Source organism: Ornithorhynchus anatinus, chromosome 7, assembly GCF_004115215.2.
Source record: "Ornithorhynchus anatinus isolate Pmale09 chromosome 7, mOrnAna1.pri.v4, whole genome shotgun sequence".
Lineage (NCBI taxonomy): Eukaryota > Metazoa > Chordata > Mammalia > Monotremata > Ornithorhynchidae > Ornithorhynchus > Ornithorhynchus anatinus.
The window spans coordinates 19,093,647-19,165,735 of record NC_041734.1 but is presented as its reverse complement, the minus strand read 5'-3'; positions in this window follow the sequence as shown (position 1 = coordinate 19,165,735).

Genomic DNA, 72,089 nt, shown 5'->3' with positions numbered 1-72,089 from the left:
TGTTCAGTGGATCATCCAAGCCTCAAACCAGTGGAAAAATGCTTGGAGCCTCAATAATCCAAATGCTGTGAGGCAAAGTGACAAAAGAGGGTGAGAGCAATCGAGCATGAGGAAGAATGGTGGGGGGGAATCCCTAGGAGATATGCTGAACTGATGGTGATGGTTGCTTCCCCAACCCATGATTTATTTTAGTGTGTCTTTCCTGTAAGACTCTAATTTCCTTGGGACAGGAATCAGTCTACTGACTTTACTGTACTCTCCCAAGTGCAGGGCTCTCCACAGTGTAAGTGCTTAATAAGTACCTTTGATGGGTTGATTGATTGACGGGTGGAATCCGGTGGGTTCCATGTTTTCTGAAAGACAACACGTCATCTGAGGAAAACCAAACTCAGAACAGGAAGAAGGTTTTCATGAATGAGCCACTTGGAATAAACAGGTCCCAACCCCCTATCCCATCTGGAAATGGATGCTGTAAGGGTAAAGGATCCCAAGTGTTTTCAAGGTGTGTGTAATACACAGAAATGGTAGGTTGCTCCATTTGTTGTGCAACTTTATCCTAAAGGCTGGCCTACCCACAAATTAGCACTCCTGAGGAAATTGCCCTAGGTTTTTGGAGGTGGTTTTACACCGAGAAAACACCTGGAGGCAATCAGCTGCAGATTCCTGCTTTTGGGCTCTGGGTGGAGGGTTGGGTGGATGATGGATGGATGGATAGCTGGATGGTTGGATGACTAACGGGTTGGATGGATGAGTGTCTGGATGAATGAATAGATGAGTGTGTGAGTGTGTGGATGGATAGATAGATGGGTGGGTGGGTGGATGGGTGGGTGGATGGATGGATGGATGGATGGATAGATTGGTGTATGGATGGATAGATGGATGGATGGATGGATGGATGGATGGATGGATGGATGGATGGATGGATGGATGGATGGATGGATGGATGGATGGATGGATGGATGGATGGATGGATGGGTGAATGGATGGATGGATGGATGGATGGATGGATGGATGGATGGATGGATGGATGGATGGATGGATGGATGGATGGATAGATGGGTGGGTGAATGGATGGATGGATGGATGGATGGATAGATGGGTGGGTGAATGGATGGATGGATGGATGGATGGATGGATGGATGGATGGATGGATGGATGGATGGATGGATCATAAGAGCTGGGAAAAGGAGTGGTGGCTGTTGTTGCTTTCTTTCCTCATGACAGGAAAGAAGGAAGACTGGCCCAGTCCATCCAAGATGGATCGAAGAGCTGATCAGTATCCCTTTCTACCAAAGCATTCCTTCCTTGATCCTGGGCAAACCAAATTCATCCTTTAGTTCTTTTAAATCTACTTCAAGCCTAATGTTTCAACCTTCTCTAGCCAGGGCTAAAGTACTGATTAGTAATAACAATGATAATAATAGCCATTGCCAAGTGTTTACTAGATGCCAAGAATTGGACTAGGTACAATATAATCCCTTCTTGCCCACGACCTACCTCTGACCTGGAACGCTGTCCCTCATCATATCTGATAGATGGTTATTCTCCCCATCTTCAAAGGCACATCTCTTCCAAGAGGCCTTCTCTGACTAAATCCTCATTTCCTTTCCTCCCACTCTCTTCTGCATTGCCCTTGCACTTGAATTTGCTCTCTTAATTCACCCCTCCCTCAGTCTTAGGTACATAGCCGTAATGTATTTACTTATATTAATGTCTATCTCCCTGCTTTAAACTGTAAGCTTCTTGTGGTCAGGAAACTTGTCCACCAACTCTACTGTATTTTACTCTCCCAAGCGCTTAGTACAATGCTTAGTACATAGTAAGCACTCAATAAATACAACTGATTTATTAACTGATTGATAATCAGGCTGGAAAATGTTCTGGGCCCAATGGGGCTCCCAGCCTAAGCAGTAGCAAGCAGACTAGGACACGCTCATTCAATCATATTTATTGAGCACTTAACTGTGTGCAGAACACTGTACTAACTGTTTGGGAGAGGACAACTTAGCAATAAATATAATTCTGACAATTACATAAAGAAAGAGAAATGTTTATCATCTTGGAGTCCCCATCGCTAACCAGATGACACCAATGCCTACTTGCCTGCTGTGTGATCTTAGACAAATCACTTCTCAGGGCCTCACCTTCCTAACCTATAAAATGGGGATAAAAACAGGTTCTCTCTCCCTCTCAGGCTATGTGGGTCAGAAACTGTGCTTGAGCCAATTATATCATATCATATTTTACCCCAACACATAACTAATATCACACTTATTATTTCTCAAAAACACCCCAGGAGATCAATAGAGTGTTTTGCTTTTTGTTCCCCATTTTTCTACCAGTTTTCAGCTGTAATTTAGAAGGCTTTTTCTTTCGAGGGTGTGTCCCCATTAGGTCTTATAGGACAGATTTTAGCCCATCAAGGAGATGATAAATGAAAATGGTCTGTGTGTGGCTTACCTAATCGCTTTTCACCTCCTTCCCCTCCTCTGTTCCACTTTCCCACTCCAGTGTACGCACACTGAACAGTTCGTGAAATGAAAGATTATGGTTTTAGCCCATGCTCCACTTACTCCGTAGACTTACTCATCAAAGGCTGTCCACATCATACTAGGAACACGAACAAATATCTTGGGGATGACACAGAAGATCAGAACACTTCAGCCATTCTGTCAAAGTTGTGGGGGGAAAAAATTCCTGACCCAGCTCCACTTGAAAACCAACTTGCTGAAACATCACCTCAAACAGGAGGCTCCAATTCATCGGAACTCAACTTATTACATGCTTGAGCAGCTCCTGGAACAAGAAAAAGCTGTGCAAGATTTTGCAGGCCAGTGTGTAAGGTAGGGGAAAAAAAACAGAGATATTCCTCTAACTTTTACTCTGTGGAGTTTAACAGCTGTTTGGGTAACCATCGTCCTTGAGAAGGCAGTGCTGACAAGGCAGGCCAGAAAGGTGTTTCTCCACTGATCAAGTGTCTGCAGCTTTTGTTCAAATAAATGTCAACTTAATCTGAAGAACGAGAAACACGGCTATGGGATTTTTTTTCCCGGAGATTTGAAAGCTCAGAGGTTTTTCACAGGCAAGTGAAATGTTTGAGCAAGGTTAGTGATCTTGAGTAACATTCTCACACTGCTTCCTGACTGCCCTCAATTAATAATTATAATAATAATACTTAGGGTATTTGTTAAGCACTTATTATGTGCCAGGCACTGTACTAAGTGCTGGGAGCACTGTATTAAGTGCTGGGATCAAACAATTGTATTTATCAAACTCTTTCTGTTGGTCAATAGGTGTTATTTTATTGAGTGCTTACTGTGTGCAGAGTACTGTACTAAGAAATGTTTGGGGAGTGCTTTATAACAGAGTGGGTAGACCTGTTTCCTGCTCACAAGAAGTTTACAGGGAATTAGCCTTGAGGGCCATTTTGCCTAATCTGACACTCTTTCATCTCTCAGATTTCTTCCTCCACCTTTTTTCTGGTATTTGTTAAGTGCATACTATGTGCCAGGCACAGTTGTAAACACTGGGGTAGATACAAGATAATTAGGTTGGACACAGCCCCTGTCCCCACATAGAGCTCACAATCTTAATCCCCATTTTACAGATGAGGTAACTGAGGCACAGAAAAGTTAGGTGACTTGCCCAAGGCCACACAGCAGACAAATGGCAGAGTAGGGATTAGAACCTATTTCCTCCTGCCTCCCAGATCTGTGCTCTAGTCATTAGGCCATGCTGCTTCTCATCCTTTTTGTGCTTTGGAGAAAGAGCATGGCCTAGGAGAGAGAGAGAGAGAGAGAGAGAGAGAGAGAGAGAGAGAGAGGCCTAGCAGAAAGGGCAAATCACTGGGAGCCAGAACACTTGGGCTGTAATGCCAGTTTAGCCATTTCCCTACTATGGGACCTTAAAATATATAAATATTTTAATATAATATTTAATATGAATATTTTACATAAATAAAATATATAAAATGGGGATTAAATCCCTGTTCTCCTTTCTTCTCAGAATGTGAGCCCTGTGTGGAACCAAAGCATACTGCATCTACCCCAGAGCCTAGAAAAGTGATTGGCACATGGTAAGCACTAAGCAAGTACAACTGTTCTTAGTCTTAAGAAAGAGTGGGAAATTCTTCCCCACATTTGGTAAGAAAACGCTTATAAATTTCATTTCATCTGGATTCTTCCAAATCTTCCTGTCTAACCCAGATCCCTATTTTTTTTAAATGGTATTTCTTAAGCACTTACAGTGTGTCAGTTGCTGTTCTAAGTGCTGGGTAGATACAAGTTAATCAGATTGGACACAGTCCCTATCCCATAAGGGGCTCACAGTCCCAATCCCCATTTTACAGATGAGGTAACTGAGGCACAGAAAAGTTAGGTTCAGAAAGTAAAGGGTCTTGCCTGTGGTCACCCGGGGCCATGCGGCAGAGCCAGGATCAGAACCCAGGTCCTTTTGACTCCCAGAACTTTACTCTTTCCATCTGGCCACTCTCCTCCAATGTCCCACACCTATAAAAAGCCAAAAGTTACCATATTTAGTGAATTAAATAACTATAAAGATTGATGGCTACAAATCCACACTGGGAATAAATGGTGGAGGTGGTGAGATATGGGGTGGGGAAAGCTAGTCAGTATGATCTAGGTTGGCAAGGGGGTTTAGACGGAGTAACTGATACAAAGAGACTCTTCCGCATTTTGCAATATCTCTCTGAGAATGGGAAGACAAAAAGGAAGCGATCGCCAAGAGGTGGCACTTGGAAGAGGGCTCGCTTTGCCCCTCTCCTTAGGGGATGTCAGTGGGGATCTTCTATTCGATCCTGGCAGCTCCTGGCACCATCCTCCAAGCATATTGGAGTGGCTTCGCGATGTCTACAAGTAAAAAGGGAAAATTTGGCAAAGTTAAGTCCACCCAAGATGGATGTTAATTGCAATGTTGTAATACTAATTGGTGCATTCTTACTCAACCATAGGAAACTCATTATGGCCTCATTTAGCATTCTGAAAATATTTTTAGATCATTTATGGGTTTAAATGGAAATAAATACAGCTACCCACACAGAATTGCCATTTTATTCCAATTAACTTTACCAATTAGAGGAAGAAGGCATCTCAATAGTGGCCATAATTGATGCTTACTGAAGATTAGAAGTTCAGGTTCTGAAGCAGAGACACAGTCCTTAGAATGAGGAAATCTTTCTGCCACCCTCACATATGTGGACCACATTTCACCACCACGTGGAGGACAGATAAATATGTATGGTCACATAAGTCTCTGTATCTCTGTTTTTTCCCCAGTGATATCTGTGAAGCGTGTACAGTGTGATAAGCACTGTTCTAAGTGCTGAGGAAGATACAACTTGGCCAGGCCGGACACAGTCCCTGTCCAACATGGGGCTCACAGTCAAGAAAGAGAGAGAATAGGCTTTGAATCCACCTTTTTCATTTGAGGAAACTGAGGCACAGAGATGATAAGTTACTTGCCTAATGTCACACAGCAGACAAGTGGCAGAGCTTGGATTAGAACCCAGGCCCTCTGTCTCCTAGACCCATGCTATATAAACTAGGCTAAGATGCTTGAAATATATCAAAGTGCTTAGCTGTGTGCCCTGCACACAGTAAGAGCTCAATAGATACTACTGATTGAAGTAATGGCACCATTAGACTAGGTTGCTGGCAATTGCGAACACCAAAATTTCTGGGAAAAAAATCTGGTTTTGTTTTAAATTTGAAATTGGGGCAAAAAGCCCAAGCTGATTAAGACTCCAGTTGGTGAATGGAAGTGATGGATAGGAATCAGCTTGGTCGACAGGAAAGGTCACGGTCCTAGGAATCTGAGTACCTGGGTTCTAATCCAAGCTCTGCCACTTGTCTGCTGTGTGACCTTGGGCAAGTCACTTCATATTTCAGGGCCTCAATTTCTTCACCTGCAAAATAGGGATTCAATACCTCTTCTCTCTCCCATTTAGACTGCGGGTCCCATGCAGGATAGGGACTGTGTCCTACCTGATTGATTTGTAACTAGCCCAGTGCTTAGAACAGTGCTTGACACATAGTAAGCCCTGAATTAATCAAGCAAGCAATCAGTGGTATTTACAGAGCACTTACTCTGTGCAGATCACTGTACTAAGAGCTTGGAAGAGTACAATACAACAGAGTTAACAGATTTGTTCTAAAGAAACACCATTAAAAAAAATCGAATGGACATTTTACCAATACACACCCATTTATTTCTAAGAAAAAAAATCCCTGGAATTTTGCTAGTCACGACAATTGAAATCCTTCCACCTCCCTGCCATAGAAATGGCTCAAAGCTTTCTCCTTCTGGCCAAGAACATGCACCTTTATGACACCTTGAAAGTTTAAATAAGAGGAACTAAATCAAAGCAGAATGTTGATTCTGGTCAACTTGGATGGGTTGAGAGTATCATTAATAATAGATTCATAAACTGTGTCCATTTAAATACCAAAGTTGAGACACTTAAGCAGAATAAATAAATGTACTCAGTGGAATCAAAGACTTTTTAGGATGACTCATTTACTTTCATCCCTGACAGACAGCAAATGATGACACATTGCTAGGCATTTATATTACATCACCTTCATATTACATTAGGAGGCGTCTTTATGACCCAAGGCCAACATTTTTTGAATTGTTGCTGGACTCTTGGTGTGTTCCTATCTATTCTGACCCAATTCTTGAGCATCTGAATTCAAAAGGCGTAATGGTCTGGGCAGTGTTTCAACATCGACCCTTGAGTTTTGAAGAAGTACAGACTGCCAAGACAGCTCACCAATGAAGGAAAGGTAACACTGAACATTGACAGAGATCGTCTCTCCAGTTGGAGAGAAGCAGCATGGCCTAGTGGAAAGAGCAAGGCCCTGGGAGTCGGGTGACCTGGGTTCTAATAGCAGCTCTGCCACTTGTCTGCTATGTGAGCTTGGTTATGTGGTTTCCCATTTCTGTGCCTCAGTTACCTCATCTGTAAAATGAGGGATAAAGCCCTGCTCCCTTTAAGACTGTGAACCTGTTGTGGGACTTGGACTGTGTCCAACCTAATTAAATTGTCTCTACCCCAGCGCTTAGTACAGTAAGCACTTAACAAGTACCATAATGTTGATGGAGGTGATGATGATCTTGATGATGGTGGTGGTGGGGATGGTGAAGATGATGAATAATGCTGATGATGATGCATCTCCAGGGTGGCAGGGACTGTTCCCCACCCTTTGGGATGAAGAACCAAACACAGACCGATCAGGTCACCAGCCCAAAACCTGCAAACTCGGTGGCCCACGTTTTATTTATTTTTGTTTTATGGTACGTGTGAAGTGCTTACTATGTTAGGACAATCGACCACTGTTCTAAGCTCCAGGACAGGTACAAGTTAATATAGGTTGGATACAGTCCCTGTTCTGCATGGAGCTCACAGTCTTAAGTAGGAGGGAGAACAGGTATTGAATCCCCATTTTAGAGGTGAGGAAACTGAGGCACAGAAAAGTGAAATGACTTGTCCAGTGTCACACAGCCAGCAGAGCTAGGTTTAGAACCTAGGTCCTCTGACTCCCAAGCCTGAATTCTTTCAGTCAGTCAATGGCATTTATTGAGTGCTTACATCGTGCAGAGCACTCTACTAAGCACTTGGGAGAGTTCTCAAAAACAATATACCTGACCCTTTCCCTGCCCACAGTGAGCTTACAGTCTTTCCACTAGGTCATGTGGGCAGGATCCCTCTGCAGGATGGACAGACTGTATTCGAGGCTATGACAGCCTCTGTTTTGACGAAAAGTTCCCAGGGCATCTGTGATAGACTGACCAGAGAACCTGAGGACGTAGCTGGAAGTCACACAGCAAGCCAGGAACAAAATTGAAAATGATCCAGAGCCTCATGCCATGAGCCATTCTTCTACATTTATGTCAGTCTGAGCCGATCAGGTTGATTTTCAACTTCTCCAGTTTCTTCCGAAGCTACCGATGCGTACCTTTTGGTGATTTATCACCCCGCCCTCTGGATGCCAGATGTACTGCCTAAAAACAGCTATCAGAATGTAAATGGTGTAACAGTCAACAAAGCTAGTAGGAACTATAAAAAGGCTGGCTATATTTCATCTGAATTTATTAGGTGTCCGGGAAAATAAATGACTACCTGCATTAGATTGGCCGAGTCCGGAAGCATGTGAAAAAACACCTTTTTCCTTCCTCCTCCCCACCCAGCTAAGAAAACTCAATAACCATCAGTGAGTTTTGGGGGTTTTTTATGGTATTTGTTAAGTGCTTACTATGTGCCAGGCAGTGAAGTTAGCTCTTGGTAGATACAAGATAATGGGGTTGGACACAGTCTCTATCCCACAAGGGGCTCATAGTCTTAATCCCCATTTTACAGATGGGATAACTGAGGCCTTGATAAGCTAACTGACTTGCCCAAGGTCATGGAGCAGACAAGTGACGGAGCACGTTAAAACTCAGGTCTCCTGATTCCCAGTCTCACGCTCTTTCCACTAGCCACACTGTCAAATATCTGGTTTATGAGTTAAGGGTCCCTGCCTCTCGTAATTATAAACTGATTGTCAGCCTATGAAGAAACCGCTTAGTACAGTGCTTGGCACCTAATGAGCACTTAAGAAATACCGCTATTACAAAGCAAGGCTCATCACATCATATCTTCACTGAGCAGGACATGAAAGGAGAACGGGCCACAGCAGGAAACTTAAACAGCTGGTCTGTGGTGCTCTGAAATGGGGTAACCATTTCAACCCAAACTGGTTGGACAGAAATATTACTTTAGTGGCACAATTTATTCAGGAACTATCAGGAATGGGATCCAGTGCCAGGTAACAGAGGTACTGGGAAGATTGTGACACCAAGAGGGAGAAATTCAAACTTTGTCAGAAGCTGCAGGGTAACAGATGCAACCATGCAGCTAGATGCTATTTCTACATGCACATGATGCGGTAGGAACTGGTCTTATCAGTCACTCCTGCACTTACTGATAAAATCTCACTTTTTACTCATTGGGGCACTGCTCTCTCTCTCTAAGCCAAAATAATAATAATAATAAATAATCATAATTGTGGTATTTGTTAAGGGCTTACTATGTGCCAGACACTTAACTAACTTTACTAAGTGCTGGAGTAGACACAAGCAAATTAGTTTGGACAGAGTCCCTATCCACCCCCCTTCATGTAATAATAACAATAATAGTAATAATTATTATTAACAATAATAATAACTGTGGTATTTGTTTAGGCTTACTATATGCCAGGCACTTTACTAAGCTCTGTAGTACATATAAGCAAATTGGGTTGGACACAGTCGCTGTCCCTCTCCCTCTCTCTCTCTCATATGTAAGAATAATAATAAAGATAACTGGTATTTATAAAGTGCTCACTATGTGCCAGGCACTTTCTAAGCACTGGAGTGGGTATGAGCAAATCAGGTTGAGTCCCTGTCCTACATGGGGCTTACAGTCTTAATGTCATGTTACAGTTGAGGTAACTGAGGCACAGAGAAGTTAAGTGACTTGACCAGGGTCACCCAGCAGACAAGTGATGGAAAATGAATTAGAATCCAGATTCTTCTGACTCCCAGGCCCATGCTCTATCCACTAGACCACACTGCTTCTGTGTGTATGCCTATATGTATAATCTATCTTTCCCTACCTCTCTCTCTTTCTCTATCTGATCGGTCTTGTTTTTCAAATAACACTGCTGATACATGGCAATTCAGAGGACAGTGTCCAAGGAGAAAATCCTCCTAGAGGAAGGGAGGGAAGGAAAGGAAAGGGAAGGAAAGGGAAAGAAAGGAAAGGGAAGGGAAGGGAAGGGAAGGGAAGGGAAGGGAAGGGAAGGGAAGGGAAGGGAAGGGAAGGGAAGGGAAGGGAAGGGAAGGGAAGGGAAGGGAAGGGAAGGGAAGGGAAGGGAAGGAAAGGAAAGGAAAGGAAAGGAAAGGAAAGGAAAGGAAAGGAAAGGAAAGGAAAGGAAAGGAAGGAAAGGAAAGGAAAGGAAAGGAAAGGAAAGGAAAGGAAAGGAAAGGAAAGGAAAGGAAAGGAAAGGAAGTAGTAGGACAGTGGTGTCAAAAACCACATCTGAGCTAAGACTCGGCATTGCAGGCAGAGGTGAAAATCTATAGAAGCTCTCTGGAGGGGGATGTGTCTTAATATTAGCATTACAAAAATGGCTCAGGCTCCCTAATCTTAAATACATAATTTGTGAATAATATTATGGGTTTGCAGCTGGCAGTGAAGTGTGATATATCGTTAGTGCTTTTTGCAAATGTTAGAGGGGATATCTATCAAGAAGCTTAGCCTATGTTGGCATTCAGATAGCGTAGTCCAAAAACACTTCAATCTCTTCTCAAAGTAGATATTTTACTGTTCCTTTTGTCATTTGAATTTTTATGACCACTAAATAATAAGAGCCATTATTAGGGTCAATTTAAAATCTACAGCATTTGCAGTTTGGGTGGTTTCTCCCTGGAGTTGGCCTTATTTTACAGACACGAAGTTTTTCATTTCGAAAGAATGAAGTTTCTCTAACGTTCTAGCTCAGAAGAGAGTCTTGACAGTATTTGAATACCCCTGCCTCAAGAGCTAAGCAGATTGGGTTCCCATTAGCATCTGGGATCCAAATTAATCTAAAATGGTCTCTGTTTGAACCAGACCTGAGGGTTCTATTCACAAGACGGTTATAAAATGTTCACCTATCACACAGTGTTAGGGGGCTATTTCTTAGCAATTTCTGATGTTGTCAGTGCAGCAATAGTGTATTTAGTGCTTGTCACAGACAGGAGCGTTTGGAAATTGTGGGGGAGGAGCTATGATTTATAATGTGTTCCAAATTGCTCTCAGCACCAGAATACAAATTCCGATGTGATAGCTTACACCAGTCTGCAATGTATTTTGGAAAAATCCCCAAAGCTTCTGGAAGTCCCTTGGTCGTTGGGGGATTCATTTTGTCTACCAAATAGTCACTCTGACTGCAGCGAGAATTTAGACGAGATTTTTAGAAGACAGGAGGGATTTCAGTTGAAATTAGATTTAGAAGGAGAAAAAAGGCAGAATATGGAAATAGAGGCATCTATGCTTTGAACACCAAAACTCTGCAGGACTCTCCAGAAAGAGACTGATTTTGAGTTCTCTGTGAAAGAACCCATAGACACAGTCTTTGTCCACAGAAAGCCAAGGGTCTAAAAGAAAACGCCAACTAAAAATGGATTTCTTTGTGTTCCACTGCTGGTTTTACATTGTTTCCTTTTCTGACATGATTATATTTAAGGGGAAGGGTGCTGGAGGGTTCAAGAAAAGGGAGTGAGATGGGCAAAAGCTGAAGAAGCCAGGAGAGAGAGCAGAAAGGGAGAAGAGGAGAGAGAGAGAGAAAGAGAGAGGAAGGGAGAAGAACTAGAAAGATGGAAAGAGAGGGAGAGGAGAAAGGGAGAAGGGGAGAGAGAAATAAAAAGAGGGAGAGAGGAAGAGCGAGAGAGAAATAGAAAGAGGGAGAGAGAAGAGAGTCAGGGGGAGAGAGAAATAGAAAGAGGAAGAGGAAAAGGAGAGAGAAATAGACAGCTGGAGAGAGAGAAAGAGGGAGAGAGAAATGGAGAGAGGCATCAGACAAAGACGGAGCTAATGAGGAGTGAATGCAAGTGACAGGGAAAAAAGAGTGGTGGACAGAGAGCCGGAAGGAGAGAGAACTGATGAATAGAGGTGAAAGAAAGACGAGAACTAAGCAGCGGTCATCAGTAGGGAAGAAAGGGAGACAAAATATTAGGATTTCCCCACTATCATCCAGTGGATAATACAGTGTCTCCTGGGGTGGCTACCTGAGGATTAAAGGAATCAGAAATTGTTCCTCTGGACTAGCCTCACTGGATCTGTTCCCACAGTTGCCAGCAGGCTGGCTCCTGCCAAGGTAACAGAAGAGGGAAGTCGATTTTGAGGAATCTAGTTTGGAGGATTCCATTTTTTCTAGTGGATTCCAAGACTTGGGTTGCATTAAAGGCCTTCTGTCTCTGCTTCAAATAGTTTTCTTGGTCCTCTCTCCAGCCCCTCATTATTTCCCCTTCCTTTCAGCAAACACCTTCCTGAGAAATGTGAATGCCTGCAGAGCACTGGGCTAAGTGCTTGGGAGAGTGATTTTCCTCTTTCAAAGTCCAGGAACAGAAATAGGTTTTTACTTTAATGAGAAAGATGAGAAGCAGTGTGGCCTAGTAGAAAGACCACAGCCCTGGAAGTCAGAGGACCTGGATTCTAATCCCAGTTCTGCCACCTGCCTGCTGTGAGAATTTAAGCAAGCCACTTAACTTTTCTGTGCCTCAGTTCTCTCATTGGCAAAATAGGCATTAAATACCTTTTTTCTCTCCCCCAAAAGGGGCCCCATGGAGGACAGGGACTATGTCCAGCCTGATTTTCTTGTATTTACCCCAGTGCTTAGTTCAGTACTTGGCACAAAGTAAGCACTTAATACTCCAATTTTTATTTTTCCCTCCATTATTTTTCTCCCATCACTGAGATCATTCCAGAACAGGATGAACCTTGGGAATGGTGGGAATTTCACCAGGAGTCCTTCATTTGTTTACATTTTCTGGAGCCATTGTTCCACTGGAAGAATGAGTTTGAAAGGATTCCTTAGGGCAAAAGTGGGTCTATTCAGTGAACAGCTTTTATCCAAGCATAAAAACAGTATTGCCATCCATACCATTTTCCCCCTCCATAATTGATAGGATGACATATACGGTTTGAAAACTGGTGTGAATCTAATTCCTCATTCAATTAGTCTGTCAATCAATCAGTGGTATTTATTGGACACTTACTCTGTACAGACCATCATACTGAGCTTTTGGGGAATCAGTCAATCAGTGGTATTTATTAAGCACTTATACTTTCAAGAAGCAACATAGCCTAGTGGAAAAAACATGGGCCTGGGAGTCAGAGGACCTGGATTCTAATCCCAGCTCCGCCTTTTGTCTGCTCTGTAACTTTGGGTGGGTCACTTCATTTCTCTGTGTCTCAATTACCTCAACTGTAAAATGATGACCTAATACCTGTTCTCCCTTCTACTTAGACTGGGAGGCACATGTGAGACTTAATTGTCTTGTAGTTACCCCAGTGTTTAGTACAGTGCTTGGCACATAGCAAGTGCTTAACAAATCCCACAACTATTATTATTATTATTGTGACGAGCACTGTACTAAGCATTAGGGAGAGTGCAATACAACAAAAACAGTTCCCACTTTCTTGTGCATCTGGCTTTCAGCATTTTTCAATCATTTACTGTTCGACCTCAGGTGAATTGAAGCGCATCTCCTATCCAAAATCCTTATTAGTGAATTTGAACTGGGAACAATTTTTTTTTTACTTTTTCAAATATCCCTAATTCCAGATTTCGAGGAATTAAATGACCTTGTTGAGAGAAATTCTTCAAGGGACTCTGGGAATCTGTGGGGATTTTCCTCACAGCCAGTTGAGCACAAATGCTGCCATTTCTTCCTGAATAGCATGTCAATGCAGTGCCCCATTCCACTTCTCCCCTAAAATTGGAATTCTGGCATCAATCCTTATCACCTCCAGCTGCTCTGTGAACCGTCTTTCTCCCTGGCCTCCCCACCTCCATCACTTCCCTCTTCACTCCATTTCACAAACCGCTGCACAAATCACTTTCCTAATGTTGATCGGAGTATATCATTTTTCTTCTGCAAAGCTTCCATGACACCCTACTCTTGTTTACAGAAAATAAATCTCCTGGCCCACAGCTTCCAGACTCTCCTTCAGCTAGTTCCTCTCACGCATCTGCCCTTTTCTCCCCTTCTAGCCTAGCTTGTGCTCTTTACTCTTCCCCAAACAGATCTCCTGATTGAACCTCAATGGATCAATCGATGATATTTACTAAGTGCTTGGTGTGTGCAGAGCACTGTACTAAGCACTTGGAAGAGGACTAAGGAGGAAGAAGACATAATCCCTGCCCTCAAGGAATTTACAATCTAGTGGGGGAGACAGACATTTAAATTATAGGTGGGGGGAGCGACAATGAGTCAAACAATCAGTGGTATTTACTGAGTGCTTATTGTGTAGATTTGTAGACATGTACATGTGTGTTCTGGGGCTGAGGCGAGAGATAATACCAAATGTCCTTAAAAGAATATAAAGATATGAACCTAAGAGCTGTTGGGAGGGGAGGGAGAGTATCCCTAAGAACTAAAGAGAAACAAACTCAAAAACATGGGCAATGCAGTATCATCATCATCATTATTATTAATGGTATTTATTGAACGCTTACTACGTGCAGAGCACTGTACTTAGCACTTGGGAGAGTACCATAAAGTAAGTAGACATATTCCCTGCTTACAATCAGCTTATAGTCTAGAGGGGGATACCAACATTAATATGAAGAAATAATTTATAGGTAGGGAAAATACGATGGGGAGATGAGAGTCAGGGAAGGCTTCCTGGAGGAGATATAATTTTAGCTGGGCTTTGAAAATGAGGAGAGGAGCTTTCTGCCAGATGTGAAAGGGAGGAATTTGTGATTCATTAACTGGAAAAGTAATTGCAAATCTATCTTCTGGCTTATCTCCCCCATTAAATTATAAACTCCTCATCCCTTGGCTTCTTCTCTAAACTACCCAAGTACCTAGCCCGGAGAGCTGCTCAATCAATACTACTGCTGATGATGATATGTGTTCTTTGCCATTTTACTTCAGTGACTTGAAATCATTGTCAGATTTAGAGATAGAGATATTCTTCAGCAAATCATCTAGCTTATTATGCTCCTTTCCTGTATTGCTAACGGTACTGGGAGAGAGTGTTTGCATGAAATTGATCATTAAATCAACCCATTATTTGTCTCTTATAATGCCAAAGACAGGGAGAGTGGGGCTAAAGATTCAGGGGCCTACTGGAGCATGGCATGCCACTACTTCTTTACAGAGCTACAAGAGAAAGCGATCATATAATAGCACAATTTAGAATGCAGAAAAACATAATGTTAATCAAGCAGCATTGCTTTGCCTCTTGTAGCATTTAAAGATAAAATCCTTCATCCATGAGACAACGTCTTCCATAAGTTTTGCTATATTTCAAAGGAGGTGAATCCGGTTGAGACTCTTCATCTTGTCGAGAGGCAAAAGTTTATTATTACTGTGGTATTTGCTAAGCTCTTCCTATGTGTCGAACACCGCTCTAAGCACGGGGGAAGATACAAGTTAATGAAGCCGGACACATAGTCCCTGTTTCAGTCTAAGTAGGCGAGCGAACAGGTGTTGAATCCCTATTTTACAATGAGGAAACTCAGCCACAGAGAAGTGAAGTGACTTGCCCAAAGTCACATAGGAGGCAAGCGATGGAGCCGGGATTAGGACAAAGGTCCTCCAACTCCCAGGCCTGTGCTCTTTCCACTAGGCATGCTGCTCCCCAAGTTAAAAATGTATGTTTATTCTTGCATTATCAAAGGCACCCGGGAGAACCTGAAAGGAAAACTCATCAGCCAGCTCAGTTTGGGTCCTTAATTTCCACAGCTTGGACATAAATCCAAATCCATCTGAATGGGGCAGATTCATCATTCATCTATGGGTGCTCTAGTTACCAAGCTGACGATTTATGCAAGCTGTTCCAAAATCGCCACTCATCACTGGTCATGTAAAGAATAGGATCCTCTCAATTTTTATAATAATAAGAATAACAATTATAATGATGATTATAATAGTAATGATATTATACCTTAAGCACTTACTCTGTCAAGAACTGTTCTAATTGCTGTAGTAGATAAAAGTTAATCAGGTTGGACACAGTCCCTATCCCACAGGGGGCTCTCAGTCTTAATCCCCATTTTACTGATGACTTAATTGAGGCACAGAGAAGTTAAGTGACTCTCTAGACTCAGCTCCCTCTAGACTGCATGCTCATTGACAGCCGGGAATGTGTCCACCAACTCTGTTCTACTGTACTTTCCCGAGCACTAAGTACAGTGCTCTGCATAGAGTAAGCGCTCATTATAAATACCACTGATTGATGATTGATTTTGTGGGAAAGGTTGGAATGAGTTCTACCTTCATGAACTTTCTGAGTCTGAGGCTTCTTCTCCCACAGGCGGGGTTAAATCCATGAGGGGACCCAAATAGAGCATATTCTCCCTCCAAACAAGCTTTTTTCAGAGCAAATAACCCCTCAAAGTCCCAGCTCAAAGCCTGTTTGGTTGGTTTGTTTTATGGTATTTGTTAAGTGCTTTCTATGTGCCCAACAATGTTCTAAGTTCTGGGATAGATACCAGTCAATTAGGTTGGACACAGTCCCTGTCCTGCATGGGACTCGCAGTCTTAGGAGGGAAAACAGGAGAACTGAGGCTCAGAGAAGTGAAGTGACTTGCCTAATGTCACACAGCAAACAAGTGACAGAGTCAAGATTAGAACCCAGGTCCTCTGACTCCCAGGTCCTTGCTCTTTCCACATGGCCACACTGTTTCAAACCTGTGCCTCTAATTTAGAGGGGCCTGCCTTCTAGTTGGCACATAGTAACAAATAATTAGTAATTAACAAATACTATAGTTATTATTCGTAGGAGTAGTTAAGAGAGGTGTTGAAAGATGTGAAAAACTGGGACTGCCTAGACTATGGGTGTGATCACTTCTGAGTGGGGATTGTGCTTGAAGTTGACCCAGGAGCAGTGGAACCTAGAGGATAGAGCATGGACCTGGGAGTCAGAAGGACCTGGGTTCTAATCCTATCTCTGCCAATTGCTTACTGGGTGACCTTGGGTAAGTCACTTCACTTCTCTGTGCTTCAGTTACCTCATCTGAAAAATGAGGATTAAAGCTATGAGCTCCATGAGGGGTATGGACTGTGTCCACCTTGCTTCTGTTGTATCTACAGTAGCACCTAGTACAGTGCCTGGCACATAGTGAGTGCTTAATAACTACCACTGAAAAAATAAATAATGCTCTTGGAAAATCTCAGAGGGGTGGAGAATTCCCATCTGCACTAAATCCCCTGGGAATGAATGGACCCATGGTTCTGGATCCGGGATTGTAAACTCATCCTAGGGAGCAGGAATTTTTCAATTTGGAATAGACACATGGAAATGGTTTTCCAGAGCAATTCAGTGGAATCTCTGTGAGTTTAGATCAGTGCTGAGCCATTGCCACTTGGAATTTTTAGACTTTATATCAATCTGTGGACCTAAACTTGAAAAGAGTAACTAAGCTGAAGTGTGACACTTGGGTGCCTGGGGGAATCATTGACTTGATTTTAATATTTATGCAGTGGAGTTTAGTCACCGAGATACGTAGGGAATTGGAAAACTGCATAGGCTGAGAGGTGTGGGGGGTTTTTTTCCGTTCTTTTGGGAAAAAGAAGCATAGTGGCATTTAATCTGCCTTTGATTGACTGAGGTGATTTGATTTCTGCTAATAATTCACAAGTGCTGTTAGGGAAATTGGATGGTATTTATAATTCTAATTTGTTTTACTGTGTGACTCTAGGAAACATCATTGTGGTAAATATATTGAAATGTCAGGGTTATCACTTTCCACACAAAGTTTATTTTATTTTTCCTTCTGGTGAGCAAATGCCAGTGGCTTATCCTGTTGAACTCAGGCTTATGGGAGCTAGAGATCCAGTCAGCCTTTGGCTGAAGAAGCTTTGCCATTTGGCCTTCCCCGGCTTGCACTGAATACCCTTCTCTGGGAAGGCCTCCAACTGCGGTTTAGTCAGAGACTTCCAGACCCTCTGATTAGCTGGTCCAAACCCACCAGCAGCAGCCGGCTGGACCCTGAAAACTGGACCTCCCCCCAACGCCTACTCCCAGCCCTTCCACAAGGGGAAACTCCAGTCCGGGATTCGTCAGCCATTTTAAGTTTGAAATCCCTACCCTCTGTCCAGAAAACTTTGGTGAATGCTTAAGGGAATGACTCATTTTTAAACTGTGGTATTTGTAAAGTACTTACTATGTACCAAGCTCTGTACTAAGTGCTGGGATAAATCCAGTGTGCTTCCCACATGGAGCTCATAGTCTAAGGCAGGGGGAGAACAGGTATTAAATACTGTTACTAATTAATTACTCATTTTAAGGATGAGGAAACCAAGGCCCAGGTGAGTTCATGATTTGCACCAGGTTATACAGCAGACAGAGCAAGAATTAGAACTCAGGTCTCCAGACTCTCATGACTGTACTCCTTCCATTAGACCACACTGTTTCTCCAATGTTTGATGGAGTCATTTTGCATCCTGGCTTGGAGGACAGATTACCAGCCCTGTTATAATTGTTATAATGTACTCTCCTAAGTGCTTAGTACAATTTTCTGCACACAGTAAGCACTCAGTAAATACCATTGATTGATAGCCTGGCTCTAAGGGCAGCACATTCTTTCAGAATGGCACTAAAACACTCTAAAAGTTGATCAGTGAATGCGGCTTAATTCCTATCAGACCAACACAATACTCCTCTGATTTTCATACTCAATTTGTTATGGCATTTGTGAAGCACTTACTATATGCCAGACTCTGTACTGAGTACTGGGATTCAGGATAATCGGGTTGGACACAGTCCATGTCCCACGTGGGGCTACCAGTCTTAATCTCAGTTATACAGAAAAGGGCACTGAGGCACAGAGAAGTGAAGTGACTTGTCCATGTGCTCACAGCATACAAGTGGTGGAGTTGGAATTAGAACCCAGGTCCTCTTTCTCCCAGGCCTGCACTCTTTCCACTAAGCCACACAGCTTCCAATTCATTGCATGGCTTTGACCAGCTCCCTAAACATGGAGTTTCTAAAGTGCCTCACAGTCATTTTCCACTGATGTTCCAGATAATATGTTCTGCACTCTCTTAATAATAAATGTTTCCCCACTCCTCAAGAACCTCCAGTGGTTGCCCATCCATCTCCGCATCAAACAGAAACTCCTCACCACTGGCTTTAAAGCACTCAATCACCTTGCCCCCTCCTACCTCACCTCTCTGCTCTCTTACTACCACCAGCTCTCACACTTTGCTTTTCTAATCCTACTCAGCGTACTTTGATCTCATCTGTCTCGCCACTGACCTCTCACTGTCAACCTGCCTCTGGCCTGTAACACCCTCCCTCTTCATATCCAACAGAAGATCACTCTCCCCACCTTCAAAGCCTTATTGAAAGCACATCTCCTCCTAGAGGCCTTCCTTTACTCAGTCCTCATTTCCCCTTGTCCCTCTCTCTCTTGTGTCACCCTCGCACTTGGATTTGCACCCCTTATTCACCCCTCCCTCAGCCCTACAGCTATGTACATATCCATAATTTATTAATTTACATAAATGTTTATCTCCCCCTCTGGGATGTAAGCCCGCTGTAGGCTTACAGTACAGTGCTCCGCACAAAGTAAGCACTCAATAAATTTGATTGATTGATTCTCTATGCCTCAGTTACCTCATCTATAAAGTGGAGATGAAGACTGTGAGTCCCATGTGGGACAGGGACTTTGTCCAACCTGATTAGCTTGTATCAACCCTGTCCTTAGTATAGTGCCTGGCACTTAGTAAGTGCTTAACAAATACCACTAAAAAAAAAGGTTGAAGAAGACAGGTTCAAACAGTAAAAGAAAAAAAAGAGGCAGTAGCTAGTATAGATATGAAATTAATCGAAACAGGAAATTATGGAGGCAGAAAACATCAGTAAGTTCAAGAAAAGATTGGGTGAAACCATAGTCGATTGATTTTTGCATTATTAGTGGGAAAAGTATAGGGTGTTTCAAAAGGTTTAAGAAGAGTTTAAATAGATTTATGCAAGATAAGTTCACGACGGAATCGTGTGTGAAAAGTCAGGGATGTTTAAAAAAAAAAAAGTTGGTATTTGTTAAGCGCTTACTATGTGCTGAGCACTGTTCTAAGCGCTGGGGTAGACATAGGGGAATCAGGTTGTCCCACGTGGGGCTCACAGTCTTAATCCCCATTTTACAGATGAGGGAACTGAGGCACAGAGAAGTTAAGTGACTTGCCCACAGTCACACAGCCGACAAGTGGCAGAGCTGGGATTTGAACTCATGAGCCAGGGCCAACTCCAAAGCCCGTGCTCTTTCCACTGAGCCACGATTAACCTCCACTGAGAATGGGCAGCTATTATACTCCTTCCCTATGTATCCCTTATTGTCATGATTTGAGACAGATTACTGGATTGGATCAATCAGTCAATCAATCAGTGGTATTTACTGAGTGTGTACTGTGTGCGGAGCATTGTATTAAGAGCTTGGGAAAGAGGCAGCCTGGCCTAGGAGATAGGGCACAGGCCTGGGAGTCAGAAGGACCTGATTTCTAGTTCCAGCTCCACCACTTGTCTGCTGTGTGACCTAAGGCAAGTCACTTAACTTCTCTGTCCCTCAATTACCTCATCTGTAAAATGAGGATTAATACTGTGAGCCCCATGTGGGATGTGGACTATGTCCAACCTGATTAGCTTGATTCCAACCCAGCGCTTAGTACAGTGCCTGGAACGTTATAAATGCTTCACAGGTACCATAAAAAAGAGCTTACAGTCTAGAGGGAGCTATGGTGAACAAAGTGAATGAACCTTAAGTAAATTACTGAAGGGAATGGGTCAAGGTGCAGAAATCCAGAAAAGAATTAATGGTTCAGAGATATAGTGGGCAAATGCTCAAAAAGGAATGAAGGCTTTCACTACCCCAAGAGTCTCTGTTACAATTTGTTCATGTCCTGCAGTCAGTTTCTTCAAAATGCAAAAATCAACTTTCTTCACTGAGACAAATAGAACTGAATCATTGTGAAAATGCCAAGAAAATGTAGTTTCTGTGCGTGCCTAGTAGCTGACTTATCAAACCTTGACTTCTGTTCCCTTTAAATTCAGCCTCAGGACATGAAGCGGGTCTGTGAACAGATTAAAAATTTAGAACTCGTCATGTGCTGATTGTTAAATAAAGCCCATCTTCTGTTCAGAGAAACCCAGTGGTCAACAACCACTCACTTGTCCTCTTCAAAGCCCAAAAGATATATTTCCCCCACTCTCCCCTCAAAAATGGGCCCATTCCTGTCCAATTTAATAAAACCTGGAATCTATCCTGCTATTTTTATGAATCTTAAGATTAATAAAGACTTCATTGGTACTTTCATAAGACCCCTCCAAGGCACTAGAAGAGATTGTTTTTTAGACTGTGAGTTCTCCCTGAGGTACAGAGACCATGTCTATTTTCCACCTGTGTATTCTTTCCTAGTGTTTAGTACAGTGCTTAGCACATATTAAGTGCTTAATAAATTACTATTACAACCAGCAGCAAACATGTTATGACTTCATGGGTGAATTGAGGTGAAGAATTGAAATTACACTTTCCCCTTTCAAAGCCCTACTGAAGGCTCATCTCCTCCAGAAGGTCTTCCCAGATTAAACCCCTCTTTTCCTCTGCTCCCCCTCCTCTCCCCATTGCCCCAGCTCATTCCCTTTGCTCTACTCCTTCCCTCCACAGCACTTAGGTATATATGTACATATTTATAACTCAATTTATGTATATTAATGATTTGTATATATCTATAATTCTATTTATTTATATTGATGCTACTGATACCTATTTACTTGTTTTGATGCTTACCTTCCCCCTTCTAGACTGTGAGCCCATTGCGCGCAGGGATTGTCTCTATTTGTGGCTGAATTGTATTTTCCAAGCATTTAGTACAGTGTTCTACACACAGTAAGTGCTCAATAAATATGATTGACCAAATGAATGGAATGAATGTGTTTAATGAAGACAGCTGCTTGGCATCAATCATTCTCAGTGGAGGTAGCTAATCTGAAGAGTTGATTTTTTTTAATGGTATTTGTTAAGCACTTTCTATGTGACAAGCACTATTCTATGGCTTAAATACAAGTTTATCAGGTTGGACACAGTCCCTGTCCCACCTGGGGCTCATGTTTTAAATTAGAGGGAGAAGGATTTAATCCCTATTTTACAGATGAGGTAACTGAGGCATTGAGAAGTTAAGTGACTTGTCCAGGGTCATACTTCATTCATTCATTCAATTGTATATATTGAGCGCTTACTGTGTGCAGAGCACTTGGGAGAGTACAATAAGCAGGCACATTCCCTGCTCATAACAAGCTTACAGTCTAGAGGGGGAGAAAGACATTATTAATAAATAATTACAGATATGTACATAAATGTTGTAGGGCTGGGAGGGGGTAAACAAAGGTAGCAAGTCACTGCAATGCAGAAGGGAGTGGGAGAAGAAGAAAGGGGGTTTAGTCAGGGAAGGCCTCTTGGAGGAGATGGCCTTTCAATAAGGCTTTGAAGGGCGGGGAGAGTAATTGTCGGATTTGAGGAGAAAGGGCATTCCAGGCCAGAGGGAGGATGTGGGCGAGGGGTCAGCAGCGAGTTAGATGAGGTTGAGGTACAGTGAGAAGTTTAGCATCAGAGGGAGTGTGTGGGCTAGGTTGTAGTAGGAAAGTAGCAAGGTGAGGAAGGAGGGGCCAAGATGATTGACTGCTTTGCCAAAGGTGAAGAGTTTTTGTTTGTTGCGGTGGTGGATGGGCAACCACCAGATGTTTTTGAGGAGTGGGGAAACTTGTCCTGAAAAATGATCCGGGCAGCAAAGTATGGACTGGAGTGGGGAAGTCAGCAAGAAGGCGGATACAGTAATCAAGGTGGGTAGGATAAATGACTGCATTAATGTGGTAGCGGCAGGATTTGAACCCAGGTTCTCTGACTCCAAGGCCTGTGCTCTTTCCACTAGGCCCCACATTCTAATGGAAATAACCAGACATCCCACTAAAACTCCTCTTTTCCATTTATGTAACAGTTGAACAATCTATCTAGCTATTGTCTTTAACTCTCCCCGTCGCTTGGCCCACATGAACACAGCCGATGTGAGGAAATGACAATCACAATCACCCGTTAAGCAACACTTCATCCAATTGAGATATTAGAGCATATTTTTATCAAAACCTGAAAATGCTGGCCATGTCTCGCCCTATAGTTTTGGGAAATGGGCCACAGAACTTTACACTTTCACCTGCATATTCACAGAGATGTCAGTTTCTTACCTTAACCATAAGACTGCACTTTTAATTCCTTCAGTCCTTGCCACACAGCATGGCAGTATTATACCAAGGTCTGAGCCCAAGACCTTGAGAGGCAGTGGATCCAATGACTTTCTGGCTTCAATCAAGCAATCAAAGAATCATATTTATTGAGCTACTTACTCTGTGCAAGGGATCATCATCAGTGGTATTTAATAAGCACTTGCTATTTGCAGAGCACTGTACTAAGCACTTGGGAGAGTCCCATATAACCGAGTTGGTAGACGTAATCCCTGCCAACAACGAACTTGTAGCCTAGAGACGTTAATATGAATGATTAAAATCAAATTGAGGACCCTGCCTCTCAGTTCATCGAACTTCATATTTTCACCTATTTGCCAGAGATGTCAGTTTCTCACCTCATCAGTATGACTGCATTTTTAATTAATTCAGTCCTCGCCCCACTGCACTGAAGTGACAGACCAAGGTTTGAACCCAAAATCTTGAGTGGCATCAGATCCAAAGACTCTGCAAAGTCAAAAAGCGAGACCATTATTCATTGCAGTGGGGCCACTCAGATCAACCTGAGAGGGTGTTCCCAAATATCAGGCCACCGCTGTGGGTATTTAAGTGCTATCTAAAAAATTCACTATGTCTAAGTGCTGTTATTAGACAAGGGTGTGTTCTGTCCAACTGGGTCTCTGATTGAAAGAATCATTAAACATTTACTAAAATGCTACTGGAAGACCCATTCGCAATGAAAGGCATATGTTGGAATAGGCGATCGCTATTGTCAAGGATGTCCTATCCTTAAAATATCAGCAGCAGCAACCATGAGGACTATATTGAGAAGAAGGTCACAAGCTCCTCATGGGCAGGGGTGTGTCTACTGTGAGAGGCTACTGTGCCCTCTCAAGAGCTTAGTACAGTGCTCGGCACAATGTAGGAGCGCAATAAACACTACTGACCGATTAAATGATTGAAGGTCATGCCGCTTTGGGAAATTTTAGCATGTCTAAGGCCCGCATATCTTCAATACAAGTTCTCCCTCCCACTTTGTCTGTGAGCCCCAGGTGGCAGCAGGACTGTGTCCAGCCTGATTATCTTTAATCTACTTCAGTGCTCAGTACAGTGCCTGACGCGTATTAAGCACTTAACAAATACCATTAAAAAAAACACCTGCCAACATAGCTGAGGTGAAATATCAGTATTTCCACTTCTTTCCTTCCATGAAATGTATCTACAGATCTACCTGCCATGACTATTTGACCTAACAATGCCTTTGAAGGAAATCACTGTGTCTGAATTATTGAATTGTTCTGTCAAAAGGATTTGATTATCTTCCCTGAAATTACAAAAGACACATTAAGGGGGCAAGAGGACTAAAGAAAAAAAAAATCTGGTTACACTCTAACAGTCAAGATTCCAGCTTCTTGATTCCTTTCCTGACATAATTGGTTGTTACGGTGATGACGTCCATCAATATTATCATTCCCACCTGCCAGTGCAGATCTGTAAGCGTTCTTCCTCAAATGAACTCCACCACGGGCTGTTATTTCTTGCAGTGCATAATGGGAAAATCTGCTGAAACTCTAGCAAGAGACCTTGCGTTGTTGTGATTCTTTCTGGAGCTGCCAGGCACAAGTTAGCTCTAAGTCTCTAAGGTGGGAAAGGTCATGGCTGGGGTTTGGGGGAAAACAGTACAGTTTTTTCATTTTCCTCGAATTTTGTAAAATGAATACATTTCTAAATGCAAATCTCAGAAAACAAATTACATTATGAGCAGCGATTCTCCCCCAGAGACCCTCCCACCCCCTACAGGAAAAAAAAACCAAAAACCCTCAACCACAGCTCTGAAAATCTAGAGGAAAATATGACTAACTGCCTCGAGCAATTAAGAGTTCTGTTTAGAAACAAGTGGATAGCGGGAGTGGGACTCCCAGGGAAAGTGACCTATTGAGCAGAAAGGGCAAGAAGGCTTGGAAGCCTAAACCCATGGAAAGCAAACAATTCTTCAGCCAGAAGAAGGGGTGACGAGTCAATATGGTGTCTCTCCTCGGACCTTCCAGCCGAAAATGAAGAGGAATCTCGTGGAATGAGAGAAAATGATATTTTAGCCCAGCTCCCTATTGTTTTTGTCCATTCCCAAGGGAAATGCCTATAAGGAAATGCAAAATGATGATAATAATTGTAGGTAGATATAGTGTTATCCTTTGTATTCAAAGGCAGCAACACTGACCATTTAGTTCATCTGTGAGTGTGTGTGGCAGGCTGAAAAAGCTACTATAGGGTCCACAGCCCCACACAAATGGGGCCAATGAAAAGGTTACCCCATGTTGCATTACGTGTGATGTTTTCTCGTTGCCTCCTCATCTCTCATTCTTGATGAAGCTTTTGCTCAAAAAAGGCTGCTCCTTTCTTGATCTCCTTCCACTGTAATAATTGTGATATTAATTAAATGCTTATCATATATATGTCATGCTCTATACTAAGTTCCAGAGAGAAGATAATCAGGTCCAAAATGGGACTCTCAGGCTAAGTAGGAGGGAGAACAGGGATCAAATGCCCATTTTACGGATGAGGGAACTGAGGCACGAAGAAGGTAATTTCAGGTCACATAGCTGACGAGTGGTGGAGCCGGGAATAGAACCCAGGTCCTCTGACTCCTAGGCCCGTGTTCTTTCCACCGTCCCCAGGAGCAACTGACACCCAGTTTCAGCTGAAATGGAACACTGTTTGCGGCTTCATTTTACCTTGTCCTTAAAATACTTCCTCTATCCTGAACATGTCTCCTAATCCTGTCATATTGTGCTCCCCCAAGCGCTTAGTACAGTGCCGTGTACATAGTAAGCATTTAATGTGTGACTCTGGGCAAGTCACTTAACTTCTCTATGCCTCAGTTCCCTCATCTGTCAAATGGGAATTAAGACTGTGAGCCTCACGTGGGACAACCTGATTACCCTGTGTCTATCCCAGCGCTTAGAACAGTGCTCTGCACATAGTAAGCATTTAACAAATACCAACATTATTATTATTTAAAAAATACCATCGATCAATTGATCACTTTCAGTGTCATAATTTCAGCTCTCCATTTTGTAACTGTTTGCAAATCTTGCTGTGGTTCATTTTCTCTCCGCGTTCCAACCAGCAGAGCTGTATGAGGTGAGAGTTGCTTTGATGCCATGAGGTTGCTTACATGACCAAACTTTGTTGCTTATGATCATTACAATGAGAGTCATGGTAGACTTCTAGGAGAAAATTTCCCAAAGGGCATGTAGCCCGGAGAAGGAAATGCTCAGTGGATTGAAGATTTAAAGGTTGCTCCACAGGACCCTGGAATTTGATTCCAACTCACGTGCAGATTTATATTAATATCTCCCGAGACTATAAGCTCACTGTGGGCAGGGAATGTAACTGTTTATTGTTATATAACCAATATATACAACTATATATATATATAAACTCCCCCAAGCGCTTAATACAGTACTCTGCACAGAGTACATGCTCAATAAATATGATTGACTGACTGGTTCAAACCTGTGGCTCTGGCCCCCAAACCATCTTTCTGACATGAGCAGGGAGCGTGTCTACCAAGTCTGTTGTATCATACTCTCCCAAGTATTTAATATAGTGCTCTACACACAGTAAGTGCTCAATAAATACCATCAATTGATGGATTGATCAGCAATTAGGTGTACCCTTCCTCTACTTGTAATTTATTTTAATATTCATCTCCCCCTCTAGAATGCATGTTCCTTGAAGGCAGGGACCATGTCTATTTTCTCTGTTTTATTGTATTCTTCAAAGCATTTAGTACAGCGCTCTGCACACAGTGAACACTCAGTAAATACCATTGATTAATTGGTCAGGCAGTACATTGACCTAAAACTCACAGGTTTCTAGATTCTTGGGCCCAAAGATAACTTGGCAGACCTGCAAAATGTCCCACTTTCCATTTAAATTCATATCTGTTGCATGGTACTCTACCAAGCACTTAGCATGGTGCTCTACGTGGCCTAGTGGGCCTGGAAATCAGAAGGACCTGGGTTCTAATCCCACCTCCGCCACTTGTCTGCTGGGTGACCTTGGGCAAATCACTTAGTTTCTCTGTGCCTCAGTTACCTCGTCTGTAAAACGGGGGTTAAGACTGTGAGCCCCATGTAGGACATGGACTGTGTCCAACCTGATTAACCTAGTACAGTATAGTACTTGGTACATAGTAAGCACTTAACAAATACCAGTAAGAAAAAAAGTAAGCACTTAACAAATACTATTGAAGATGATGATGATGATGATGATGGTGACATTGGGGGCTTGGGTCTGTAAACTGGAATGCATGCAGGATTAACTTGACAAAGCAGTGACAGTGCAAACATTGGGATAGATGTAACGACTACTTGAGTACTGCCTAATTACTGCATCTGCCTTCTCGCTGGCCTCCCTGCCACCTGTCTTTCCCCACGCAAGCCCATACTTGACTTTGCTGCCTGAATCATTTTTCTCAAAACTTTTCGGTCTATGTCTTCCCACTCTTCCAGAACCTCCGTTGGTTGCCCATCCACCTCCACAACAAACAGAAACTACTTTCCACCGACTTTATTGATTAACTAACTTTCCTCCGGTGCTTCAGTTCTCCCATCTCAGTTACCTCGCTCTAGGTCATGCCCAGAGAATGGCTATACCTTATTCTGGAAGTCTGCCCTGATATCCATCAGAGCGTTCAGAACAATTGACACTCATTCCATGTGGTCCCTGCCAGGATTGGACAACCCTGCCAGGATTGGACAACCCTGCCACGGAGCCCAGAACTGCTCAAGCAGCACAAGACAGGAAACACTCTTGCGGAAAACCACCATAAGCCCTTCCATTACAGATGAACTTACGGCTGGAAGTTTGGAGTGGCTCAAAGTACAATCCCTTAAAGCTTGCTTTGCTGGGTCAAGATCCGAGAACAAGGAAAAGGTCCCCAAACCAGTGATAAAGTACTGAAAAGTTAGTATTCCCCTCTGGCAGGAAAGGGAAGAGGACTTTCCTTTCTCTGTCTCCTATGAAACTCAGTCCATGATGAGGTAACCTTCTTCTTGCCCTTCCTGTGAATGTGTTCCAGAATCCAGCATCATTATCAATAGCATTTATTGAACACTTATTATGTGCAGTGGCACTGTACTAAACACTTTGGGGAGTACAATACAACAGAGCTGGCAGAACCATTCCCGGCTCTGCCCCTTGTCAGCTGTGTGACTGTAGGCAAGTCACTTTACTTCTCTGTGCCTCTGTGCTTCAGTTACCTCAGTTACCTCATCTGTAAAATGGGGATTAACTGTGAGCCTCACGTGGGACAACTTGATTACCCTGTATCTCCCCCAGCACTTAGAACAGTGCTCTGCACATAGTAAGCGCTTAACAAATACCAACATTATTATTCCATGCCCACAGTGACCTTACAGTCTACAGTCTACAATCCATCCACTGTCAAAAAGGAACAGATATCCAGAGGACAAAAAAAACATGCACATGTGTTTTCTGTCAGAAAATGTAATTCTGAAATTCAGATCCTAATCTAACAGGGCTCTCCCTGAATGTGGAAAAACACTTTGAGGCTTTGATACTCCGAAAGACTGAATTGCCTCCATAGAAGGTGGAATCGATAGCACGGGGGGGAAAAAAAAACCAAAACGAAAAGAGAAACTGAACAGAAAGTGGAAATGAATGAACCAGTCCTGTAGGCGATCTGACTGTTCAAAAGGATTTCACGATAATAGATTTGGTTTTGATGTGGCATAATTAGCCAAATGTAAATTATATATGTATTTTTCCAGAGTGAGTGTGCATATTAGAGGTTTTATTTTCCTTATTTCATTGTGAAGTGTATCATTTGATGTGGCTCTGCTTAAAGCCCTAATACACATCAAAAAGCAATCAACAAACTCTTTGAGTACATCAAGTAGGCTCATTTAGATGGTTTTTAATCATGATTATGAAAATATAATTAGGTGGTTTCATGTTGGTTGGTGAGTGTGTGGGGGGAGAGTGATTCTTCGAACAGAAAAATCCAGATCCCATTACCTAACGCGATGAGAAAATAGTCCATTCCAGCTCTGCCCCAATCACTCACACCGACAGGCCAACCACTGGCCTGATTCTTCAACCGATCAGCAGGTAACGTGTTTAAACAGAATGTCATTTCTTTCAAGATGCCAAAAGAATTCTTATTTAACAAACTGATTACACAGAAGTGTGCCTTGGAGCAATGCCCCTTTTTAATGCGAAAGAAACTTTGGCTGCCGCATGCAATTTAAAACAAACACACACACAAGCGCGCGCCCGCACGAAAAATGTTCATCAGGGCTCAACCATCTTGGGCGTCATTAGGGGCAAGTGGGAATTAGGACAGCCATAGATCAGTGGAGCGAAGCGACGGAGTTGCTCACGGCATTTTCGAATCCATTTGAAATAAACCTAATATTTATCTCTCTCAAATCACTCAGGTTGGATAGAGGAAAGATCTGTTAGAGTCTAGGAGGCAGAATCAATTATTGGCAACAAAAATCTCTGCTGAACACTGTGTTATCTGAGCTCCATGCTGGTCCATGTGAGATAATCAGGCAACTGGTTCAGCTCACCTCCTCCCCAGAGAATCTCTCCCCCCTGGAGTGAGCGGCAGAATTATTATTAATAATAATAATAGGGGTATTTGTCCAGCTGAGTTCTCCAGGAGCAGTCATGGTCTCTTTCACCTGACACTCTGCATTAGCAAACCCGTCCTTTCTGCTCCATTTCTGACCCCAGGATCAAGAACATCAGGTTCTGCTTTGGAAATAATTTGCTCGATGGTGAGCCGGCTCCTTTGGCGGTGAAATTCAAGAGGGCTAGCTCCTTGGAGCAGTGTGGCCTCAAGGACAGGGAGTCAGCGGATAGGTTCTAAAGCCAGGTCCCTGTCTCACCTGCTGTGTGACTTTGGGCAAGTCATTTAACTTTTGAGAGGCAGCATGGCCTAATAATCATAATTCGTAATTATGGTATTTGTTAAGCACTTACTATGTGGCAAGCACCATTCTAGCGCTGGGGTAGATATTCTAGCGCTGGGGTAGATACAAGGTAATCAGGTTGGACACTGTCTCTTTCCCACATGGGGCTCACAATCTTAATCCCCATTTTACAGATGAGGTAACTAAAGCACAGAGAAGTTAAGTGACCTGGTCGTACAGCAGACAAGGGGCAGAAGCGGGGTTAGAATCCACATCCTCTGCCTCCCCAGCCTGTGCTCTTTCCACTAGATGGGCCGGGGAATCAGAAGGTCCTGGGTTCTCATCCCAGTTCCACCACAAATCTGCTGTGTGACCTGAGGCAAGTCTCTTCACTTCTCTGTGCCTCAGTTACTTCATCTGTAAAATAATGATGAAGACTCTGAGTCCCTTGTGGGACCGGGACTGTATCAAGTGTGTTTTGCTTGTATCTACCCCAACGCTTAAAGTAACTGGCACATAGTAAGTGCTTAATAAATACAACAATAATAATTATTATTATTCTATGGGCCTCAGTTTCCCCAATTGTACTTCCCAAGCGCTTAGTACAGTGCTCTGCATACAGTAAGCGCTCAATAAATGCGATTGAATGAACGATTGAATGAATGGGGATTATATACCTGTTCTTCATTGCCCCAAGGAGGCCCTGAGTTGGGGGTGAAGGGGAAGAGATCCGTGTCCAACCCGGTTGGCTTGTATCTAATCCAGTGCTAGACATATAGTAAATGGTTAAGAAATACCCCAATTCTTCTTATTCTTATTATTAATACTGTTGCTGTAAATGCCCAGTCTAAGCAGTTTTGGGGTGATTGTCCCACCCCCAATCTGCTTCACGGTAAAAATACAGAGTTGCTTTCATCGCTCACAGTTTTAGTATTTCTGTTTTTTTTCGCTCTGTTTCCCGTACAAGGAACTCCCAGCTGTTATAATTTGTCTCATCCTCCGCTCTCTTGTACAACCCGCCTTTGTTCCCTTTTTGTCAGTGCCAGGGACTCGCTGGGCTTCACCTGATGTGATTTGTCCAGGCATTAATAATGCATCTTCAAGATGCAAGATGCATGAATTCCTTTAGCAACAGATCTGTTGGTGGAGGGCTATGTCGTACCGTGCTGCTTTTCCGTGAGAGAAAGGCGAAGGGACAAAGGAAAGTGGCTACGTCGGTGACTTCGGAAGGTTACAGTGACCACCTAACCATGAGGACAAGCTGAAGAGAACAGATGTTAGAGCCCCGATTCCTCAAAAAAAGAAAAAAAAGTTATTCTGCCAAGCTCTCTGGGTTCTCTGGTCGACGTCATCGGAATGTGTTTTCCTGTCTATTGGCCCAAATTCTCCCTTCAGACCAGCTAACTCTTCAGGGGCCTTGGCCAGATTGTTTCTATTGTTTCCTCAAGAAATTTTTCATTGTTAGCCTTTATTTAGCCCACCCACTTTACAGTAGCTTTCTAATCATGAATAAGTTCCCCTCACATTTTGAGAAGTGGCGTAGCCTAGTGGAAAGACCCCGGACCTGGGAGTCAGAGGACTTGGGTTCTAATCCTAGCTCCTCTGCTTACCTGCTGTGAAACTTGGAGCAAGTCACATAACTTCTCTGTGCCTCAGTTCCCTCATCTGCCAAATGGGGATTTAACCCCTGTTCTCCCTCGTCCTTAGACTGTGAGCCCCATGTGGGACCTGATTATCTTGTATCTACCCCAGTGTTTAGAAGTAGTAAGCGCTTAACAAATATTGTTGTTACTGTTGCTATTATTACTATTGTGAGAATGAGGAGGAGGCAGAGGAGGATGGTATCTGCTTCCCTCCATTACTGAGGAGAACAATGGCCATTGGCAGGAAAACACGATGTCTCTCACACCCCAAGATTGATCCTGGAGTTGTCTGGGAACCAACAAAAATGGAGTTAGACTCCACTGTAAGGCAAGTCAGAAATAAGGCAGTGATAGTAGTAGCTTAGTGTGTGCAGGAAGAGTGCAGGTGGGAATTAGACACGGACCCTGTCCCTCAAAGGGCTCACAATAGCAATGTGGTAGGTAGTGTGGCCTAATAGGGAATGCACAGTATTGGGAGCCAGGAGATGTGGGTTCTACTCCCGCATAGGCCACTTGTCTGCTGTGTAATCTTGGGCAAAGCCACTTAACTCTTCTGGGTCTCGGTTACCTCACCTGTGAAATGGAGCTCTAGAGTGTGAGCCCCATGTGCAGCAGGGACCATGTCCAACCTGATTAACATTTATCTACCCCAGTGCTTAGAACAGTGTGTGGCACATAGTAAGCACTTAACAAGTATAATAATAGGATAAAATGGGGACAAAATACCTTTTCCTCCCTCCCTCTTAGAGTATGAGCCCCATGCAGGTCCAATACAATTCTCTTTTGTGCTTACCACATAATGAGCACCTAAACAATACCATCATGATTATTAAGACCACATGCTGGGGGAAATCCAAAATTAAATCCCCTCTTTCAGAAGTCCAACTCGAAGGCTTTGAGCAACAAGTAGCTCCCCCATTTTAAAGAAATTCATTAATAATACAACTAAAAAGTCCAACTCGAACAACACCCTCCGTAATCACTCAATGCCCGGGTCCCGTGAAGATCTCCGACAGGCTCAGTCTATACGAAGTAAGCGATGCGTTCCATTTGTTCTTTACAATTAGCTCACCTGCCCCCGCCCCCACCACCAAAAATAATAAAAAAAAAGAAATTCTCATTTAATCAATAACATTTGCTTTCAGGGCACCTTTCCTTTACTGCTGTTCCATCTCTGTCTGGGTTACCATAGCAACTGTTCTCGGAGCAGTGTGATACCCAGTTTATACACTTCGGCCCGGGCACGTGACTGACTACCTGCTTCTACTTTAATCATTGCTTGAGGGAATAGAGCAAGAGAGGCTGCTTCCGACTTCCTGTTTCAGTCCACCAACTGGGCTTCCTTTTCACTAGCTCTTTAAGCCTCCGTTCCCCACTCCCTGGCTCCGTTTAAGAACTATTCACTTCAGAAGAAGAGCTGGGCTCCTCATAGAAAAGCTCAGAAATGACTCCGAAGCTACCTGAATCGTAGGGTTTCGAGGAACAAACAAGTGGACATTTGTTCACACTAAATCGAGTGGTTCTCTCAATCAATCAAAATCAGCTTGGCTTAGTGGATAGAGCATGGGCCCGGGAGTCAGAAGGTCATGGGAACTAATCCTCTCTCCACCACGTGTCTGCTCTGTGACCTTGGACAAGTCACTTAAATTCCCTGGGCCTCAGTTGTATCATCTGTAAAATGGGGACTAAGAGTGTGAGCCCTCTGCGGAACAGGGTCTACTACAGGGATACTACCTTGTATCTACCCCAGTGCTTACAGCAGTACTTGGCACATAGTGCTTAACAAGTACTGTTATCATTATTAATAATAATAGTAATAATTTTGTTTTTATAGTATTTTTAAGGGCTTACTATGTGCCAGGTATTGTACGAAGGGCTGGGGAAAAGTCTCCCCATTTAGACTGTGAGCCCGTCATTGGATGGGGATTGTTTCTATCTGTTGCCGAATTGTGCATTCCAAGCACGTAGTACAGTGCTCTGCACACAGTAAGTGCTCAATAAATACTATTGCCTGAATGAATGAATGAATGAAAACACAAGTTAATCAGACTGGATTTAATCCAAGTCCTGCATGGGGCTCAAAGTCTTGAAATCTTGAGATGAGGTCACTGAGGCACAGCAGACAAGTGGCGGAACCAGGATTAGAAGCTCGGTCCTTTGACTTCGGGCCTGTGCTCTATCCACTTGGCCTTGCTGCTTCTTTATTGAACACATACTCTGTGCAGAGCGCTTGTTAAGCAGTTGGGGGACTACAATAGAGTTAGTAAACATAACCCCTGCCTTTAAGGAGCTTACAATCTAGTAGGGAAGACAGACATTAAAATAAATGACAAAAGTAGGTAGGAGCAACCAAATATAGACACATATGTGAGTGGTGAAGGATAGAAATTGAATGCCTAGGTAATGTGGAAGTGCAGTAGATGGGGAAATAGAGTGGGAAGATGGGCCTGGAATTCAGAAGGACCTGGGTTTTAACGCCGGATCTGCCAATTGCTAGCTGTGTGACACTGAGCATTATTAAGGTCACATCACCTCCCAGAGGCCTTCCCCGATTAAGGTCTCTTTTTTCCTGGTTCGTTCTCCCTTCTGCATTGTCCATGCACTTGGATCTCTGACCTTTGGACATTTGATATTTGCCCCACTCCTGACCCCCAGGCCAGAGAGAGATCATGGGATCGAAGTCTTTCTCCTTGAAAAACACCAGTATCCCTAGAAAAGAGCAATCACGGGGTCTCAGGCCTTGTCCCCTGGATATACTGACAGATTGTTGACTCTTAACTGTCAGATTAACAGTTAACTGCATAACTGACACACTGAATCTCCAGCACCCAATTACGTGTTTCACAGGTCCTTAGTCTTAGCTCTAAGTTTGAAAGCCTTGAAAGAGTTGTCATAACACCTATTCTTGCAGGGTGGCATAAGCTCTTAATTAGCTGCTAAGAATGCCTGATTGAAATCAGTCCCAAACTAATCAATCAATCCATCAATCAGTGGTATTTATAGAGCACTTCCTACACGCAGGACACTGTACAAAGCACTTGCTGTCTTATGCTGTCAAGTCGTGTCGAACCCTTAGTGACGTCATGGACACATCTCTTAGTATGCCCCAACTCCATCTGCAATCGTTCTGGTAGTGTATCCACAGATTTTTAGTGGTAAAAATACAGAAAAAATCTTTCCACACAATAAACCCGAGTCTTCGCCCTTGACTCTCTCCCATGCCACTGCTGCCCAACACAGGTGAGTTTTGACTTGTAGCAGATTGCCTTCCACTTTCTAGCCACTGCCCAAGGTAGGAATGGAATGAATGGATATGCTTCTGCTTGACTCTCCCTCCCAAAGTCGAGACAAGGTAGAGTACTGGAACTCTACAAGTGAGACCCTGAGAGATGACAAATCACTTGAGAAAGTACAGTACAAATGATTTGGTAAAAAAGATACATTCCTCCAATCTAATCCCAGCTCCACTGCATACCTACTGTGAGACCTTGGGCAAGTCATTTAACTTCTCTGTGCCTCAGTTCCCTCATCTGTAAAATGGGGATTCCTGTTCTCCCTCTTACTTAGACTGTGAGCCCCAAGGGAGACCTGATTACCTTCTATCTACCCCAGTGGTTAATGCAGTGCTTGAAACATAGTAAGTGCTTAACAAATGCCACAATTAGTATTAATTATTTCAAGGAGTTTATAGTCTAGAGGGTGAGACAAACAATGAAATATATTACAGGTAGGGGAAATCTACACTCCACTAGGGTCTTTTGACAATAACTGGATTGTTCAGCAGTGGAGCTAAGTGGAAAGAGCATGGGCCTGAGAGTCAGAAGGACCCAGGTTCTAATTCTGGCTCCACCACATGTCTACTGTGTGTCCTTGGGCAATATCATTTAACTTCTCTGGACCTCAGTTTCCTCAATTGTAAAAAAGAGGATTAAGAGTGCGAGCCCCATATGAGGTTGGGACTGTGTCCAACCTAATTGGCTGGTGTCTATTCCAGTGACTAGAACAGTGCTTGGCACATAGTAAGTGCATAACAAGTATCATCATTTTATTATTACTATTAAGACTGGAGAAAGCTTTAGATTTTCCAGGGAAAGAGAAGATTCAAGAGAGGACTTGGACTTGGTTTTGGTTTCGACTCTCAATAGATCAATCAAAAGATATTTATTCAGTGTCTACCTGGAACATCACCGGCTACAGCATAGGAGAGGGATAAACCTAGCAAGTCAGGTCTTCTGGGACCAGACAATTTTTTTTCCTTGGGATTTTGCTTAAGAGACAGAAAGGGATATTTGATTGGGAGATTCTGATGGTGTTAACATCAAACCCAGTTATCAGAGAAAATTCTTTTGGACACAGAATGTTCTGAAGATTTATTTTTAAATGTGTACCTTAGATTGTTTCAAATCCAAAACATAATAATAATAATTGTATTTGTTAAGCGCTTGCAATTTGCCAAGCACTGTTTTAAGCACTGGGGTAGATATAAGATAATCAGATTGCCCCACGTGGGGCTCACAGACTTAATCCCCATTTTACAGATGAGATAACTGAGGCACAGAGATGTTAAATGGCTTGCCCAAGGTCACACAGCAGGCAAGTGCCAGAGCCAGGATTAGAATCCACATCATCTGACTCCCCAGTCTGTCCTCTTTCCACTAATCCACGCTGCTTCATGATCTAAGCAATCATTCTCATTTCAAAAAATAAATATGACAAAAGTGAACAAATACCTTGTATTTCTACTGAGGGTTTGTCCAATGAGCCCAAAATATCTACCGACAAATAAATCAAGCTGGGAGTTAGATCAATATTTTTCAAATGAGGGAACAGAGACTCAAGCCTTATAATATCAGGATTGGAACATCAATCGATCGATCAATGGTATTTATTGAGTGCTTAAAAAGTGGAAGAGGCAGACCAGCAGCTACATGGATAGAGACCATAACAACGATAACGGAAGAACCATTAGAAAGGTTGTGGATTATGGCAGAGCACCGGATGTTCTGGAGAAAGTATATCCATGAAGTCGCAATGAACGGAAACGACTCAGAGGCACTTAATAACGATAATAATACTATGTACAGCACAATGTACTGAGTTCTTGGGAAAGCCCAGTACAACAGAGTTGGTAGACACATACCCTGCCAGCAACAAGCTTGCAATCAATCAAGAAATCAAGAGTATTTACTGAACATTTACTCTATGAATAGCACCAAATTGAACACTTGGGAAAGTAGATCCAATCCCTCCTGTCAAGGAACTTATGATCTAGCGAGGGTTACATTCCACTGGCACTGAAGTCAGACTGTCTAATTTTTGATTTTAGGCAGGAATTTGTCATATTAGTCATTCCGAGAATTACCGATACCATTTGTGGTTATTGCAAGGATGCATTTCATTACAAGTTTTTTGGAAGAGAATCAGCTGCATTAACAAGGGCACCGCAACATCTTCATTTCTCATTTGCCTAATATAGACTTTCCTTTCCTGTGACAGTGATGGAAATGATACACTGCGAAGGAGCCTGACTTACTGGAAAAAGCACGGGCTTGGGAGGCAGAGGACCTGGGTTCTAATCCCGGCTCTGCTGTGTGACAGCTGCGTGACCTTGGGTGAGTCACTTCCCTATGCCTCAGTTACATCATCTGGAACATGCGGATTAAGACTCTGAGCCCCATGTGGGACAACCTGATTATCTTGAATCCATCCCAGTGCTTAGTATGGTGCCTGGCACAAAATCAAGTGCTTAACAAACACCATTAAAAAAAAATCAGTGGTGAGGAAACAAAAAAAGTGGAGCAGTGCAGAAATTGATTTGCACTTTTCACCACCTACTAACATACTTGATGTTACCAGAGAATTTATGTGAGCAAGTGTCTGAACTGTCAAAAAAGAATATGACAAAGGACAGAAATGATGGAGACAGCTAGAGCCACTTACCCAATCTACTTTTCTGGCCAGGACCTGTAAGCTGTTAGATGTGTCAGGGATAATGAAAGTAACAGCTGTTAAGTTGATGGAGAAAGTGATGACCAAACACCTGTGAAGAAAAATCAATCAGTTGTATTTATTGAACGCTTACCACGTGCAGATCACTGTACTAGGCACTTGGAAGAATACAATGCATAGAGTGCCCACAAAGAGCTTATAGGCCAAATGATCAGAAAGCCTGAAGAGAGGTGAGATTTGAAGCATGGAGATTGATAAATAGGCTGTTGCAGTGGAAAAGAAGTGGAGGAAACAGGTGTATATAGCCCAATAAAGGAGTTTGGAGAGGTGAGGAGGAAGCAACAGCTGGAGTGTGTGACTTTTTCCTCGTAACTGAGAAATAAGCTTATTTGAAGGCCCTCCCTTCTTAAATCTAACAATTACTCTCCCCCACTGTAAAGCCTTATTGAAGACGCAGCTCCTCCAAGAGGCCTTCCCTAAGTCCCCCTTTCCTCTTCTCCCACTCTCTTCTGCATCACCCTGACTGACTCCCTTTTTTTCATCCACCCTTCCAACCCTTCAGCATTTATGCATACATCTGTAATTTATTTATATATATATTACTGTCTGCCTTTCCCCCTCGAAACTGTAAGCTTGTGGTGGATAGGGGATGTATCTGTTTGTTGTTATATTGTATTCTCCCAAGCACTCAGTACAGTACTTTGCACACAGTACAGTACTTTGCACACAGTAAGCACTCAATTAGTATGATTCAATGAATGAATGAATGAAGGCAGAAGGGAGAAAGCAGAAGAGAAAGAGAGGCTGAAGATAACAATAACTGTAAAATAATAATTACGGTACTTGCTATGAGTCAAGTACCATTCTCAGCACTTGGGTAGGTACAAGTTAATCACCATTATCAATGGCATTTATTGAGTGCTTCCTATGTGCAGAGCACTATACTATTTTACAGATGAGGAAACTGAGCCACAGAGAAGTGAAGTGACTTGCCCAAGGTCACATAGCAGGCAAGTGGCAGAGGCAGGATTAGAATCCAGGTCCTCTGGTTCCCAGGCCCATGCTTTATCCACTAAGCAACACTGCTTCTCAGCTTGTGCCTTCTGCCTCAACAATCCATTACCTCAGAATGTTAACCACAAAGCTGAAAAACTAATAACTGTTTGAGTTATGAGTGGGTTTCATTTACCATGTCACAGCCAGGTAAATCCTTTACCTCTCTTTCTTCAGCTCCCTGTGATCATTTTACCTGCCCAGTGAAATCTCTTTCCTCTCTCCTCTTCCCCTCAGCCAGCCCCTGGGGCTGTCACCTTCAGGAGAGTGAGGCTCAGGCCTCTGAAACACAGTGGCCAGAGGGGAAGGGTTAGAATGCATTCATAGAACCTCGTGGATGGTCGAGATTCCCGGACTGGGAAGATGAATTGCGGTGGAGTCCATGTTTCTCCACTATCCTGATTCTCGTGGCTGTGATCCCAGACTGAAATCTTTTCAGAATGTGACCTGATTTGTGCTCTGAAGGGACGGGGCTGGGGATTCGGGAAACAGTTTGACTGAGTGATGAGTATGGTCAGGTTAGAGTGGCCTAAAGCCAGGAGGAAGAGCCATACAAAGACTTCCACCTCCAACCTGCTGCCTCCCTGCAACTATGTCTTTAAAAACACCTCCCATCAGAGGCAAGACGTTTAACAAATACATTATTATCATTATTATTTTTAAGATATTTGTTAAGCACTATGTGCCAGAAACTGTTCTAAGCGCTGAGGTAGATACACGCTAATTAGGTTGGACACAATCCCTGTCCCACATGGGGCTCACGGTTTCAATGCCCACTTTACAGATGAGGTAATTGAGGCACAGAGAAGCGAAGTGATTTGCCCAAGGTCACAAAGCAGACAAGTGGTGGAACAGGGATTAGAACCCAGGTTCCTTCTTAGAATGTTATTATTATAATTGCTTTTCCTGAGAGAACTCTAGCCTTTCAATTTGTACACAATTTGAGTTTGGGGCTCCTTTCTTCCAGGGTAGGAATCCTCAACTGAAACTGAAGAAACAGCGTAGCCTTGTGGAAAGATCAGGGGCCCGGGAATCAAAGGACCTGGCTTCTCACTGTGGCTCTGCAAATTGCTTCTTGTGGACCAGTCACTTAACTTCTCTATGCCTCACTCTCGTCAACTATAAAATGGGGATTAAAAACCTGTTCTCCCACCTACTTAGACATTGAGCCTCATGACTTCGTCTGAAGTTATCTACCCCAGCATTTAGAGCAGTGTTTTGAGACCACAGTAAGCGCTTAATCAATACCATAAAAAAGCTGAATATTTTGACCGAATGCAGTCATACTTCCAAGAGTAGGCGCACCCATATAGATAGGGGACCCCAAAGAAGACTGTGTTTTCCTGGAGTATGAAGGATGAGAGTGTTACCTCTACCCCAGGACCAAAGGTGACCCCTCAATAAAGCCCCCACTGCCCACTACCCCTTGAGAGGGGCTCCTGTAATTACTCTGGAAAGTTCTGAGAGTTTGTAACTCAGATCTGAAAAAGACCCAAGACTGTGGGTCTTGACACTTTTTTGACTATTCGTTGAGTGCTTACTATGTGCTAGTCACTGTACTACCTCTGGGGTGGATTCAAGCTAATTAGGTTGGACACAGTCCATGTCCCATATGGGGCTCACAGACTTAATCCCCATTTTACAGCTGAGGTAACTTAGGCCCAGAGAAGAGAAGTGATTGGCCCAAAGTCATGAAGCGGACAATGGCTGAGCCAGGATTAGAACCAGGTCCTGCTGACTCCCAGGCCTGTTCTCTATCCACTAGGCAAACCTGGTCTTAATCCTCATCCCTGCACTAAACTATCTGCCCCCTTGCCATCACCACACTGAAAACGGAGAGTTTGGCACCTGGGCACTGGACAGCCCCAAACCGCAGACTGCCCATCCTGTCATATGAACAATTTGCTCCTCCGCTCATCACAGAGGCACTGTGGGAAATTCCGAGGGAGGGACCAGATTCCCGTCGATCAGGAGATTGAGCAGGAGAAGATCGGCTACAGTTCCACTGCTCCCTACCTCTCACTCCCTTCCAGGTTCCCAGACTACAGCTTGCTCCAGATTCAAACCCTTCCAGAAGTCCCAGCTCCTGCTGCAGTCATTTCCTGATTAATTTTCACCCAGATTGTGTCTGCCTTTATCCACGTATATTTCTGCTGGTGTATTTGTTCCCTTTCTTTCAGTATTCCATTCTCCTCTTTCAATACAGCATCTGCTCCCACTTTTCCTGAGCCTATTTCCCCCACTAGATCCTTGAGAGCAGAGATCAGACCGGAGACCAGGGAGAGAAGAAGACGGGGATCTAGTGTTTTTAGAAGGTGGGAAGGGATAAGATGTGAGACACAAGTGAAGAGGGTAGATGTCAAAATGGGCAGGAAATCACCTTTTAAGAGATGGCCAGAAAGGATGTCTATATCTTACTCTCCCTAGCGCTTAGTATGGTGCTTTCCCACAGTGAGTGCTCAATAAATATGATTGAATGAATGAATGAATGAGAGAGAGTGGATGTGGGATAGGAGGAAGTTAGGGAGGTGAGAGGATGGTTTGGGGGATTTCAGTCCTGATGCAGTTTTGTCCACCAAGTAGTTAGCAAGGTCAGCTGGTGATTTCAATCTGTAATCATATCTGTAAATAATGGACTTATATTAATGTCTGTCTCCCCCTCTAGACTGTATGTTTTGTTCTTTCCCAAGTGCTTAGCACAGTGCTCTGCATACAGTAAGTGCTAAGTAAATACCATTAACTGATTTTAAGAAGGAGTTAAAGGTCTGGAGTAGTTGGTGAGGGTGATGACCATGGAATAACAATACTAGTAACAATAACAATTGTATTTGTTAAGCACTTACTAGGTACAAAATGGTGGGGCAGATGATGATGATTTAAAAAATGGTATTTAAGTACTTCCTGTGTGCCAAGCTCTGTTTTAAGCACTGAGGTAGAGCCAAGTTAGTCAGGTTAGATACAGTCCCTGTCCCACTTGGGGCTTACAGTTTAGGTAGGAGAGATTAGGATTGAATCCCCAATTTACAGATGAGAAAACTGAGGCACAGAGAAGTTAAGTGACTTGTGCAAGGTCACATAGCAAACAAGTGACAGAGCCAGAATTAGAACCCAAGTCCTCTGACTCCTAGACCTGGCTCTTTCTACTAGACTGCACTGTCTCTCAATGCAATACAAGCAGGTTGGACACCATCCGTGTCCCACCAGGGGCTCACGATCAAAGGAAGGGAGAGAAGGTATTTTATCCCGATTTTACAGGTGAGATAACCGAGGCACAAAGAAGTCAAGTGACTTGTCCAAGGTCAGACAGCAGGTAGGTAGCAGAGCCAGGATTAGAACCCAGGTCTTGTGTCTCTCAGGCAAATAAGGGAGTGTTGCTGAGCAGAGCAGAGGGCAGAGTAATAGGGGAGGAAGAAAATGCACATAGAGGTGTCTTAATATGACTTATTTATTTCAGCAACAGATATGTATTCAGTGCATTGTCGGTTGGTAATGAGATGTTGATGGGGGACACTTTGCAATGCAATCTTCACACTTTCACTTAAACATGGGAATCTTCCCTCTTACACAAATCACTTACCCAGCTGGGTAGAGGTGAAACTGGTGGAACATTTTTCAGTCAGATATTTAAAAACATATTCAGACCACCCGGTTGGCACATTAGTAAATTTTAGTAATGACCAAGCAGGCATAAATATACCAGGAAGGGAGAATCAAATGCCATGTCAAGAATGAGTTTTTAGAAGCAGTTTGAGAAGCAGTGTAGTCTAGTGGAGAGCTCAGGACTGGGAATCAGAGGACCTGGGTTCTATCCCCTGCTCTGCTGCTTGACTGTTGTGTTACCTTGGATAAGTCACTTGAGTTCTCTGCTGGGTCTAGTTATCTCATCGGTAAAAAGGGATGTCCGATAACTGTTAACCCTCCTACTTGGACTGAGAGCCCCATGTGAGACAGGGCCTGAGCCCAACCTGATTAACTTGTATCTATCCTAGTACTCAGTACAGTGCCTGGCATGTAGTAAGCACTTAACAAACACCATTTTTATTATTATTCCGAGTGTGCACTGAGAAGAGTCTGCCAACAAACAGACTTTGGACCATAAGTTCCCTTTTGGACTTGAAAGCTCATTATGGGCAGGGACTGTGTCTACTAACTCCGTTGTATGGTATTCTCCCAAGTGCTTAGTAAAATGCTCTGCACACAGCACTCACTGAATACACCTGATGAGGATGATGATGCACAATAATAATAACAATGAAAATTAACGGTGGTATTTGTTGAGTACTTCTTATGTTCCAGGCACTGTACTAAGAGCTGGGGTAGATACAAACAAATCAAGTCGGACACAGTCCCTGTCCCACATGGGGCTCACAATCTTAGTCCCCATTTGACAGATGAGATAACCGAGGCACAGAGAAGCGAAATGACTTGTCCCACAGCAGACAAGTGGCCGAACCAGGATTAGAACCCAGGTCCTTCTGACTCCCAGGCCCAGACTCTATCCGTTAGGCCAGGGTATTACTAGGGATGCTCAGATTCCTGTCAGAGACTGGGCCCAAGAGACAGGTCAGCCTCTCCTCGCCAGGTTATGGAAGCCCAGCCCTCCAAAGTGGCCTTAACGAATTCTGCTCCCCCCGTTACCTCAGAGCTGGTCCTGGATCACCACACGATGTGCTCGCCAGCTCGGAACCAGCTGGTCTTGGCAGGCCCGAGCCCCTTGCCCCAGCAGAAACAAAGCCCAGGGCTGCAGGGACTGGCTTACTCTGAAATCTCTCCATCCTGAAGAGCCGCCCCTCCTCCAGCCAAAAATTGGTTTAAAAAAATGGAATCTAAGCTTGTAAGCCGGGTTGGAGGAATGCCTCTCATATCCAAACTGGGTCTGCAATCTCAGGCGTCTGTGGTTAGCTATTCTGGGGCACCGGCTTTTTTCTTTAATAAAGACGAGCGTCCTGGCCTAGAGGAAAGAGCAGGGCATCAAGAGACTGGGTTCTAATCTCGACTATGCCACTTGTCTGCTGAGTGACCTTGCACAAATCGCTTCACTTCTCTGTGTCTCGGTCTCCTCCTTTATGAAATGGGGGTTAAATCCCTGTTCTCCCTTTACTCCTCTGGGAAAGGGATTCACATAATTCCCATGCTGTTAATGGAATCTCCACAGAAAGGATCTGGTAACAGCTACCTTCCAGGACAGGCGGGTTTAATCAGTTGCAAATACAGTCGCCGAATAAATAGAATTATCCCCACATACAAATCGCAGGTGAAATGCCACTAACCATTCATTTCAGATGCTAAATGTTCGAAAGGGGATTGAACTACAAGAACTTCACACAGGATCTGGAAGTGATATCTCACTGGGAAAACTGATACATGGGTATCTTATTTATGTCATCTTGGACCCCTATCTGGGAATAATTTTTTAGAACAACAACAAAAAAAAAACCTCTGGAACAAAAACAGATAGTTTGCAATCATTTTTAAACAAGGTTCTAAATGTGCAGGAGACAAATAATGACAAAAATCATGCAATTACCCCCGTGCAATAGATTTATTGTACCTGACATTACATTGGGAATGTTCTTCTAAAGAGAAGTTGCTAGGCTGGGTTGTCTTCCAGGAATAGAAGCAGGGTTGCCTAGCGACTAGAGCTCAGGCCAGGGAGATAGAAGGACTTGGGTTCTAATTCTACTCTGCCACCTGTCTGTTGTGTGATCTTGGGCAAGTCACTTGACTTCTCTGTGCCTCAGTTAAGACATCTGTAAAATGGGGATTAAGACTGTGAGCCCCATGTGTGACATGGACTGCATCCAAACTGATTAGCATGTATCTACTCCAGTGCTCAGTACAGTGCTTGGCACCTACTAAGCGTTTAACAAATACCATTAAAAAAAAGTGTACCACAGTTTTAGAGGCACTGTGGCCTAGTGGAAAGATAATAAGCATGAGAGTCAGAAGGACCTCATTATTGGAACTGGGCTTGATTGACCAAAATGATAGTGAGACATGGACCCCTTATCCAACGTCATTTGTCAAACAGCAACTCGAGATCCCAATGGGAAACATTCATTCTTTTGCTTCTGTTACGAGAGGAATGGAGGAAGAATACGGGTGCTCGAAAAAAGGAGAAGAGTGATGTTGGAGAGAAGCCAGTGTCATGCCGGTGGAACAGAGATGGGATGTGGGATTCCCAGAGCATGGGAATGTCTGTGGAATGCCTTCTGGGATAAGAGATGGCTGGTCCGGTCGAGCAGATGGGCGCCTACCTCATAAGCTCAAAACTGGCAGGGGGTGTGAGATTTGCTATGGAGAGGTTGGGTTTCACCCAGACAAATCTGACAGACATTTCCACTGCCGCAAATAATACTAAACTAAAGGAAAAGCTCCATGGGACCAGGTCCGTGACAAGAGAAAATTAACCCAAAGGGCCCGATGCCCTGACTCATTCATGCATGATTCTGATTCTTCCTTTGTTCGACCTAGGGCAGAAGTGAAATCTGGTGGTTGATTCTTATGACAGCAATATCCGATTGAAGGGATAAAAATCTGCTTGAGGCAGCAAAAGAGAAACCAGAAGTGGAAGAATACATCCAGAGGACTTTAGGGCAATAAGGAGATGCAGCATAACATTGGAATATTAGAGTTGGTAGAGCATTAGATTTTTAAATCTAAGGGAGGAACCCTGGGGCCTGCTGGGAATGGTTCTGGATCCAAATGTCATTCTTAGGAGACTTCTTCCCCCACACACACCTCCCCCACCTCCAGATTTGTTTTGGATGACAAAGTCAATTATATTTATTGAGTGCTTACTGTGAGCACAGCACTGTACTAAGTGCTTGGGGAAGCACAATATAACAGACCCATTCCCTATCCACAAGGAGCCTACAGTCTAGAGGAGGAAACAGACATGAATATAAATAAATAAATTACAGATTTAGACACAGGTGTTGTGAGGCTGGGTGGGGTGATAAATAAAGGGAGAGAGTCAGGGCGACACATAAAAGAGTGGAAGAAAAGAGGGCTTAGTTAGGGAAGGCCTCTTAGATAATTGGAGAGTGTCAGAGGAATTCCTGAATTCTATAGAGGATCGTTTTATGATCCAAAAGGCAAAGCTTCCAACCAGAGGAACAGCTGGAGTAGGGGCTGATGCCCACAGTCATGAGAAAAATATGAGGAAATTTGAGAACGGCAACCCAGAGCATGACAGGAAAAAACAGGCCTCAACACTGCCAGATTCAGGACTTCTAAAAAGTGCACAATGAAGTCTGGGGGACTTTCTTACTGCTTCCTTAGGGTCCAGGGCCACTTCTTTTTTTATTGATGTCTGTTAAGCACTTATCATGTGTCATGCACTGTTCTAAGCACTGGGGTAGATACACGTTGATCAATAGAACGTGTCCCTTCCTGTCCCACAAGAGGCTCACAGTCTAAGTAAGAGAGACACTAGAGATTGAATCCCCATTTTAAAGATGAGGAAACTGAGGCCCAGAGAAGTGAAGTGACTCACCCAAGGTCACACAGCAGACGAGTGGTGGAGCTGGGCTTAGAACCCAGGTCCTCTGACTCCCAGAAACATGCTATATCCTCTAGGCCACGCTGCTTCTCGTGTGGGACCTAATTATCTGGTATCTACCTCAGCACTTAGAACAGTGCTTGGCACAGAGTTAGCACTTAACAAATACCACAGTTATTATTATTAGGCTGTAGAAGTGCTCGAATAGTATGGTTGGTCTAAGAACATAGGCAAAACTTCAGTAAGGAGCAGGGAGTGTAAAACTGCAAGTTAGTGTGAAAATAGGAAAGGTGTAACCTGGGAGAAAAAGAATTATGCAGGAAAATCCAACCAGAAAAGGAGTGATTTCAGAAGTTTTTAAATGATGGGGATGGATATGATCTATTGGAACTTAAAAGGAAGGAATTTCAGGAAGGAGGAAGGGTGCAAACCATGAGTCACAGACAAGAGAGTCCAGAATGAGACAAAGTGAGAATGTGAATTTGGGAAGAACAAGAGTGCGAAATGGAGGAAGAGGGAGCGAGCTTAGTACAGGGTTTTGCATACAGTAAGTGCTCAATAAATACCACTGATTGGTTGATTGATCAATGGTATACCTTAAGGCAATGGTCTGGAGTTTCTGTTTGCTGTTTCTACTTGATGAGTGGGGTTGAGGTGATTTTGAATTTGCTTTTGATTTTGAGGTGAGGGCTAGATTTTGAAAGCAGGTAGGAGATTTCTTAACAGAGAGCTGAAAAGAATGAGAGAATGGCAAGTGGAGAGTTGAGGAGGAGTTGGGTGGAATGCCCACCTAAGGGGGAAAGAGTTCTAATCCTGGCTCCACCCCTTGTCTGCTGGGTGACCTTGGGCAAATCACTTTACTTCTCAGTACCTCGATTCTCTCATCTGTAAAATGGATTAAGACTGTGAGCCCTATATGGGAAAGGGACTTTGTCCAACCCGATTATCTTCTATCTACCTCAGCGCTTGGAACAGTGGCTAGCAAATAGTATGCACTTAACAAATACCATCATCATTGTTATTATTATTACTCCCCCTTCTCACAGTAAGCACTCAAGAAATATCATTGCTTGATTGATAAAATAGTGAGCTAAGTCGGTGCTACATTTCTATGGCTTCAGACGAGTAACACGAAAACTTATAAACAAGTCCTGTGCTTTAAATGTAGACATTCAAGCCACTACTTACTTCAGTGGATCCAAACCAGTCAGCTCACTCCCTGCCTCTTTTGAATCTGTGTAACACTTTTACATTCGGTGCCCGTTGATTAACATGTGGTTTACTTTGAGTTTCTAAGTTTATCCATTGAAATGTGTATAGCCCAAGTTTTTCATCTGTGAACCTCATCTGCTTATATCCCCTTGAGAATTCAGCTTTCCTAGCTTTCCTGGTCTTAATGATTTGATACCAGTCGTATCTTTGTTTCTCATCCCACTCTCACTATTAGTAAATGATTTCAGTCTGCCTGTCTCCCCCATTGGGTTTTTTAAGTTCCCTGAGGTCAGGGATCGTGCCTTATTATGAATAAGCACTTATTATGTGTCATGCACTGTTCTAAGCAAAGGGCTAGATACAAGTTAATCAGGCCAGATACAGTCCCTGTCCCACCTTGGGTTCACAATCTAAATAGGAGGGAGACAGGATCCCTAATTATGAAGTGCCAGAATCAGTCTGTGTAGCACTAACGTGGTGCTTCCCTTAATGTAACTGCATTGGATGGGACACACGAGGAGAATGATTCAGCAGCAGGATACCCAAAAAGTCATTGCAGAGTGATGGAAAATCGGGACAGGAAGGAGGGCAGAAGAAATGTTTTAAGGATACTGTGCAGCAAAGCCTCGGAAAATACTACTTTCCAGCTGCAAACTGGTGTCAACTGCCATCAGGAGACCAACACGACCCATTGCATGAAGATTGACAGGCAAGGAGGCAAATGTGAAAACAGTATCAGTCGCTGCACACACCTATCATGATGACACAACAAGGGAAAACCTTCAGGGGTACAGGATGGGGCCAAATTGTGTGTCCCACCCAAGTCTTCTAGGCACACGTTACCCCATAGATGAATTTCATCACCGCTGGTGTCTCCTGCAAGTAGCGTGAAGCAGTATGGCCTCGTGGAAAGAGCACAGATATGGGAGAGAGAGGACCTGGGTTCTAATCCCAGCTCAGCCGCTGGGTGACGAGGGGTGAGTATCTTTACTTTTCAGTGCCTCAGTTCTCTCATCTACAAAATGGGGGTTCAATATCTGTTCTCCCTCGTCCTTAGACTGTGAGCCACATTTGGGATTTGATTATCTGGTATCTACTCCAGGGCTTGTAGTAAAGAGCTTGGCACATAATAATCACTTAATACCACAATTATTATTAGTAGCACAAAGAGCTATATGCATATAATAATTCCTAGAATAACACTGCATTTGTAAAATCATGCATGACACCTGAAGCCTTTGCGTTTACAGAAAAGCAGCTTTGGTATAAAGGTTGCTTTATCCCCAAGTACACTCAAAACATGCTTGCAACTGCATGACCTGGAATTGCAATTATCTACTATTGAAAATGAAGGAAGGTGTATGTACAGTATGATGTATATGGTAAAAACTAGGCAATTGGCAGACAGCAGCTGAAGAATACAACGATTGGAAAGTGGGTGCCGAAACAAATCAATCAGTTAACCATATTTATTGAGTGCTGCTGTGTGCAGTACACTATACTAAGCACTGGAGAGAGTACACGCTCGTGTGGGCCAGGAATGTGTCTGTTTATTGCTATAGTGTACTCTCCCAAGTTCCTAGTATGATGCTTTGTACATAGTAAGTGCTCAATAAACATGACTGAATAAATGAATGAATTCAATATAACAGAGTTGTGGTCACATTCCCTGCCCACCATGAGCTTACAGTCCTGGAACAGAAACCTCAAGAAGAAAACAGCACCAACACCCAGTGGGTAATAAATGCAACGACGCGGCAAATAGCAATCTTTATGCACACGGATCTTTTTATCTGCCACCCCACCTGCACACACTAATAAAATCTCACTCTCAAGAAGATCATGCTCAAACCTGAATCTTCATCTCCGACCTCATCCCAGCATATTTACGTTTTCATTTACTGCATAATAACAACAACAATAATAATCGTGGTATTTGTTAAGCGCTTACTATATGCCAAGCACAAATAAAAGAACAAATGACATCTCAGAGGCACTGGCTTGGATGTATTACTGTAATAATTCATGGATAATAAACTGGCCATAAACCAGAAACCAATCAGCATTTTAAAGAGACTCAGGAGTCAGTAATATGACCACTCTTCGTCGTGCATATATAGGTGCGTGTTGATTGTTGTTCTGTGTTTAGGTCAATTTGCTCCAAAGTAGCTCCATCCCTTTTGGACCTTGCAGAAAACCAAGGAATGAGAAGAGTTAGCTTGGTTAATGGCTTTCCCCAAAGGCTCCTGAGCTCTGAGGAAACAATTGAAATGTTGAAATCAGCATGGTAATCCTCTAAATGCACAGAAGGAGGAGGCAGCTGCCAGCCTATGCCCAAGAGTGCCACCCCAGTCATTTTTCCAGGCACACCAGCACAGATGCCAAGGGAGCTGTGTTTCAACAGGGTCAGAGCACTACCAACTGCTGGTTTATTCTCTGACATGTGCTCCTCCCCATCTGTGCTACTGGGAGCAACTCCTTCATAGCTCTTCTTATCTAAGGGCAGAAAGTCACCTTTGATAGCCTTGCTCTCTCCATGGATTGCACAGAAGCAGCATAGCCTAGTGGAGAGAGCCCAGGCCTGGAAGTCAGAAGGTCATGGGTTCTACTCCCAGCTCTGCCACTTCTTTGCTCGGTGACTTTGGGTTAGTCACTTCACTTCTCTGGGCCTCGGTTGCCACATCTGCGTAATAGGGATTGAGACAATGAGTTTCACGTGGGAAAGAACTGTGTCCAACCCCATTTGCTTGAACCCACCCCAGTGCTTAGTACAGTGTCTGGCGCATAGTAAGAGCTTAACAAATACCACAATTACTAATTATACATGTATGATGTATGGGTTGTGAGTACTTAACTGGTCGCACCCACTGTCCCAGGGGGAATTCAACTCGGGCCAGGAATCGATGCCAGAGTTCTCCTCCTGAGTGGGCATCCCCATCAATCAATCAATCATCACTATCATCACCATCATCAATGGCATTTATTGAGTGCTTACTGTGTGCAGAGTACAGTCTTAAGCACTTGGGAGAGTACAGTGCAAAAGGATCTTAGACATGATCTTTGTCCAAAGGGAACTTACAGTCCAAAGAAGGAGGGAGAGTTCAAATACAGACCTGGCAGTCAGAAGGAATTGTGTTCTAATCCCGGCTCCGCCTCCTGTCTGTCCCGTGATCTTGGGCAAGTCATTTCGCTTCTCTCGGCCTCAGTTACCTCATCTGGAAAATGGGGATTGAGATTGTAAACCCCATGTGGAATAGAGACCATCTCCGTCCTGATTAGTTTGTAACTAATCTCTAGACTGCCTATGGTCAGGGAACAAATCTGCTAATTTTGTTACAAAGTACTCTTCCAAGCACTTTGAACAGTGCTTTGCATATAGTAAGCATTCAATAAATAAAACCGATTGATTTACTGACTAATATCTAGTGTGGTACAGACTACTCAAACCTACCCACAATTCCTTGCCCCATCTTCTCACCTGCAGCATGAATGTACATTATTCTACCTCTTCTTGGATGATACCCATTAGACGGTATTTCCTTCCTGCTTTATTTTCTGGGGATTTTGTTTTTTTACTTCTCAGAATTATTTTTTTTCCTGAGGAAAACTTTCCCATAAATTCACCAACTGTTCATCAGCTCGGTCTAGGTTTACACCCTGAGAATTTATTATTCATGAAATAGGCCGTTTGAAGTCTGATTTCTCAGTATTGATGTTTTATCTTTAAACAGTGAACATGAACAGTGGCTCAAAGGTCCTCAGGAATAGCTCAAATGTCTGTTCCTCGCCAAGGTCTCCCCTACATGGGGAACCTTTTGTAAATATTAGTTACTCGAATCGTCACACTAATAGATGTAGTTAATAATTATCACAATGTGCCAAAACGGCACAGTTTGCTCCCTGATTACAATATTAAATTGCTATTGAGCTGTGGTATTTGCTTCAGGCGATACTAGTGAGGAAAACCCCCCAAAGACTGCAAGTGCACTTCTCCAATACGAAAAATGGAAAATGTACTTCTTCAGCATGCGATGCTCCGGGAGCGGTGGGGTTTGCCGGAAAATAAACACGAAACTCAGACAATAGAAGGAAAGTTTTATCAGAGCTGAAGTGTCCTTTCACTTGGGAACTGTCATCTCTCAGAGAGAAACGCACACAGAAATGCACTCACACCCACAGACCCACACATTCGCTAGCAGCAGCCATGACGGGCTATTACCATGGGCACAGTGACTCATAATGTAGACAGAGAATATTGCACAGCAAGAGCAGAAAAGCTCTGTTCTCTCTGCACCCGATTTTGTCTAGAGAGAGGTTCAAGCAGCCCGAAAACTTGAAAGGTTTCCTTGGAACACAGGCCACCGTGGCTCCCTTAGAGGGTTGCTATTTTAACCTTCCCATGGCACCTCTTCTTTTCACCTGCAGGGACAAGGATGAAGGGGTGAAGCTTGATGAGAAGGTATTTAAGAGTCAGTCAGTCAGTGGTATTTATTGAGCACTTACTGTGTGCAGAGCACTGTACGAAGCACTTGGGAGAGTACCATTAAACAACAGAACAGACATATCTGCCCCAAAGAGCTTGCAGTCTGGAGGCCCCATTAACCCCTCAGGTGGCTTTGGGTTGAGAAGCAGAACACAGGTTTGTCACCATCAGGTGGGTGTAGCTCAATCAGGGAAGTTATTTTTTTGACCGGTATTTGTTAAGCGCTTACTAAGTGCCAGACACTGTACTAAGCACTAGGGTAGATACAAGCTAATCAGTTGGACACATCCGCTGTCTCACAGAGTCCTCGCAGTCTTAATCCTCATTTTACAGATGAGGTAACTGAGGCACTGAAAAGTGAAGTGACTTGCCCAAGATCACACAGCAAACAAGTGGCAGAGTTGAGATTAGAACCCAGGCCCAGGCTCTTTCCTCTAGGTCATGCTGTTTCTCATATCTGAGACAGTCAACTCGTCCCCTTAATCTCCACAACCTGGAAATTAAGCAAGAAGGCTGTCATTTTCTTTGATGGGTATCTTTACGCACCTGCCACCCACGAAAAGTGGTAGAGTGAATGGCATCACCCGCATGCCTAGAACATACATCCCTTCAGCACTTTGATACTCATCCCAGCCCCACAGCACTTATGTAAATACTCTTACACTTTGTTTCCCAGATCTGCAATTTATTTTAATATCTGTCTCCCCCTGCAGGCCCCAAACTCCTTGTGGACAGGGATCTTGTCTACCAATTCTGTTGTCTTGTATTCTCCCAAGAGCTTAGTACAGTGGTCTGTACCCAATAAATGCTTAATTAATCACTCAATCAATCAATGGTATTTCATTCATTCATTCAAACATATTCATTGAGCACTTACTATGTGCACAGCACTGTACTAAGTGCTTGGAAAGTGCAATTTAGCAACAAAGACAATCCCTGCCCACAGGGGGCTCATAGCCTAGAAGGGGAGAGACAGGCATCAAAACAAGTAAACAGGCATCAATAGCATCAATATAAATAGAATTATAGATATATACACATCATTAATATAAATAAATAGAATTATAAATATGTACGTATATACACAAGTGTTGTGCGTGATGGGTAGAGGAAAGGGAGCGAGTCGAAGCGATGGGCAGGGGAGAGGGAACAGAGGAAAAGGGGGGTTTAGTCTGGGAAGGCTTATTTATTGAGCACTTACTATCTGCAGAGAACTGTGTTAAGCACTTGGCCATAAATACTATTGACTGATTCAGACTGAAGTTAAGGACCCAAACTGGTTTTTTTTTGCTGCAGTGGTTGTTATTTATTTATTCGTGATAATCCCTTTCTCCCCCTCTAGATCCTAAGCTTGTTGTGGGCAGAGAATGTGACTCATATTATTGTATTGCGCTCTCCCAAGTGCTTAGTAAAGTGCTCTGCACAATGTAAGTGCTCAATAAATATGATTGACTGGTTCTGAATCTAGCTGCTCTGGGCACTATTGTTATATTGTCCTCTCCCAAGCTTTTAGCGCAGTGTTCTGCACACAGTAAATGCTCAATAAACTTGATTGAATGAATATCTTGTTTTTTGCTGTCGAGTCATTTCCAACCCTTAGTGACTCCATAAACATATCTCTCCCAGAACGCCCACCTCCATCTGCAATTGTTCTGGTAGTGGATCCATAGAGTTTTGTAAAAATTTAGAAGCGGTTTACCATTGTCTCCTTCCGCAAAGTAAACTCTAGTCTCCGCCCTCGGCTCTCTCCCATGCCACTGCTGCCCAGCATAGGTGTGCTTTGACTTGTAGCGGATTGCCTGACACTCGCTAGCCACTGCCCAAGCTAGGAATGAAACAGGCACACCCCTGCTTGACTCTCCTTCTCGTAGAGAAGACTGATAACGTACTGAAAACTCTCCAGGTGTGGTCCTGAGAGGGGAGAATTTTCTGACCCCCAAATTCCAGCTGGCTGACAGATGGCAAAAATCAGTCAGGTCCTTAAATATGGACAAGGATCACAATGCTGTTTCTACCCTGGGCAAATGAAATATTCTATTAGTCCAAACTCTAGAGAGATCATACCCCATCAAAATGCCAAAAATATTCCATTCTCCAAGCCTTACAAGGCACAGAAGGCACTTGGTCATTGTCAGAAAAGAGTGGCCTCCACAAAAGGGGCAGCTTCTATATTGGTGAGTAAAGGCACAGTCCCAAAGGCGGGGTTACACTTGAATGGAATCCACCTTGGAGGTTGGTGAGCTCTCAGGACCACGAGGCAGGATCTGCCTGATGTCCTCCATGGCCGGCAAGAAGGACACCACTACCAAGACAGCCCACATGATCCAGACCCACTTTCACTCATGAGGGATTCCAGTAGGGCAGGAATTCATACAAGACCCGGGAGTCAGAAAGACCTGGGTTCTGATCCTGGCTCTGCCATTTGTCTGCTGTGTGACCTTGGGCAAATCACTTAACTTCTCTGTGCCTCAGCTTCCTGTAAAATGGGATACCATGGGCCCTATGTGGGACAGGGACTGTCTCCAGCCCGATTTGCTTGTATCCGCCCCTGTGCTTAGTACATAGTAAGTGCTTAACAAATACCACAATTATTATTATTGTACCCCATTCCCCCCCACAAAGGAACTCCCCTTTCTACACTGTAAGCTTGCTGTGGGCAGGGAATGTGTCTGTTATATTGTTGTGTTGTACTCTCCCAAGACTTTAGTTCAGTGCTCTGCACACAGTAAGGTCTCAATAAATATCATTGACTGATTGATAAATTCTAGGGTGGAGATGGGGGAAACAAATGGCTGGGTTACTCTACCTCAAGGTTTCACCCAAGGGCAGCCTATACTATTCCTCTAGGTAAGAGATCAATGGTATTTATTGTGTGCTTACTAGGTGCAGAGCACTGTTCCCAGCACTTGGGAGAGTATAATGTATCAGAGTCGAAATATTCCATGTCCACAAGGAATTTACAGTCTAGAGGAGGAGCCTACACCAGTCAGAAACTCACGACTAAGATTCGTTAATGAGGGCTGGGGGAGTGGAAAAAAATGATCGACATAGTCACGTTGAACGGAAATGACAATCGTTTACAGAAGTGGAGTACCCCAAGCCACAAATTGACCTCGGCATTAGCGCCTCACTTGATGGAAACCCAACAGAAATGTCCTAGCTGTTGGCTTTGCCCTAGGCAGAATTCTCATTGAAACCATTTATTTTGCCCTTTTGTTACGGTTGCAGAATCCTAGAGTGGATGAGTTTAAACCAGAAATGCTGGTTTACAGGGGTAAACAGGTGCTTACAGTCTAGAAGAGTTATTTACAAAGGGAGGGAGAGATTACAGCCTAAAGGAGGAATGTACATTCCAGAGGGTGAGCTTGCAGTCTAGAGGAGTAGCTTACAGCCTAGAAGAGTAGTTTACAGCCTAGAGGGAGAGATTATAGTCTAGAGGCAGAATTTACAGTCTAGAGGAGTAGTTTACAGTCTAGAGGGAGAGATTACTGTCTAGAGGAGGAATTTACAGTCTAGAGGGTGAGCTTGCAGTCTAGAGGTTGAGTTTAGAGTCTAGAGGAATAGCTTACAGTCTAGAAGGGGACATTCAGTCTAGAGGAGTTGCACTCTAAAGAAGCAGCTCACATTCTAGAGAGGAATCTTACAGTCTAGAGGGGGAGTTTACCATCTAGAGGAAGATAGGTTTTGGATCTGAAGATTAAGAAAGCACGTCCTGCATTTCTGGTTTAAATTCATCCACCCTAGGATTCTGCAACCTTAACGAAAGGGCAAAATAAATGGTTTCAATGAGAATCCTGCCTTGGGCAAAGCCAACAGCTAGGACATTTCTGTTGGGTTTCCATCAAATGAGGCGCTAATGCCGAGGTCAGTTTGTGGCTTGGGGTGCTCCACTTCTGTAAACGATTGTCATTTCCATTCAACGTGATTGTGTTGATCATTTTTTTCCACTCCCCCAGCCCTCATTAACGAATCTTACTCGTGAGTTTCTGACTGGTGTAAAACAGCTGTCTCGATGGCAGCGTCCTATGGTGTATAAGCTCTCCATTATCCAGGGAAGGGCTGGAGTCATAACAGCTGTGACTTTCCTAGACACTTCTCTCAGTGAAACCCACCATTAGCCCCAAAACTCCAGCAGATTTAGTAGCTGAGGGCCCCATCTCATCTCACAGACAAAATCTCCCATCAACCTCAATTAGTTTGGAGAGCCTGTCTCATCGGGAAAGCTCCACGGGTAAAGCCCCTGCTCGTCTTCCCGTTAAAACGCTGCCATCAGGGCGGTAGTCAAAATGCATTTCGGTTCCGGTCTCGTGTGTAACGCGACCACTGAACTCCGTTTCTTGCAGTGACAGTGGCACCTCTTTAGGGGGCTGGAAATTGACTCCACGGGGAAAAGCTTTCAGGCTCCTTCAGCCACTCAATCCCAGCCACCTGTATCGGAGAAGTGGGAGCTGGTGAGGTGCCCGAGGGAGCCACGGATGGGGCTGAAGAGCTTCAGCTCCATTTGACTTCAGTCAGGCTGGGTGGTGGTAGGGTCAAGGCCGGAGGCTCACTGATGCAATCCTATTGAATTGATCGATTATGGGGGTTTGTATATGAGGTTTAGACTGGATCTGGGTCAAAAATGAATCAGTGAGAAGTAGCGTGGCGTAGAAGAAAGAGCATGGGCCAGGGAATCAGAAGGATCTGAGTTCTAATTATGGCTCTGCCACTTGCCTGCTGTGTGACATTGGGCAAATCACTTAATTTCTCTATGCCTCAGTTACCTAAGTTACTTCAGTTAACTTAAAACAGTGCGTGGCACAGAATAAGCGCTTAACAAGTACCAGAATTATCATTATTATTACTAATAACAATGCTAATAATAACAACTTCTCTGAGCCTCAGTTACCTCATCTGGAAAATGGAGATAAAGAGTGTGAGCCCATGGGGGATGTGGATTGTGTCCAATTTGATTAATTGGTATCTACCCCAGCATCCAGTACAGTGCCTGTCACATAATAAGTGCTTAACAAATATAACTGCTTAACAAATACCATTAAAAAAAATGCCAATGCAGTGTGTCACTCTGAGGAGTGGGAAATCTTAATGTCCAGCAGGAAAACCTAACGAGCATTTTCAAGCCAGCTGACAGAATTAATAATAGTAATTAGTATCAGTGGTAATAGTAGTATTGCATTTTTTATCAACATCAGTGATATTTTTTGAGTGCTTACTATGTGCAGAGCACTGTACTTAGCCCTGGGGAGAGTACAATACAACAGAGTTGGTAAACATGTTCCTTGCCCACAATGAGCTTACAGTCTAGAGGGGGAGAGATAGACAATAATATAAATAAATCAAGTTATTACTATTAGCATCATTAGTAGAAGAGAAGCAGCGTGGCTCAGTGGAAAGAGCACGGGCTTTGGAGTCAGAGGTCGTGAGTTCGAATCCCAGCTCTGCCACTTGTCAGCTGTGTAACTGTGGGCAAGTCACTTCACTTCTCTGGGCCTCAGTTACCTCATCTGTAAAATGGGGATTAAGACTGGGAGCCCCACGTGGGACAACCTGATTCCCCTGTGTCTACCCCAGCGCTTAGAACAGTGCTCTGCACATAGTAAGCGCTTAACAAATACCAACATTATTATTAGTAGTAGTAGTAGTAATAATAATTCTGATACTTGTTAAGTGCTTACTATATGCCACGCACTATTTTAAGTTAACTAAAATAACTTAGGTAATCAAGGCACAGAGAAGTTAAGTGACTTGGCCGAGGTCACACAGCAGACAAGTGGCAGAGCCAAGATTAGAACCCAGATCCTTCAGACTCCCAACCCCCTGCTCTATCCTCCAGACCATGCTAAATGTTTTCTGTGCCTCAGTTTCCTCATCAGTAAAATGGATTTAACACCTGTTCTCTCTAACCCTTATACTGGACACCTCATTGTGGGACCGGGACTGTGTCTGATCTGATTATCAAACAATCAATCGGTCCTATTTACTGAGCACTTAGGGTGAGAGGGAGTAATACCGATGGTATTTGTTAAGCACTTACTATGTGCCAAGTGCTGTACTAAGCAGAATTTGTAGATACATTGCCTGGCCACATGGAGCTTGCCATTTACAGTCTACACTATCTTGAATCTTCCCCAGAGTTTGGTCAATAATAAGCCCTTAACAAACACCACAATTATCATCATTAAAGGTTGAGGACTCAATTCCTCCATGAAATGTTCTCGCAAAGCTGGGATGAGGGGGATGAATAAAGCAAGGGTCTATTCGATGAACTCTATGCCATGACAGGGACCATATCGTTAATTTCCAAGTATTTCTAGGAATGTCTTATATGTAAGGCAAGGTTGTCTGGGCACCTAGGAAGCAATTAGCCAGGCTGGTGCTGCTATCCTCTAACAAACGAAAGGGGAACTTTATTTTTGTTCAAGTTAAACAGTCCGTTGCCACACACGTTACTTGCTCTTTTCTCTGAATAGAAACGTATTTACTTTTAATCAGTTGGGGACTCATTAGTGAAGCTTGTCTTTATCTCCCTGAGCCTCTGACTTCTTTGCTTGTTTTTGAACACGGTATTAGTGTTTTGTTTGTTTTGTGCAGAACTCGGTGAAATCAACTCTAATGGGCTGAACAAATGGGAAGCAGGCAGAACGTCAATTCCTGGCAAAGAACCACCCCTCTCTATGTTCTTCTGCCTCTCTGCACGACTATGTGGTTTCCCAGGAAAAAATGCTTGAAGAGCTGGAAAGAAAAGCAATCATACTTTTAATTGGGCCACGTACAACAATTATTTATTGCAGAGCCACTAATGAGAATGACAGGAATCAGTCTTCAGTCACCAAGCAGTCAGAGAAGCAGCATGGCGTAGTGGATAGAGCATGGGCCTGGGAGTCAGAAGGTCATCAGTTCTAAGCCTGGCTCTGCCACTGGTCTGCTGTGTGACTTTGGGCAAGTCACTTCATTTCTCTGGGGCCTCAATTACCTCATCTGTAAAATGGGGATTGAGACTGTGAGCCCCATGTAGGACAGGGACTGTGTCCAACACAATTTGCTCGTATCCACCCTATTGTTTAGTTCCAAGCCTGACACACAGTAATCGCTTAAAAAATGCCATTATTATTATTACATTTGTCTCAATAATAATTGGGGTATTTGTTAAGTGCTTACTATGTGCCAAGCTCTTTACTAAGTGCTGGGGGTAGATACAAATAATCAGGTCCTTTATGGGGCTCACAATCTAATTAGGAGGGAGAACAGATATTGAATCCCCACTTTACAAAAGAGGGAACTAAGGCACAAAGTCAAGGACTCCTTATGGTATTTGTTAAGTGCTTAATATTCATTCATTCATTCATTCATTCATTCAATAGTATTTATTGAGCGCTTACTATACGTACCAAGCACTGTTCTAAATGCCGAGGTTAATCAAGTGAGACACAGTCCCTGCCTCACCTGGGGCTCACAACTAAATAGGAGGAAGAACAGGTATTGAATCCCCATTTTACAGATGAGGAAGCTGCGGCATAGAGAAGCTAACTGACTTGCCCAAGGTCACACAGCAGGCAGGTGGCAGAGACAAGATTAGAACCCAGGCCCTCTGATTCCCAGGCCCCTGCTCTTTCTACTAGGCTGCTGGAAGCAGTACTTCAAGCCAGAGTCTCCACCTCTCGGCCTCACCCACCCAACTTCCTGCCATCCCCAAGTGAAAGAAAGAACATCATATGAATGTTGTAGATAAATCTGAACTACAGACCTGACAAAATGCATTATCGATTTTCATATCAACATTTATCCAGAGGAAAATGTCAAACCCAAGGGCTATGCTGACTCCACCTCTCATTCCAGTACTGCAGAAGGTTTGCTTCGCTTTAACAGCTAGTTGGCTAACGTTCAAAAAGGTTTCTGGGTCACAATGTGATCTGTATCCCTTAAGCAAAACAGCGTGGTCTAGTGGGAAGAGGCCGGGCCTGAGAGTCAGAAAGCCTGGGCTCTAATCCTGTCTCTGCCATTTCCCTGCACCGTGACTTTGGGTGGAAAACTTACCTTCTCTGCGCCTCAGTTCCTTCATCTGACAAATGAGGATCCAATTCCTGTTCTCCCTCCAACTTAGACTGTGATCCCCATGAGGGACCTGAATATCTTTCATCTAGCCCAGCCCTTAGTATAGTGTTTGGCACATAGTGAGCCCTTAACGAATACCACTATTATTATACTCACCCACCCCCAGTCCCATGACTTTATATTCTTGCGCTTCCTCTATCTGTAACTTATTTTCATGTCTGGTGTCTGGCTCCCCCGCTAGATTATAAACTCCTCAAGGGCAGATGTTTGATTGAGTCATGTTTAACAACTCTATTGTATTGTGTTCTAATTTACTGTCTTATTGCAAAGTCAATAATGGGAAGAACCCAGGCCTGTCAATCAGAAGGACCTGGGTTCTTCGTCCCAACTATGCCACTTGTCAGCTGTGAGATCTTGTGGAAGTTGCTTAACTTCTCTGTCCCTCAGTTACCTCATCTGTAAAATGGGGATTAATACTGTGAGCCCCATATGGGACATGAACCGTGATCAACCTGATTAGCTTGTATCTACCGCAGAGCTTAGTTCAGTGCTTGGCACATTGCAAGTGTTTTACAAAGACCATTTTTTTAAAAAAGCGATGGAGCTGGGATTAGCACCCAGCTTCCCCGGGTGCTCATGGCTTGGTAGGGAGGAAAAAGAGGAGAAGGAGGAAGCACAGCAATGTCTCCATCCCCTCCCTTCATTCCCCACTCCTCCCAGACCCAGGAACTCCAACTGTTAGGAATTCCTGGACACTCCCTGAAGCCTTCAGCCAACTTCCCTCCGCAGGGCGAGGGTAGCAAGGAGGCAGGTCTTCCACATCAATTCATCAATGGAGTAGTCGTAGAACTGGCAGTTAGGAGTTCCTCCACTTGCCTGCTGTGTGGGCTTGGGCAAGTCATTTGACCTCTCCGTACCTCAGTTTCCTCATCTGTAAAATGGGGGTGCAATACCATTTCTCCCTCCCTCCTAGACTGTGAGCTCCATGTGGGACAGGGATCGGGTCTGATCTGATTGCATCTACCAAAGGAACTGGTGCATAGGATACTCTTAACGAATACCCCAATTATCATTATTATATATAATAGCAATAACATTCATCGAGTTCTGTGGACTAGACAAAGCTCTCAGGAATACAGAGCAAGCAAGTGGAATATTCCCCACCTCCAAGAAGCTTCTACTCTGATGGGGGAGACATATAAAAATATTCACAGAATCAGCAAAAAAATCATTAAATATACAATGTGAACACATTTTGCATTGAAAAGCATAGATGTAGAAGCAGGGGTGTAGCTAACTACACCAGCTAGACATAGTAGAAATTAAGCGATCAAGTTAAGTGAGAAGCAGCATGATGTAGATCTTAAATCACTGGCCTGGGGGTCAGAGGATCTAGGTTCTGATCCTGACTCAGCCACTTGTCTGGTGAGTGACTTTGGGCATGTCACTTCACTTCTCTGTGCCTCAGTAAACTCCATGTGGGACATGGACTGTGTCCAACTTGAATACCTTTTTATCAAGTCTTGGCATATAATAAGTGCTTGAGGAGTGTGGACTAGTGGTTAGAGCCCAGGCCTGGGAAAAAAAAAAGGGAAGCGGGAAAAAGACTGTTGAGGGAAGTAGAGTTGATGAAGAGGTAATGGAGAAAGTTGGGGAAGTTTCCAACAAAATAGCAATGAAGAGTCAGGGAGAGTGTAGAGGCAACTAGAGATTTCAGTAAGAGATTAAAAGTTTGGAAGAGCTGATGGAAGATTAAGTAGCCAGACAATTAGACACTAAGGTGATGACAATTTCCAACTGTTGCCTGTATTGACCTAAATCCTCCTACATAAGAAACTCTCTTCTCTACTCAGAAGCTCACAGGTCTGTCCTTCAGTTTAAAATTCTCTTGGGAAAAAGTCCAGATACCTAGACAGAGCAGAATTCAAGCTGAGAAACAGAATCCAGACAAAGACCACCCGTGCACAAACCAAGTTTGGGCTTGGGAAGCAGCATGGCTTAGCACATAGAGAATGGGTCTAGGAGTCAGAGGACTCGGGTTGGAATCCCCACTCTATCATTTGTCTACCTTGTGATCCTGGGCAAGTCACATAACTTCCCTGGGCCTCAGGTTCTTCATCTGTAAAATGGGGATTCTATAGCCATTCTCCCCAGTCAGACTGTGAGCCTCATGTGCAACAGAGACTGTGCCTGACCTGATTAACTTGTATCTGCCCCATTCCTTGACACATTGTAAATGCTTAACAATTGGTATTATTATTAGCATTATTGCATGAGTAAAAATGAGCAAAAATGAGAAAATGAGTCATCTCAAATAATAATCCTTGGAAGGGCCAGAGAAGAGTGGGCAAAAGGTTGAGCAGGCCAACTCTTCCTGATTAATCCATGAATGATTTATAATAATATTAATCGTGGTATTTGTTAAGTACTAACAATGTGCCAGGTACTGTACTAAGTGCTGAGGTACATACAAAATCATTGGATTGGATGCAGTCCCTGTCCCGCATGGGGCTCACAATCTTAATCCCTATTTTACAGATGAGATAACTGAGGCAGAGGGAAGTGAAGTGGCTTGCCCAAGACCACAGCAGACAAATTGCATATCCAGGATTAGAACTCAGGTCCTTTGACTCCCGGGCCTCTGCTCTTTCCATTAGGCTACACTGCTTTGACTCTTCTCCTGAAAGAAGTGAGCCCCTTTGGGCAAATGACAGGGGGGAATCTTAATCAATCAATCAATCAATCAACATTTATTTATTGAGCTCCTACTATATGCAGAGCACTGTACTAAACACTTGTGGAATACAGTAAATACAATCCCTACTGGCAAGGAGCTCAGTTGTGATCAGGAAACGTGTCTTCTAACTCTGCCGTACTCTCCCAAGCGCTTAGTACAATGTTCTACTCATAGTAAGCACTCAAATGCCATTGACTGATTACAACCTAGCAGGGATACAGACACTAAAAGAAAGTTCTCTCCTGGGATCTATAATCAATAAATAAAGGAACTAGTAGCCAAGAAATGCACTGAAGATTAATGTTAGGAAGACTTGCTATGAAGAGCCTGGGAAAAGTCATGAAATATGCTGATGTAACAATTGTCAAAAAAATACAAATTGTCAGCTCTATGGTGTTTCCAGTGACAATGTATGGATCTGAAAGCTGGACAGTGAAAAAACTGGGTAGAAAGAATATCGATTCTTTTAAAATGTGGTGTTGGAGAAAGCTTTTGCGAACACCATGCACTTCCTGAAAAACGAACAAATGGATTTGGGAGCAAATTAAGCCAAAGTGGTCTTTGGAAGGCCAAATGACCTGATTTAGATTAGCATATTTTGGACACATTAATCAGGAGGACTAATTTGCTGGAGAAGACACTAATGCTAAGAAAAGTCCAGGGAAAATGTGGAAGAGGCAGACCAGCAGCTGGATGGATAGAGACCATAACAGTCATAATGGAATGTTGTGGATATGGCAGAGGACAGGGCATTCTGGAGAAAGTATATAGATGGAGTGACTATGAATCAGAAACAATTCAACAGCACTTAATAACAATAGTAATAATAAGAGGGAAGCAACCAAGAATAAAGATGAATTAGTAGAAATCATAATAATCTTTGTGGTATCTGTTAAGTGCTTACTGTGTGCCAAGCAGTGGGGTAGAAACAAGACACAGATGGGACTCACAATCTAAGGATGGAGGAAAACAGGTAATGACTCTCCATTTTACAGATGAGGAAACTGAGGCCCAGAGAAGTTAAGTGATTTATCGAAGTTCACACAGCAAACAAGTGGAAAATCAGGATTAGAACACAGGTTCTCTGACTCTTGGGACTGTGCACTTATAATTAGGTCACTCTTCTTCCTATAGCAAAGGGCTTCCACCTAGATGGAAGCTTCTAGAATGGGTTCAGATGCTCAAAATTCTTCCCTTCTGCCACATAGCCATTGGGAAAAATGTTCTATAGAGCAAGGGCTCTTCTGGCCTGACGTGCCAGTTACTGAATCCCATAGGGCTTGAATTTATGCAGCGAGTCAAACAGACAAGAGTAAGACAGATCCTTTCCACTGATGTCAAGAAGAACTCAGTGGCAAACAGTCAGTCGTATTTATTGAACACTTACTGTGCTCAGAGCACTGTACTAAGTGGGGAGAGTCCAATATAACAATAAACAGACACATTCCCTGACCCCAGCAAGCTCATTCTTGCACTGAGAAGTAGTGTGGCTTTGTGGAAAGAGCATGGGGCCTGGGAGTCAGAGGACCTGAGCTCATTCATTCATTCAATTGTATTTATTGAGTACTTACTGTGTGCAGAGCACTGTACTAAGTGCTTGGGAAAGGACGATGGTTCTAATGCTGGCTCCAGCACTTGTCTACTGTGTGACCTTGGCCATGTCACTTCACATCTCTATGCCTCAGTCACCTCATCTGTAAAATGGAGATTGAGTCCATGAGCCCTGTATGGGACGTGGACTTGCTTTGTAACCATGGGCAAGTCACTTAATTCCACTATGCCTCAGTTCTGCTGTTCTTCCTACTTAGACTGTGAGCCCCATGTGGGACCCGGACTGTGTTCAACCTAATTAACTTGTATCTAGCCCAGTGCTTAGTATATTACCAGGCACGTAGTAAGTGCTTAACAAACACCATTAAAAAGTGTGAAGATGTGACCTGAGCAAGTTTAACGGGGATAGAAATTTAAGGCAGAGTCTGGCAGCCTGTTAGAAGAGTTTTAAAGCTCCAGGGCTTCTCACTGAAAGGCCAAAAGTCATTTTATCCAGAGTTTCCTCCCTGCTCCCATGTGTTTGAATGATAAATTCCCTGGGGACAGACAAAAACTTTTGGGGAACAGCGGTGGACAGATTTTCCGTTCTATTGAATCAATCAATCAATCAATGGTGTTTATCGAGCTCTTATTGTGTGCACAGTACTGTACTAATCACTTAAGATAATACAGTATACCAGAGTTGGTAGACACGTTCCCTGCCCACAGTGAACTTACAGTCCGAAGAAAATATGCTTCCAAATTGTTCTCTCTGATTTCCTCATGAGTGACCCCTCACCTAGATTGGAAACTCTCTGAGGGTAGGGATCATAGCCACTAACTCTATTATAGTATCCCAAGAGCTTATTACAGTGCTCAGCATAGAGAAAGTGCTCAATCAAAGCTATTGATTCGTTCAATGAGTGTTTAGAGTAGAAAATTTGCGGGAGGAGGGGGGATGAGGTGGGTGAGGGAGGAGAGAGGGGTGGTGTTCAGAAAAATAAAATCAAGCAACATGGCCCAGTGGATAGAGCAAGGACCTGGGAGTCAGAAGGACCGGGTTCCAATCCTGGCTCTGCCACGTACGTGCCGTGTGACCTTGGACAAGTCACTTAATTTCTCTGAGCTTCAGTTACCTCCTCTGTAAAATGTGAACAGGGACTGTTTCCAACCTGATTATCTTGTATCTACCCCAGCGCTTAGCAGTGCCTGGTAAATAGGAAGCGCTTAACAAATACTATAAAAAGAAAATAAAACCTTTTTTTAATAAAAATCCAAGATTCCTGTAGAGGTTCTTTTTTCAGATACGGTTTGTGAGCACATTACCACACAATAACCCACACAGTGGGGATCCTTGAGTGACCCCAGAAACCTGGAAATGAACTCGCCCCAGGAGTGGCATAAGGATGAACACAAGAGAGAAAACTGTTTTTTCTTCTTTTGTCCTTTTTAAATAACGAGTGTCAGAAGCAAACGATTGAGTGAACTCAGAATAGAAAACGAACGCCAGGAAATCCTTGGCTGGGGTAGTTCAACAAAACACGGTGTAAATTTAGAAACGTTATAAGAGCCGACAAACAGCACGTGTAACATTTCTAAATTGACATCTTGTTTCAGCTTTCCACCACATCGGTTTTCACTTTATGACTCTAGTCTCCTTTGTGACACTAGCTCCAGGGGTGCGGGGGGACAGAGGGGTGAGGAAGATGGGGAGAAATGGAGAAACAATTTTCAAAGCCATGAGTGAGAGAAAAGGAAGAGAAATTTTGAAGGAGAGAGGCAGGAGAGAGGGAAGAGGTGAAGGGTTATGGTATGTCAGGTGGAGTCACCGGAGAGGTTTGACACATCCATTTTGCTTCTGATGAAAACAGAAGTCGGCTACCTTATCAAGAAACCCTGTTGACTCAAAATAAATACGTTGGTGGTTTCCTAGTCCTCTCAGCATCAAGCAGACACACCGGATTTTCGGCTTTAAGGCACTTTATCAGCTCTCTCCCTCCGACTTCTCAATCATTCGATCAATCGATGATATTTATTGAGGGCTTACTGTGTGCAGAGCACTGTACGAAGCATTTGGAAGAGTTCAATACAACAGTCTCAAGGAGCTTACAGTCTCCACCCTCTTCTCCCAATACACCCCAGCACACACACTTCGCTTCTCTAAAACTAACCTATTCACTGATCTCTTGCAATCTGAGAGGACTCAGCTCTCACTCTCTTCAGAGCCCTTCTGAAATCACATCTCCTCCAGAAGCCTTCCTCATTAATGGGTAATATTCGCAGTTTGTATAGGTAAATACACGCCACCGAAACAATGAAGTACTTTCATCCTCCCAAAGCACTCAGGTATGAATCTCACATGCTCCATTACTTCTTCCAACCTTTAATTTACTGTAGTGTCTGTCTCCCTGACTAAATGGTAAGTTCCTTGAGGGCAGGAATTGTATCTGTTAATTTTAATGTATTCTCTCAAGCGCTTAATACAGTGCTCTGCAAACTATAATCGCTCAGTAAATACCAGTGATTGATTAATTGATTCTACCTGCCTTGTTGATCATGGATTTGAGCAATTCCTGAGGAAGGCAAGACCAGATGGGTGAGGGAGAAGATCATGATTCATAGTGCCAAACTGTTTTCCACTCTGAGTTGACCCTGGGTTTTTGATAGCGTGGTCCCGCCTGCAAATAAGTGCACTGTTACACTGGTGTATCTGTTTAATCCCAGCAACTTTGGATTTAGTAAATTGCTGAACAGTGCTTGCTAATGGTGTGCTTTCGATAATTCCTATAGTGTGAAATCTCAGCCAGATTTAATGTTTAATATCCTTGGGATTCACATGGAAATTATTACAGATATTATGTATTCCACTCCCTGGACTTGGAATTAATTTTAAAATTGAGTCTAAGTGCATCCGTTTTCTATCCTTGGGGGAGTTCAGATCAGTAATAGTCTATTTATTCTGAAGTTTCTGAAGTTGAAAACGCTTCTTCGCTTTGTTGTGTTAGATCTGAGTCTCTCCATGGTCCGTTCAGCCTGGACATTTTTATTTTCATTGGTGCTTTGGAACACGTCATTCATTAGATTTCCACTTGGAGAAATGTATTTATTCTCCCAAGCTTTACCAGTTTAAGTAGAGGGGTTGCTTTGTGGGCTCCTAAATTTGCAAAAATATCGCCAGTTTGTGATAGTCTGCCAAGATTCAACAATAAAATAGCTACATCTATATCGTCTTCCCTAGGAAAATCTGTCATGGAAACTGAATCACGAGAGCATTAACCAATTAGTGCCTTGACTCTAGCTCTGAATGAGTTAGAAAGCTTAGCACCTGGAAAACCTCCAAGCTTTGTGGAATAAAGCGAGCAGACCTACTTTAGGTGGTGATCCAAGAATTCCCAGACAATAAATCTTTAATTTGCTACACCGATCGCTCTCGCACAGTAAAAATTAAAGGAGCCTGTGGCATATCAGATATTGTAATAATAATGGTGGTATTTGTTAAGCACTTAGTATGTGCCAAGCAAGCACTGTACTAAGCAATGGGGTAGATATGGGTTAAGTGGCTTGGATAGGGTCCCTGACCTTCAGAAGGTTCGCAGTTTATGTTGGAGGAAGAACAGTTATTGAATCTCCATTTCACATATGAGGAAACTGAGGGACAGAGAAGTTAAGTGACCTGCCCAGGGTCACACAGCAGGGCAGTGGCAGAACTGGGATTAGAACCCAGGCTCACGCTATTTCTCTCAAGATCTGCTTCCTTAACAGTTTAAAGTTTTACCCTTAACCGTGTCAATATTCTAAGCCTCACAGGAATGAAATATTCCCAAAAAAATCACCAACAGTCAATTGTTGTTTCAACATGGATGGCAGGTGGTTGGGAGTTCAATTGTTCTAAAGATCAATTAAGATCAGTCAATCAATCAATCAAGGGTATTTATTGAGCAGTTACTGTGAACAGAATACTGTACTAAGTCCTTGGTTCAGAAAAGTCCTAAATTCTGCCAACAATTTTCTGTGTTTAATAGCTGTGGCTTGCCACAAGCTTTATTTCACTCCTGCTCCTCATCTTTCTTCCAGTAATCGTACAGTTGTCTTCAAGAAATCCCCAGGTCTAAGTGGGCTGCAAGCATTTCGGTTTGAGATGAATTCACTTTTTACTTATTTCAAAGTCCTCCTCGAGGCTTCTGGTAGTAAATGCAAATGGACGGAACAATAGATTAAGCCCTGACATGGGAGTGAAAACTAGGCATTCTACCCCCACCAGGGAGATGATTATGAGAGAGACAAAGAGAATCTGGTTCCTCTGGTCAAACCCTCCCCCGTGGAAAGAATTTGGGAGTCACAAGACCTGGTTCTAGTCCTCACCCTGACAAGCCTGTGCTCCTTGTCTTTGGGCAAGTCACATAACTTCACTGGACCTCACTTTCCTCCTCCATAAAATGGGGATTACAGTACTTCTCCCTAAACGAAGGAATGTTGTAAGGGTGAAAGGAGGTCACTGATGTGAAAGTGCTTTAAGAAAAAATAGTTTTCCTCTCTCCAGTCAATATTTTGCCTTGCTGCCCTGATCATTTCTCTAAGAAATTATTCTGTGTTCATGATCTCCACTCCTCAAAAGTCTCCGATGTTTGTCCATCCATCTAGGCACCAAATAGTAACTCCTTACCGTCATCTTAAAGACACTCAATCAGCTCCCTCCTTCCTTATCCTTGTCCTCTCTCATCAAAACGCAGCCTGCTCACTTCTCTCCTTTTTCACCAACCCGTTCACTTTAACACATTCTCATCTCTCCTGCCTTTGACCTCTCTCTCACTCCCCCCTCCTTCCCAGAACTCCCTCACCCTTCATATCCAACAGGCTGTAAACTCGTTATGGGCAGGGAATGTGTCTATTGCTATATTGCACTCTCCCAAGCGCTTAGTAGAGTAAGCACACAATCAATACAATTGAATGATTGAATGAATGCTCTGAACACAGTAGTGCTCAATAATTAACTGCACACTTACTGTAGTAAATGCTCAGTAAACACTACTGATTGATGATTCACCTAATCTCTCTTACTCTCTCACCCTGTCTTTCCCACTTTTTTATAGCCAGCACAAACTTAGTCACTTCCAAACGAGCTACTGACCCAAAAGATCATCAAGGTTGTCAACAAGCGACCTATTCAGAGCTTAGAACAGTGCTTGGCACATAGTAAGCACTTAACAAATCCCATAGTTATTATTATTATATTTGCCTCTAAAGCCAACAGGTGGGTGATTAACTGAGCTAAGAGGCCAGTCCCTCTGTTTGAGAGACGACACTTTCAGATTAGAATGACTTTATTTGTTGGCTCCAGTTCAGGATCCGATTCATTCTACTTGAAAGAAACTCACTCAGCACTGCTGAAAAAGCTTCTATCCCCAGACTGTGCAAATCCAGAATACATTCTGGAGTGTATGGGTCTAAAATAACACCATCTATTTATAATAATAAATAATAATTGTGGCATTTGTTAAGCACTCATTCTGAGCCAAGCACTGGGTAGATAAAAGCTAATTAGGTCCCACATGGGGCTCACAATCTAAGTAGGAGGGAGAATAGCTATTTAAGGCCCATTTTTTCAGATGAGGGAACTGAGGCACAGAGAAGTGAAGTGACAAGTTTCCATAACAGCTAAGTGGAGGAGCTGGAATTAGAACTCAGGTCCTCCAAGTACCAAGCACGTGCTCTTTCCACTAGGTCATGTTATATATCTACTAATAGCCTAAATCAAAGTTTGCAGGTTTCAGTAGGGTCAGCCTGGCACCAATATGCTCTTCAGCCATTCAAATTCATTACATTTACAACAAAGAAATCCAGCAATGTGTAAATAGCCCATTATGGGGATTATGGGAAAGACCTTGAAGTCTTCAAATGGGTCTTCTCTCCTTTTTTATCACATCATCTCTTGAAACACTGTTCTCAATGGATAGAGTATGGACCTGGGAGTCAGAAGAACCTGAGTTCTAATCCTTGCTCTTCCACTTGTCTGCTGTGTGACCTTGAGCAAGTCACTTCACTTCTTCAGGCTTCAGTTACCTCATCTGTAAAAAATGGGGATTAAGACTGTGAATCCCATTTGGGACAGGGACTGTATCCAACGTAATTATCTTGTATCCATTCCCAAACTTAGTACAGAGCCTGGTATATAGTAAACACTTAACAAATACCACTAAAAATTTTGAAAAGAGAGATGGTCTGAGAGGAGCCTCACCAAACAGAGCCTGGACAACAGGACTTAAGCTAGGTCACTTTGTTTCCAACCACAGCTCTTTCCACTAGATGGATTTCCCTCCCTTAGGGAATTTCAGACCAGCTGAGCCCCTGCATGTAAATCTTGGGGAAACAGAGGCAGAGAGAAGCCCCTCCACAATGGGTAGGTCTTTGCTTTGGCATTCATTCCCCACCAAGAGGCCATTAAACACTCATCCATGTTTTGTCAGAGCCAGGAGCGCGTATTTTATTCTGACAAATCCGGATGAGTAAGTACTCAGGAATCAGTAATTTTTTCTTCAACTGAGCACAGAGTAGAGTCTGCTGAATAATAACAGTTGGGCTTTCATTTCATTTGGTCCTTTGGCTTGAGGTTTTCCCTGTGAGCTCAGAAGACTTTGGACATTGGTGAGTCCTTCAAAGAAAAAAAATCAGAATTGAAAACCAAGTACTCCCCACCATCCCACTGTGTGATACCCAGACTTATTCTGTATAGACAGCTCTTGTAAAAGGCCTAGTCACCATGTAGTTCTCAGCTGACAAAAATGGACAGTGTTTGACACATATTAAGTGCTGAACAAACATAATAATAACCATTTTTAAAAATAGATTAATCATTCTTTCCTAGGACCTAAGAAACGACTGCACAAAATAGAACTGACCAACCAAGAGGTGGATTTTGGATGTTTGGTGCACTTTTACATAATAAAAAAAAAACTGTCTTCAAAACATTTCACCACCTAAATATAAGGCATTCAGGATATATAGGTTAGCCTATCAGCAGCATAATATCACTTAAAGGTCACACCGCCCACAGTTGTCAGCTTACTTCATCGTCCACAGATTAGACTTGGTCAAAGAGTGAGCAAAATTACATCTGCTTTCTGCCTGGCTCCCCTTCTAGACTGTAGGTTTGTTACGGGCAGGGAACGTGTCTGCTAATTCTGTTGTATTATGCTCTCCCAAGAACTTAATACAGTGCTTTGCACATAGTAAACGCTCAATAGATACGAGGAGTAGCTGATCCTCTATGTGGGCAAGGCACTGGGTAGGGACAAATCATAAAGCATGTTCATTTTAATAAGCAGAAAATCAAACTTACGTGAGATTGTTCCTGGAAGAATTCAAGTGAGCTTTCCTACCCTAAGAGGTGTTTGACGGATCCACGTTGTCCTTTACCCAGGAAGGAAAGTAAAAATAAAGGATACCTTGAATGGTGGGCTATAGAATGTAGTCCACTAGACTGTAAATTATTTGTGGGCGGGGAATGCGTCTACCGACTATTATATTGTACTCTCCCAAACACTTAGTTTAGTTCTCTTCACCTTGCCCCCTCCTACCTCACCTTGCTTCTCTCCTTCCACATCCCAGCCCACACACTTCACTCCTCTAGTGCTAACCTACTCACTGTGCCTCCATCTCGACTGTCTCAGCGCCCACATTCTGTCTCTGACCTGGAACACCCTCCCTCCTCAAATCCGACAGACAGTTAATCTCTCCCTCTTCAAAGCCTTACTGAAGGCACATCTCCTCCAAGAGGCCTTTCCAGACTAAGCCCTATTCTTCCTCCTCTCTCACTCCCTTCTGCGTCGCCCTGACTTGCTCTCCCCTCCTCCCAGCCCTACAGGACTTGTGTACATAGCTGTAACTTCATTTATTTATATTAATGCCTGTCTCCACCCTCTAGACTGTAAGCCTGTTGTGGGCAAGGAATGTCACTGTTTATTGTTGTCTTGTACTTTCCCAAGGGCTTAGTAC